The sequence below is a fragment of the Solanum lycopersicum genome, chromosome 4 (assembly GCF_036512215.1).
Source record: "Solanum lycopersicum chromosome 4, SLM_r2.1".
Lineage (NCBI taxonomy): Eukaryota > Viridiplantae > Streptophyta > Magnoliopsida > Solanales > Solanaceae > Solanum > Solanum lycopersicum.
In genome coordinates, this window is record NC_090803.1 from 61,320,601 (window position 1) to 61,384,996 (window position 64,396).

At 31.4% G+C, this 64,396-nt stretch overlaps 5 protein-coding genes, 2 long non-coding RNA genes and 1 pseudogene across 12 annotated transcripts; 6 read left to right on the top strand and 2 right to left on the bottom strand.

The window, feature by feature from the left end:
* The first annotated feature begins 3,760 nt into the window (after positions 1-3,760).
* Positions 3,761-5,469, top strand: LOC101259840 (ATP-dependent 6-phosphofructokinase 6-like). Its single transcript, XM_004238461.4, has one exon. The coding sequence runs from the start codon at positions 3,798-3,800 to the stop codon at positions 5,295-5,297; it is 1,500 nt and encodes a 499-aa protein (XP_004238509.1). The 5' UTR covers positions 3,761-3,797; the 3' UTR covers positions 5,298-5,469.
* A 1,943-nt stretch (positions 5,470-7,412) lies between these two features.
* On the top strand, positions 7,413-21,746 carry LOC138348339 (uncharacterized). The gene is made up of 4 exons (XR_011220867.1): positions 7,413-7,628; positions 8,825-9,133; positions 20,114-20,521; positions 20,593-21,746. It is a non-coding gene; the product is annotated as an uncharacterized lncRNA (long non-coding RNA).
* LOC101260432 (ATP-dependent 6-phosphofructokinase 3-like) lies at positions 18,293-19,773 on the top strand (annotated as a pseudogene).
* Positions 21,747-22,098: 352 nt separating the features above from the next.
* Positions 22,099-23,877, bottom strand: LOC101243986 (uncharacterized). The gene is made up of 2 exons (XR_182681.5): positions 23,549-23,877; positions 22,099-22,563 (listed from the first exon to the last, which is right to left on the bottom strand). It is a non-coding gene; the product is annotated as an uncharacterized lncRNA (long non-coding RNA).
* Positions 23,878-25,565: 1,688 nt separating this feature from the next.
* LOC138348340 (uncharacterized) lies at positions 25,566-26,142 on the top strand. Its single transcript, XM_069297321.1, has one exon. It carries the CDS (start codon positions 25,673-25,675, stop codon positions 25,889-25,891), a length of 219 nt encoding a protein of 72 aa, XP_069153422.1. The 5' UTR covers positions 25,566-25,672; the 3' UTR covers positions 25,892-26,142.
* Positions 26,143-29,206: 3,064 nt separating this feature from the next.
* Positions 29,207-29,756, top strand: LOC104647144 (uncharacterized). Its single transcript, NM_001365464.1, has one exon. The coding sequence runs from the start codon at positions 29,279-29,281 to the stop codon at positions 29,501-29,503; it is 225 nt and encodes a 74-aa protein (NP_001352393.1). The 5' UTR covers positions 29,207-29,278; the 3' UTR covers positions 29,504-29,756.
* A 9,745-nt stretch (positions 29,757-39,501) lies between these two features.
* Positions 39,502-51,176, top strand: LOC101260724 (uncharacterized). 3 transcript variants are annotated; one of them, XM_010321844.4, is made up of 12 exons: positions 39,502-39,696; positions 40,050-40,195; positions 41,017-41,160; positions 41,711-41,911; positions 42,141-42,263; positions 42,916-42,953; positions 43,027-43,150; positions 43,676-48,910; positions 49,210-49,359; positions 49,453-49,551; positions 49,636-49,775; positions 50,512-51,176. In XM_010321844.4, exons 3-12 carry the CDS (start codon positions 41,083-41,085, stop codon positions 50,792-50,794), a joined length of 6,471 nt encoding a protein of 2,156 aa, XP_010320146.1. In that variant the 5' UTR covers positions 39,502-39,696; positions 40,050-40,195; positions 41,017-41,082; the 3' UTR covers positions 50,795-51,176. The 3 variants fall into 3 exon arrangements, with proteins under 3 accessions (XP_010320146.1, XP_004238511.1, XP_069153423.1); XM_004238463.5 differs by lacking the exon at positions 39,502-39,696 and having other exon boundaries at positions 39,863-40,195; XM_069297322.1 differs by lacking the exons at positions 39,502-39,696; positions 40,050-40,195 and having other exon boundaries at positions 42,043-42,263.
* A 254-nt stretch (positions 51,177-51,430) lies between these two features.
* On the bottom strand, positions 51,431-56,081 carry LOC101244769 (membrane-anchored ubiquitin-fold protein 3). 4 transcript variants are annotated; one of them, XM_004237829.5, is made up of 3 exons: positions 55,277-56,081; positions 52,642-52,812; positions 51,431-51,954 (listed from the first exon to the last, which is right to left on the bottom strand). In XM_004237829.5, the coding sequence occupies exons 1-3, from the start codon at positions 55,404-55,406 to the stop codon at positions 51,899-51,901; spliced, it is 357 nt and encodes a 118-aa protein (XP_004237877.1). In that variant the 5' UTR covers positions 55,407-56,081; the 3' UTR covers positions 51,431-51,898. The 4 variants fall into 4 exon arrangements, with proteins under 4 accessions (XP_004237877.1, XP_069153424.1, XP_010320147.1 ...); XM_069297323.1 differs by having other exon boundaries at positions 52,642-52,806; positions 55,277-56,070; XM_010321845.4 differs by having other exon boundaries at positions 51,431-52,547; positions 55,277-56,048.
* Positions 56,082-64,396: the final 8,315 nt, after the last annotated feature.

Below are 64,396 nucleotides of genomic sequence, written 5' to 3' on the forward strand. Positions count from 1 at the left end.
TGGGGGTCTAACTGTTACATAAGATAAAGAATTCGAGATCTCCACCAATCATTACATAATTGAAATGTGATAATGCAAGTTACAATTTACAAACCACATATTTAGGTAATTTCAAATTCATATATTCTTAAATTGTGTCTATAAATTCAATTATATAGTTTTATAGGTAAACACTACCAAAACTTTAGAATCTAATGATTGATATATTTTTTTTCATGTATTTTTACATTTAAAATTTTGAAATCATGTTTTCGATATCTTTGGCGTTGTACTTTTCTTCAATGATTAATGTATTTTTACTGTGTCATTTCAGAAATTGAAAACCATAGTGAAAATGAAGAGAAAAAAAAAGGAATTGCAATCAAACCAAAATTTTGAACCCCATCACATTATTACTTTGTGAACTTTAATAAGTGAAAGCCCGGCCCAAAATTTCTCCTCAATTGTCTTTGAAAACTTTAATGGTAGCATGTGGAGAGAGAAGGCAAATGCAATAACAATCATTTAAATTTCCCTATTTAAAGTGGAGAAAATGTTGACCATAGTAGTGTTAAAAGTTTCAAACTTACTCATAAGACTTCTATTATCTTGATTGACAAAAAGCATAAACAACATAAAATAAAATAATGCCAGAACGTGAAGGTGAAATTATTTTACCTTTAATAAGAGGTTTAGATTCAAATTTTGGACATGAAGAAAATCTTGTCGTCTGAATAGGCTATGCAGTTTGCGATTTGAATTAAGTCAGCTCTCCAACGAAGGCTTCAAACATCAGATAAAAAATCATAGATTGAAAAGAATGGAAAATTTTACTCCACTATTATAAAGATAAGTCATTTCTATTTAAAAAAAACACAAACACACGCTATAAAACATATTCTCATCATAACATTGAAAAACTTTTTAAACTTTTCATGTGAAAATATTAATTATTTCTTAATGAATATGAAAAGAGTTAAAATCGCTATGAAAATGAGACGGAGGGAGTATTAATTAGCCTTTCATTTTGTTAGAAGTTAGAACTAGTATCATCCATATTCTTCTTCAAAAGATATGAATGAATGTGGAAAAATGATGACCATGGGAAGTTGACATATAATTATGTAATGGGGAATCTTTTAATTGTCTATGTTTGATGTTTCTCTACATTTTCAAGAGGGTCCAAGTGACTCTGATTATTACTACTTGTATTTTCTGTCATTATTATGCCTAGCTAGGGCAATCTTATTATAACCACTTGATATATATCATATAAATAACATCTTAATTAATTTTCCTTATGATTTTTCCTTTTTCTATATACTAGTTTTTTTTTTAATTTACCAATATATCTTCATCTTCTTTTAAAAAAATGATAAGTGATTTTCTTCTCATTATTAGTATTATTATTTTTGGCAAGTATATAATTTACTCAAGAACATTGCGCTGCCTCCAAAATAGGTCTTGCACTGTACGAGGTTAAAATATATATATATAATCAAGCTCTAATATGAATATTAAATATCAGAAAAAAATCGATAAAAATAAAATTTTTGGAGGTTCTAAGGGTAGGGGTGGGAGGTTGGGGTGGCCGGTGGGGTGTTGGGATTGGAGGGAGATAATCAACATGGAAATTAAAGTCATTTAAGGAATGTGTTTTTTTTACATTAGGAAGTTACTCCCGGCTTAAAAAAAATTGAATTGTTTAGATATTTTTTATATTTTATACCGATTTAATGATTTAATTTTCAAGATTGATTTTGAAAATATTTTTCCATTTTTATCCTTCATTTGATTTTTCTATGTGATGATTCAAGAAACTCTAATTGCTTTGAATTATTCTAAAGATTAATTTGATAGTAATAATCAATAACAAAAATGAAAAGTAATGTCTAATTTATATTTAAAGAGTGTAAAACAATCCAACAATTTAATTATTTTGAAATGAAGGAAATATCATTGTTTTTTCTGGTGAAAATATTTCAACTCACTAAATATTATTAAAAGAAGTTGGAAAAAAGATCTTTTTTTCTACTCACTAAAAAAAATTGTTGGTTTTGACGTATATCATTGTCTGTTTACATGAGATCGGGTACATGCTAAATAGACTTATTTGTTTCTATTCTAACAAATGGTTGATAAAAAAAAACACATTTGATGCCTATGATAGTGATGCTAACTACATAGTAGCGCAATAAAAAAAAATTATGAACGATATTTAACGAAATAATGTCTAAAGTAATTTCAAATTTTGAGTGAAATTATTGTTATGATATCAAATTTTTGAAAGGACTTTTTATCTTGCACTATTTAATAGTGTATTCTAAAGATATATATGTGCTCACATGGACATAAAAAATACTATTGCATAATTATAAGCAGTAACCTGGGAACATATATATATTTTTAAAATATATTATTAAATAGTTCTCGGATAAAAAATCTTCCATAAAATTTGGTATCGTAACAATAATTTCGCCAAAGTTGAAGTATTTTTCAGACTCTTTCCCCATATTTAATAAAAGGTAACATATAACAAATAAAAAATTCATATTTGTATGTTATAGCAAAGTTTGCATAATTGCGCTCTATAGCAAACATAGAAACCGTATAATTTGCTATAAATATACAGTTGAAGCAAATTGTATAAAACGAAGTGAATAAAACAAGAAAGAGAAAGACACTTGGGCAGAATACTATATAAAAATGAAGTGTATAAAACAAATTGTATTATTATAAGTGTATAGAACGATTATATACAATTTGAATTTGTATAAAAAGAGAAAGAGAGAAAGACAAAAGAGACCTGACAAGGAATATACAATTGAATTGAATTGTATAAAACGAGAAAGAGAGAAATTAGATACAATTACAAAATTGTATAAAACGAGAAAGAGAGAAAGGTAAAAGAAACTGGGTAGGGGAGTATATTTATTGTATAATTATAAGTGTATCGGACGAAAATATATGTACTTGCATGTGTATATACAATTTTCTCACACTTTATACAAATAAAAACTTAATTTATACATTTCGCTTCTGTTTGTATAAGTGAGAAAGGCGAGGGTGGCGAGCGAGAATTGGGAGAGTCGCGAGCGATATCTGGAAGAGTGGCGAGCAAGATCTGGAAGAGGAGAACAAAAATATATGTATTTATACATTTTCTCTGCTTAATATAATTAGAAACAATTTTTATACACTTGTGTTTGTATAAGAAGTGAGGAAGCGAGCGAGAGATTGGAGATGAGTGGTGAGCGAGATATTTGGAAGAGAGGCGTCTGACAATTATTTACAAATGTTTGCTATGGAGCACAATTAAATCAAACCCTAGCTACTTCAGTTATTTTAAGTTATTAATTTGTTATTATATATAATTTTTCCCTTTAATAAAATACAAGAAATATATTTGTATTTGAATACGTGATTCTCTTATATCAAGGAGTTCTAAAAGAAAATTATATACGTATAATTTTGACGAATTGAATTCCTAAAATTAATAAGATAGATGAGATTTTTTTTTCTACAAAACTTTTAGATCACATGGAAAATATGCACTTATATGCCATTTTACCGTGTGCATAAAAAAAATTAGGCAACTTACCATAATGGATGTTGAAAATAATAATTCAAAATTACACTAGCAATTCTAGGTTACATAGGATTTATTATTTGGTAATTTTGTTAGTGCTATTCCATATTGGAATACGTTTTCTAATCCTACTTTAATTTGGTTTATTAGTATTATAAATAGGCATGCTTTATTACCTAGTTTCTTGTAGTAAATTAGAGTTTCTGAGTTTATAAACAAAAAATTTTCCATGGGATCATTGGTTGATAGTTTTGCTTTGCATAATTTGAACAAGAAAATCGTGATGGGTGACAATGGTTATGTTTTTGAAGACGTTCCTCATTTGTCTGATTACATTCCTAGTCTTCCTACGTATCCTAATCCATTGAAGAAAAATCCTTCCTATTCAGTCGTCAATCAGTATTTTGTCGATGAAGATGATACAGTTGCTCAAAATATTGTTGTCCGCAAGAACAGTCCAAGAGGGATACATTTTCGTCGAGCTGGTCCTTCCCAAGACGTTTATTTTAAGGCGGATGATGTTAATGCATGTATTGTAACATGTGGAGGTTTATGCCCTGGTCTCAATACAGTTATCAGGGAAATAGTATGTGGCTTGTACTCTATGTATGGTGTAGCAAGAGTCATGGGGATAGATGGAGGATATCGAGGTTTCTATTCCAAAAACACGATTCCATTGACACCTAACGTTGTGAATGATATCCATAAACGTGGTGGAACGATTCTTGGGTCATCTCGAGGAGGTCATGTTACTAAGAAGATAGTAGATAGCATTCAGGATCGAGGAATTAATCAGGTTTATATAATTGGAGGAGATGGAACGCTTAAAGGAGCATCGTTGATATTTGAGGAAATTACGAGGCGTGGTCTAAATGTTGTAGTTGTTGGAATCCCCAAGACAATAGATAACGATATACCAGTTATTGACAAGTCTTTTGGTTTTGATTCTGCGGTTGAGGAAGCTCAACGTGCTATTAGTGCTGCTCATGTTGAAGCTACGAGTTTTGAGAATGGAATTGGGGTTGTGAAGTTAATGGGACGGGATAGTGGGTTTATAGCAATGTATGCTAGTCTTGCTAGTCGAGATGTTGATTGTTGTTTGATTCCAGAATCCTGTTTCTATCTTGAAGGACGCGGTGGACTGTTTGAGTATATCGAACAAAGGCTGAAAGAGAATGGACACATGGTTATCGTTGTAGCTGAAGGTGTTGGACAAGATGATGAGCAAGTTGATGTTGGTTTATGGATATCGACAAGGATAAAGGAGCATTTTTCGAAAGAAAAGAAGATGATGATCAATCTGAAGTATATAGATCCAACATACATGATTCGGGCTATTGCAAGTAATGCATCTGATAATATGTATTGCACTCATCTTGCTCAAAGCGCGGTACATGGAGCAATGGCTGGGTACACAGGCTTTACGGTTGGTCCTGTCAACAACACACATGCTTACATACCCTTTGATAGAATCACTGAGAAACAAAACAAGGTTGACATTACAGACATGATGTGGGCACAACTTCTATCTTCAACTAATCAACCTAGCTTCTTGTCAACAGCGAGATCAGCTGATAATATTGAAGCAAACAAGGACGAAGAACCACCTATTCAATTATCAGATGAAGAAACAAATCAACTTAGCTTCTTGACAACCAGAGTCGATATAAATGAAGCAAACAAGAACAAAGAACCACCTACTGAATTATCAGATGGAGAAACAAATTAAATTCTTGCTCTAATTAGTGACTTTTTGAACATTATACAAAAATAAATATATAGTCCCATGTAAAAAATAGTTTGCTAATTTGTGAGACAATCCTACACTTGTGTAATCTCAATAAAATTGCTTTACTGAACGAAGCCAATAATCCAACATTTATATATATCAGATTTGTATATAACTTGTATCCATTGCCTTGTGTTTGTAAAATACCTAAAGCAGTCTGTAAAGATATTCAAGGATGAACACATGTAGTCTGTAGAGAGTTTCAAGAAATGAGATCTTGTCATAATATGACCAGAATACAACATTTTCCACTAACAACAAAACTAAAGCAGCGATTGACTAAATTATATTCCATTTATAGTGATTTTTTTTTTAGTAAAAATTTAAGAAATCCCATACTGTAATTCAACAATTACACTTTGTCCCGACAAATTTAGTATTTACTAAAAATCCCTTAAAATTTTTGTGTCGTGATACTTTAGACTCTAGTGATACATGGTAAATGATACATGGTAAATTTAAACTGTTAAGAAAAAAATGGGGAAAAAACAGTACATTTAAACTTGTTAACTAAAATAGCTTAATTTACGATAACAGATCATTAATCAGCACTAAATTAGCACGTAATTGAATATTAATTTCAAATTTTGAAAATCAAAGATTATATCATCTATTTTGAATACAATTTTCAAAACCGCATGATACATAGAAAACATTATGATACACAGCAAATTCATGTATCAATGCATCGTCTAAAACACTATACACACTGATTCAAAATGTATCAGCAAGCACACTTGATGGATTCAAAATGTATCAATGCATCATCTAAAACACTATACACACTTGATGGATTCAAAATGTATCAGCAAGCACACTGATTCAAAATGTATCAGCAAACACTTCATGTATCAATCCATCGTCTAAAACACTATACACACTGATTCAAAATGTATCAGCAAGCACACTTGATGGCGCAGTTATTGAAATTAATCACTGATACATGATAAAAATTTACGATAAAAATTTGGAATAATTTCAGATTGAGTTAGTAGGTTTCTTTTTTTAACATTAAAGACAAAAAGGAACAGATTGATTTTTCAAAGAGTTCAAAACTATAAACAAATATATATAATTTAAAACTCTTACATAGAGAAGAATTAAGAAGAAAAATTGGGATCGTCTGTGATAATTGGGTCGGCATCGACCCGATTTTCAGCAAAATCATCAACTTGGATTTGATCAAGCACAAGTACTAATCCCATGGCAAAGGCACAATCAAACCCAAGCTTTATTGAGAGAGAGAAAACGTCTTTTCCAAGCACCACAAGAGCACAAGCATCCAATTTTCAGAAATTTCAAATTTTTTGAATTTTGAAATTCAAAATTTCATATTAAATGTTGTGAAACATTTTTAATTAAAATTAATAATTCAAAATTCAAAAAGTGGAAGATTGAGTGTTTTAGTGAAGAAAAAATAGGCATGATATGGGGAAGTGTGTGTTATAGGAGAGAGAAGACTATGTATCTCTAAACTTCTACTAAAATTAAAAAAAAGGAAATTATGTAATATTTAAAAAAAGAAGGAAAAATTAGAGAATATTAAACTTATAGTTGTGTATTTAAGTTATTTTTTCTTTTTTTTAACCCTCTCTAGTAGCTTTCACCCCTTTTGTTTCCTTAGTGACTCAAACTCGCAATCTTTGGATTGAAAGTGAGGAGTGCTTGCAATCAGAACAACACTCCTCTCGTTCATTTTTAGTGATCGGATTTATCCTTTTGTAGAGTATTATTCTGATCGTTAAAATTCAATCCGATCATAATTATTTTTATCATATGAATTCAAGCACACAGATATTTGAACACATACGAAAGAATCATTATTCCGTACAAATTTCATAGTTAACTAGAAAGAAGCATAACACTACATTGAAATACAAAAAAACCTATCTAAATTGTAAGACATTATAATTGTCTCCCAACAAATGTGGAAATAAAGTTATTACTCCAATAGAGAAAAATGAGTTTTTTTTTTCTTCTAATTTTGAAAAGATCATGTGGCATTTTTGACTCATTAAAATAAATATAATACTAATAAGATCTTTTTTTACATTTATTGGACCAATATATAAACGAGGAACAGCTCTAAAGTGAAAAGCTACTTTTGTCCTAACAAAAACCCTAACTAGAAACAGCGCTCTCTTCAAAAACCAATCACAGAATGAACGCAATCTCCAGCTTCTGCATAAACTGAATTGGAATTCGGAATAGGTTTTGGTGAAGTTGCTTGCCACTGCTTTTGTTGAATTTTCTCGCCACCATTAACGAGCTGTAAGTTCTAAACTATCTTTGAAATGCCCATTTTTATGTACAATTTACAGTCCTTTAAGATACACTCCCCCAACAAAGTTATGATACCCTGTAATTTGATAGTTGAACCGATGCAAATCTTGCACATCGAAATCCTCCATAAATCATTTCTGTTTAGCTTAGTTTGTTTTAAGTTTTGACATTCTGAATTTATATTGATACATAATCCATTAAGATTATTCACTTTTACTAAAAAAAAATAATAAAAAACAGAAATTGATGGCTAAATTGATCATTCTAGAATAAATCCCACCTGAAACTGTTGCCGGAAAAATAACATGTGCAGGGACTGTTATTTGTGGATTTCTAACTTTTCCCACTTCTCATCTGTAAACTGTTTCATATCTGCCACTAAATCTAAAAAACAACTAATATAAAATTGCTATCCTTTACTTTATGTTTTCTATAACCCTTGATATTAACATTGTATTCACTTCGCATCTCTACCTCTAAGCATCCAGATGTAGAACACATGGCGACTGAAACTGAACTATCAAAACACAGTATACCGATTAACAAGATACCAAAATGCTCCGTCGAATGGGTGATGTGAGTAGGTTTCATTAATACCTTACAAGAATAATTCAAGGCATGAAGGCACTTCCCGAACGCTAATATTAGTTGACGAAGAGGTGATATCTCGCTTAAATCAATACTAGGGGACAAAAATTCAAGCAACACTATTAAATAAGCATATTGAAACATGGAAGAATTTCTTGAAGTCAAATAAGAGTTACTAAATTGAGAATGGCCTGTTAGATCGGCTCAACCCCAACTTCTCTTCGGTGCACAAAGAAGTTGAACTGTTCTTTACCGACCACACGATCACACGATCATAACAGGGAAATTGTCAAATGATGCCATATTTGGTAAATCTTCACACAAATTATTGGCTATTTCCATTCTCAGATACATAAGAACTATCACTAATTTACATGACCTCTGTTCAGACTTGATAATTGTAACTTATCATTGCTAAGGTCTTAGATGAACTTAAAAAATCATTATGCTCGCTGCAATTTGTTGGTTTTCTGGGAAATAGTTCTTGTTCTTTCTTTTGGTTAAACTAGTAATAGAAATGTGGTTAATTCTAGCCAAACGACTTAATTAATTATCTGATCTCAGCTAATGACTCTGATTACCATGAATTTTAATAGGTACTCACTATGGATTCGAATCTTGGAGCAGATTCATATACAACGCTATCGGAAGATGAAGCCCCGTTACAACTTGAAGGTTCAGAGATTCTTTTACTTCCTTACAATGAAGTAACCTTAGCTGCTGGAAACATGTCAAAATAAGGTCCTCAGCTGCTCTTGGATGGTTTTGGAGATTTATTTAATGAACCCGACTCGGATGCACAACATTCTCAACATTCTGAACAACTTTAGTACAATGCTGCTATTTCTTAGGCCATTGAACTCGGAGCAAAAAAATTGGTTGCTTCCTATCCTACTTATTTTAAGGTATCAAATTTTGTGACAATCTTTTATATTGACATTAAACCTTCTATTGCATCTTGGCGTGTTGTATTTACATCAACTTCCTGGAGCTTAAAATAGTGAGTTAGTTGATCTACCTGTTAAAGCATGCATGTGTTGTTAGTGATTATTTGTTAAGTCTTCTGAAATGTCTTCATATTTGTTGCCTGTTTGGCCACATCACAATGAGAATGTTCGATTATATTTATCTGTTTGATCCTTTGAGATCTCCATTCATCTGGCATATGTTAGTTGTCTTACAAGGTTGCTTTGATTTAAAGACTCATGATTCTAGTGAGAAGTCGTGAGTGGGGGCTCTGATCATTAGGCGTTGGAAGTTTAAATTTCAATCTCTACCTAAGCATTACACTTTTGAATGGGTTTTCTGAATTTCCATCACCCATCATGATTCTTTTATTTAACGGATATATTTTTAGGAAAGGTTCGTACTAGGAGTTTCTATGCTTAGTGGAATTTGTAGCATAGGTTGTGTTATAGTTGAGGGAGGAAAATTTAAAATATTGCAAATAGGGGTCGAATTGATTTCATATTTCATTCTGTTGATCTATATATTGGAATTTTTCCTGATGTGTGTGAGGACCACGACTGTGGCAATAGTGAGACAAACTATGGTTCTCGGAGGAGCCAAGCAAATGGAAAATAATAGAAGTTTGCTTTAATTTTGACAAAAGAGTTCATAAGTTGGTGTTAATTTCATATGAAGGATTATCACAGACTGGTTCTGTTCTTTTGCTACCATTTCGGTTGTTTATTTAGAAAATAAAACGAAGGATTCATAGAGCTAACTCTAACTTGCTCGGTATTAGAAGACTTTAGAAGAATGATGACCTTGAGATGACAGAAAAGGGGGAACTGAGTTGCAAAACTTTAGTACTTATATTATGGACTTGCAAATTTTTTGTAATCTAAAACTAGAACTAGAAAGCTGATGTCTAGACAACATTTGGCTAAGAGCCAGTGTTTTGGGAAGCGGGAAGCGAGAAGCGGAAAAAAACGATGAGGGCTTGCTTCATAGAAGCGAGAAGCGTGAAGCGAAGCACACACTTTTTTTTTAAAAAGGTGACATTTAGTATAAAAATAAAAATATATTAATAACTAAATAGAGGTAATATAGTCTTAGATTTAATGAAAAATAGATAGTCAATAATACTCATAAGTCATAACATATAAAGCAAAAAATAAAAAACTACAGCAGAGAAGAGTCATGTTTGCATTACCCAAAGAGGAGAAAAGGAAAATTAAAAAGAGCAACAGGAGAAGCATATCGAAGAGAAAAGAAACTCACCGATCAGATGAAGCTGGTGAAGTGAGAGCAGTCGCGGTCGTGAAGAAGAGAAGGAGCGAAAGAAGAGTAAAGTCGTAAAGTCGTGAAAGAAAATTAAGTCGTATCTATTTCAGAAATTAAAAAAAAACTATTTTTTTTTAAAAAATCTAATTGTCGCTTTTTTATAAAAAGCGCGCTTTATTGCGCTTTTCCCACACTGTCGCTTCTCGCTTCTTTATCTGAAGCGAGCGCCTTTTTCAGATCGCATCGCCTCAGGAGAAAGAAGCGCATTGGTAGGCCTCGCGTTGAAGCGCCCTTTTATGCGCTTTTCACAACACTCTAAGAGCTTCTGAGGCGAATGACCCAATCAAAGATGCCAATAAGAGGATGTGACTTTTGTGGCTGTGAAAGCGAAGGATAATCGGATATGTGGTTTGATTGACACGGTGTAAAGAGCAATACTACTCTGACTGACAATAAGCAGATGGAATTTAAAGAAAAAGTTATCGTCACAAGGAAATATTTGAACATAGACAAAAGAGAGATTTGACAAAGAGGCATTACCAATGTTTTGGATTGGCAAACCTTGTCCATTACTAACACCTGGATTAGGTGATGCAGATAACGTAGTAACAATATCCTTAATATCAGATAGCAATAACAACAATATACGTGAGGGTAGGATCTTACTCCTATCTTTGTAGAGGAGAAAAGTTATTTTCGATAGACCCTCGGCTTAAAAGAAGAAGAATCATTGCCATAACTTGTGCATTGTTGCATAATTTTATACCATTGATGAAATATTCATGGAATATGAACACGATGATATGGTTGTTAATGACAATGACTAACAACAGGCTTGAAATAATAATGTTATTTCATCTTCTCGATCATCTAATAGGGAAATTCATGTCCAACGTGATAGAGATTGTTCATACTATATGGGAGGATTAGTAGTTTCATGATTGCATGAGTAGGTTATCAAAAACTCAACATAAGACGACATTTACCACATCCTGACATGTCACACTGTTTATCATTATTAGTCATGGAAAGCTCACACCTTGATGATAATCATAGAACTTGTGGGGGATCTTGGGCAACCTAACAATTTCTCATTCAACCAAAAATAATATCAATTTTCACCGTTTATACTTCATTGAACATCTCCGGCACTCTCTTATCTTTGATACAATAGACTATTGCTCCACAAATTTTTTACAACCTCTAGTAAGCTAGTTAAGCCCAACTCAGATCCACCTAATTTTATAAGATTTAGGTGAATCAAACATATGTATCATAACCAACACTTTATAATATGACCTTAAGTTAAAAATTAGCATTTGACCGCATTGCTAGCATCAATCATAATTGGCTACAAAATCTTTCTGACAAACAAACACTTTAAACCTCTTCCATCCTAGAAAATGCCTAAAAGGTATTACCTCCCCATAAAAGTACCTTGATGTCATCGACAAAGTTTGCAAAACACAACATCTCATAACCCTAGTTGTGTGAAAAGTGTGGGTAGTCAATCTAAAGAAACAATCTAGTTGAAAATTTTGAAACATATCCACATCCAAAATGCGTCAAAGAAAAGTTTCATGAGAAACGAAACAACCATAACATTTGGTATGTCACAAGGACAAGATTACAAGAACAAACACTTAATAAGTAACATAGACAAATTCAAGATTTTCACCAATAGTAAATCAAAAACTAAATATAAAGTAACATTTATGGGTGCACCAAAATAGATAACGACTTGTAACCTAGACATGAAAAGTTCCCTCCTCGCAAATGATCACATAATTGGTTGAGGATCTTGGGCAACATACCAATTTCTTAGCCAATCGAGATGAATATCGAGAAGCACAAATACTACATTTTTTCTCTTTGATATAATTAAGAACTTCTCCAAAACTTTTGTATTCTTCAGTAGATTTTCTGAGAGTTTGAAAAGATTATCATAAACCCAAATAAGATGCTTCTTCAAACAGATCTTGAAAGCATTGACAACGTTAACATTCTTGAGGTTGGGAAACTCTAAGCTTGATAAGAAATGATATTCTTTGGCTAAATATCGCAACTTAAATGTGCATTGCTCAAGATCCAACTTGAAAGAGAATATAGTCAAATGAAAATCATAATGCACAAAAAGTTACAAAGAATGATTTCATAGGACAAGTGTCTGGTATAGAATAGTTTTTGCATCGACCAATCTTCAATGGTTCTGGGAAAATGATTAAAAAAATTTGTTCCTTTTAGGATGACTATTGGGATAAGTAGACCAAACCTTAAGTAATAACTCTTAAGTTTGTCAACAATTGTTTAATATGAAGTTTTCTAGTGACAAATGTCTCATTCGTGATAATCAAAGATATATATGCATGATTGTATCCCTTTCAGAACAACGTTCAATATAGGGAAGGGGAGGGATGTTAGAACTTCCTAAAATGAATGTGCAAATAAGAGAGCAAAAGTTGTAGGAAGTTACAAAAGTAGTTGCCATGGTTATATTAAGTGTCTCCACATGAGGCGAGGCGAGGCTCGTAACAAGATATCTATTCTATAGAAATAATAGTCTATGTCAATCCTGAGTTAGACACTTGCATTTCAATTTTAAAAGCAACATCTTATCAAACTGCATTAGTACCTGAGGTGGTCATCCCAATGAAGTGAACGATCGAGAAACCAAGAACAAATGAAAGGAAGAAAATCTTGTGTAGACAAATAATGTTATGAAAAATTTGACCATCTAACAATGTAGCTAAATGGTAGAAGAAGTACCGACTTTCGAAAGTTGATAGAAAGAATGCAAAAAGTCGGGAGAGTTTTGTATTCATATCAATAGTTTTTGTAAAAAGTTTAAAAGTTGTCAAATTGTGTTATATTCTCAGTGTTTTCTCTTTTGATATCTATATATTAAAAAGCAAATAAGGTCAACATACCTCGATGAAGCAAGTCCCAAAAGTTAACTCAGTTGCATTCCTCAACTTTTGAAGATAATCTTCGATGAGTATCTTTATAACTTGATGCTCATCAGGACCTTGATCAAACCAAGTCCAGTTCATTTGGAAAGTAAGCTTCGCACTGACTAGAGATGATACATTTACTAGCCTACACTTGAGATCATACATATATCTAGAGATCTCCAAATGTTGAACATGTGGGGTAAAAATATCCAAAGAGAGATCATCAGAGTTATAGTACGACAAATGATTTTCGAACTTAAGCCTCTTTAAATTTGAAGAACTAATTTCCATATGACGGAATCCGGAGAATTCAAGAAATTCAAGGATTTCCAAAGCAGGACAACCGGAGAGTATGTTTACAATTCCGTCATCATCTAAGGTTATGTCATTCAACCGTAGGGTCTTTAAAGACTTCCACTCTATGACGACTTCCTTGTCAAGTATACAACAAGTGAGATCTAATGTTATCAAGGAAGTCATTCTCATATGAATCTGACAACAGTATAATATTTTCAATATTCTTTTCAACAACAGTACCAAGCCATCGGGAGATCGGGAACAATAATTTATTTTTATTTTTCACCTCATTAGTAGGAACCCATCGGCTAATTGTGAAATCTACAATGTCATCAACAAAACCGACTCGTTGCTCGTATTTGGATAGGTGGGTGAAATTCAAATGGAAGTTTTTAATTTTTGAACAAGTAGAATGATCTAATACGTAATCGACGAAGGATATGAAGTTTTTCCTTTGCGATTTATCTTTACAAGAGAAAAAGAAGCTATCAATTGAAGGCCATAAATGCTCCCACCTTTTCGAGAGAACAGATGTTGTGAAGGCATCTTTTGTTGGCAAAAGTGAGAGAATTAGAATAAGAAGAGAATCGGGCAACTTACTGATTCGGCTCTGATCTTCAACTCTTTTCATTTTCTTATTTGTCTCTTCAACTCTTTTGTAAGGTCGTAGGTCCATCTTTTGCTTTGTCTGCACCTTTTTGCACCCAAAACGATGAATTTATGACCTTGCAAAAAAGATTGAAGCGACAAATAAGCAAATGAAAAAAGTTGAAATCCAAAGTCGAATCAGTAAGTTGCTGGATTCTCTTTTTATTCAGATTCTCTCACTTTTGCCGATGAAAGATGTCTTCACAACATTGTTTTGTCTCAAAATGGTGGGAGCATCTATGACCTTTAATTAATAACTTCAATTTTCTCTTAGTAAAAGATAAATCGCACTCAAAATGGTGGGAGCATCTATGACCTTTAATTGATAACTTCTTTTTCTCTTAGTAAAAGATAAATCGCAAAGGAAAAACTTTATATCCTTTGTCGATTATGTATTAAATCATTCTACTTGTTCCAAAATTAAAAACTTCCATTTGCATTTCACCCACCTGTCCAAATACAAGCAACAAATTGGATTTGTTGATAACATAGTAGATTTCATGATCAGCCGATGGGTTCCTACTATAAAGGTGAAAATAAAAATAAATTATTGTTCCGAATCTCTTGTTGACTTGCTACTATTGTTGTAAGATTCATTTGAGAATAACTCCAGTGACTTGCCTGACACTATCTATAAGTGTTCATCCTTGATAACATTGAATCTCACGTGTTGTACACTTGATAAGGAAATTGTCATAGATTGAAAGTATTTAAGGACCCTACGGTTGAATGACATAATTGTAAACATACTCTCAGGTTGTCCTGCTTTGAAAATCCTCGAATTCTCCGAATTTGATCATTTGGAAATCAATTCATCAAATTTAAAGAGGCTTAAGTTCGAAGTCGTATGATGATGACTCTGATGATCTGTCTTTGAATATTTTTGCCTCGCATATTTAAAATTTGGAGATCTCCGAAGATATGTATGATCTCGGGTGTAGGCTAGTAAATATATCCTTTATGGTTAGTGCTAAGCTTACTTTCCAAATAAGTTGTGCTTGGATTGCTTAAGGTACCTTTAATGTTGGTGCCACGTTGCGTTTGGAAGAGCATCAAGTTATAAGAAGACTGTTGAAGATAATCTTCAAAAGTTGAGCAATGCAACCGAGTTAACGATAGGGAATTGGTTCACTGTGGTTTCTTTTGTCATGAAGACCTTATTTTCTTTTTGGTATATAGATAACATAAAGAGACAACATCCACTTTCGGATATACCACAATTTCGAGAATTTTACACATTATACAAAGATTTTTGGTGTTAATACAACTCTCTTGACTTTTTCCAATCGTTCAGTCAACTTTCTAAAGTCGGGTACTTCTTCTACTATCTACCTACATTGTTAGATGGTCAGATTTGGCTTAACTTTATCAATCTAGATAGGATTTTTCTTCCTTTTTATTGTTCTTGACTTCTCGATCGTTTACTAGTTTCATTGAGATTACCACATCATGTAGTGATGCAATTTGTAAAGATGTCGCTTCCAGTATTGAAATGCAAATGTCTAACTTTGGATTTGCTTATCACAACTTTTTATATCTATGGAGTAGCTATCCCATTGGGAGCCTCGCCTCGCCTCGCCTCATGGAGACACTCAACATAAATACTGAAACTACTTTTGTAAGTGCTTCATGCTACTTTTGCTCTTTTATTTGCACATTCTTTTTAGGTCGCTTTCCAGTATGAACAGTGTTACAAAACAGATGTAAACAATGTCGTACACATGAATTTTTTAAAACTTTACATTTAAAGAAGTGAACAAGTCACTATAACAACATCATACTAAGAAGAAAATTCAAATTATATAAAGAAAACATATTCAAGTGCTCCCTTCATTCCCTCATACAATAAAATCATTGTTTTGTGACATTTGTGCATTATGATTGTAATTTGACTTTATTCTCTCTCCAGATGGGTCTTGAGCGATGCACATTTAAGTTAGGATACTTGGCCCAAAAACATGATATTCATTACCTTTCAAGCATAGAGTTTCCCAACCTTAAGAATGGCAACGTTATCAATTCTTCCAATATGTGTGTGATGGAGCATCTTGAATGGGATGATGACGTTCTGTTCAAAATTTTTACTAAAGAATGCAATATTTTAGAAGTTCGTAATTATATCAAGAAGAAGAGTTTGTAGGATCTACTCAATGAAGTGTACTTCTTGATATTCACTTCGATTCTCCGAGAAATTGGTTAGTTGCCCAAGATCCTCAACCAATTTTGTGATCATTTTCCAGGAAAGAGCTTTCCGTGACTAAATTGCACAAGTGTTAACTTTGTATTTAGTTTTTGATTTATTGTTGGTGAAAATTTTGCGTTTGTCTATGTGACTAAAAACTAATTGTTCTTGTTATCTTGTCCTTGTGACATATATACCAAATGTTATAGTTGTTTGGTTTCACGTGAAACTTTTTTTGTTTCCCTATTGACTAGGCTCACTTTTTCTCATAATTAGGTTAATGAAATCCTGTGTTTTGCAAACTTCTAATTTTTGGGTTTTTTGGCCTCAACTTTAGTAGTTGGATTGGTATTTTCTACCCTTTCTGATTATTCGTGTACTGATGGCTTACATGCGTCTGCCAAAATGGAAAACTGGTTCAATCTCTATTTAATGTAATAACTAAATTTTTCATCTTAACGGAAACAAATACTATCTCACTATTTGAAAAACAAAAGCATTAATGGAATAATTAATTAATTTAAACATATTTTAAGGGAAAGAGCAAAATATCTAAAGTGAGATGTCATTTGGCTAAGAAAAGATCATATGCTCACATAGCTGGCTATGTATAAAATTTGGGTCTCATTTGTAATGGAGGTTTGAATCTTAATCATTCAAATTCAACTCATTAAGTGTGTTTGGTTTGTAGGTATGAATCTGAGTGATCTTGATACTTAGATCTTATGCAAATCATGTGTATTCAGATTCAAATCTCTTAATCTTAATAGAAAAAAATGAGGTCTTAAACTCGTTCACTTGCTGAAGATATTAATGAATCCAACCTTAAGCATTAATGACAATTAGTAAACATGTAAATTCTCAAGAGCTTGCAATCCATTCTGCCCTAAATGACAATTATTTGTTAATTCTACTCCTAAAAGCTTGATGATAATCATCGTAACTATCTTCAACCAAAAACTAATGATATCAACGACGAACGTGCGCGGAAAGATAGAGTTAAGGTGCATTCGTGCGTCATTAAATCAGTGGATCAGAATATAGTTATAATTGTTTTTAACTATGAAAAATGCACAAAATTGACAAATCAAACAAGTTATTTTTATTTTATGCTACACTTTTTAATTAGTATGAGAATAGATGATGCAATAGTTAAAAATGAAAAAAAAAGGAAAGTAAATTAGAAAAGAATATGAATCATATGTGATGATTATTTGAAAAAGGAATTAAGGATTTACTTTATGAAGTAGAAATAAAAATAAAAATATAATATTAAGGAGATAAGAGAACTCTTTTTTGGAGTGAAAAAAATAGAAATTTGGGTTGGAGTTGATTTTCTCCAAATATAAGAACTCGGTATATTTGGAGATAAAAATAAAGAATTGGGGCTTATGATAAAATTGTAAATCGACACAAAAACATGGAAAATATGTACTTTATATGCCTTTTTACCGTGCGTAAAAAACATTAGGTAACTTACCATAAATTAAATCCTAATTTGCTTAGGATTTATTATATGGTACTTTATTTGTCCTATTTCATATTGTAATAGGTTTTCTAATCCTACATTAATTTGGTTTATTAGTAATATAAATAGGTGAATTGTCTTATATTTTCTATTAGTGAGATTGAAGAACTGTTGAGTTTATAAATAAAGTATTTTCCTTGTAATTGAATTTGAGTTGAATTATGGGATTATTGGATGATTGTTTTGAAGTGCGGAATTTGAACAAGAAATTCTTGATGGGTAATGATGGTTAGTTTTTGAAGACGTTCCTCATTTATCTGATTACTTTCCTAATCTTTCTACCTATCCTAATCCATTGAAGAACAATCCTTCCTATTCAGTCGTTAATCACTATTTCATCTATGAAGATGATACAGTTGCTCAAAATATTGTTGTCGACAAGAATAGTCCAAGAGGGATACATTTTCGTCGAGTTGGTCCTAGCCAAAATGTTTATTTTAAGCCAGATGCATGTAATTGTAACATGTGGAAGTTTATGTCCTGGTCTCAATACAATTATCAGTGAAATAGTATATGGCTTGTACTCTATGTATGGTGTAACAAGAGTCATGGGGATAGATGGAGGATATCAAGGTTTCTATTCCAAAAAGACGATTCCTTTGACACCCAAGGTTGTGAATGACATCCATAAACGCGGTGGAACAAATTTTGGGTCATCTCGAGGGGCTCATATTACGTATAAAATAGTTGATAGCATTAAGGATGGAGGAATTAAGCTAGTTTATATAATCACAGAAGATGGAACGCTGAAAGGAGCATCGTTGATATTTGAGGAAATTACGAGGCATGGTCTGAATGTTGCAGTAGTTGGAATCCCCAAGACAATAGATAACGAGATACCAGTTATTGACAAGTCTTTGGGTTTTGATTCCGCAGTTGAGGAAGCTCAACGTGCGATTAGTGCTGCTCATGTTGAAGCTATGAGTTTTGAGAATGGAATTGGGGTTGTGAAGTTAATGGGACGGGATAGTGGGTTTGTAGCAATGTATGCTAGTCTTGCTAGTCGAGATGTTGATTGTTGTTTGATTCCAGAATCCCGTTTCTATCTTGAAGGACATGGTGGAGTGTTAGAGTATATCGAACAAAGGCTTGAAAGAGAATGGACACATGGTTATAGTCGTAGCTGAAGGTGCTGGACAAGATAATGAGCAAGTTGATGTTGGTTTATGGATATCGAAAAGGATAAAGGAGCTTTTTTCGAAAGAAAAGAAGATGGTGATCAATCTTAAATATATAGATCCGACATACATGATTTGAGCTATTCCAAGTAATGCATCTGACAATGTGTATTGCACTCTTCTTGCTCATAGCGTGGTACATAAAGCAATTTCTGGGTACACAGGCTTTATGATTGGTCCTGTCAAGAACACACATTCTTACATACCCTTTGATAGATTCACTGAGAAACAACACAAGGTTGACATTACAGACATCACGTGGGCATAACTTCTATCTTAAATTAATCAACCTAGCTTCTTGTCAACAACGAGATCAGCTGATATAATTGAAGCAAATAAGGACAAAGAACCACCTACTCAATTATCAGAGAAGAAACAAATCCTTGCTAATTAGTAACTTTTTGAACATTATCATTCTTAATAAGTGGTGGTTTCGTCGGACTATCTAAGGGTATTTCTGTTTTTTACTTTTAAAATGTCCGATTAACGTCTACACTTGTTTAACACAAAATTGACGCGTGGTTTTGCTTCACATCAGCTCAATGTTTATCTCTTATTCTGCTTCTTCTCTTCGTCTCCCCAATATCCAAGTTTCTAGCACTGGATTTCTTTCAAACTTCATACATTTTGTGACTAATTTGTCTCAGGTCTGAGCTCTCTGTTGTGGTAAGTGTTTCTCCAACTAATTTCTCTGTTTGTCTTTGTTTCTGAGCAAATTTTCCTGTATTTTTATCCAATCTTCACATGCATATGTACAAATAGATACTTCAATGCGTGTTTGTTCTCTAATGGTGAATCAAAGGTGTTCGATGATGTTCCTAAATAACCTAACTATTTTGCAAGAATTCTCATTGTTTCTTTTTCGCTGTTAGCCAGGAAATTTTAGTCTTCGATTTCACAATCTTGACGATCTTCGGCAATCTCCAAACAAAATTACTACCAAAATGTGCTCATTAAAGGCAGCACCTGCAGTTGCAAAACACATTTCAACATCTCAGACAAGAGTAGCATGTTCGAGGTCTGTAGTTTATGTCTAATTTTCATCTTCATTTTAATTGCAGAATAGATACAGAGGATTCATAAATGTCCAGCCCCAACTATGTTGAGGTGCGGTTGATTAATGATAAAAATGACAAACCAGTACTAACAATTCGTTAGTATGCCTCTCTCTTCAGTATTGGTTGCCTATCTAATGTGATCTTTTGGTGCTCTCGGGTCATTTGTTTAAGTCCTTCGCGCTCTTCTCTTATTTCTAAATTTTCTGTTGTATCAAAAAGCAGGTGCAACTTGAACCAATATTTATATGTTCCCTCTGTTTCTTGGAATAGGAAAAAAGGAATGTTTAGATAAGTTTCACATTTTGGACTACAAAGTTGCTCATTAGATTTTACTTTTGGGAATCGGTAAGTTGAACCTTAGATATTAATCTTCACCTCTTCAGTCCTTTGTTAAGCTTTACGTAGTTTTTACGTTTTGGTAAAACAAAGTTATGTAGCCAAGCTGCAAAATCTGTTGTTGGAATTGTTTCTTTTGTGAATTAGAATCATAAATGCCTAAGTAATCAATGTGTGTGCTTATAGCTATTATAGATCAACCAGAACTGATTCTTTTCTTTATTTTTCTTTTTACATTTATCAACATTTTCTTTTCTTGGTATAATGAACAGTGTGTTGTAACTTTTCCCCCAAATAAATAATCAAAAATTTCAAGGGAACAGGAAGTGAAACTATTGGTACTCAAAGGTTCTTTTTCTCATTTTTTTTCATATTCCGTAAGTTATTCATTGGTAATTTTAATGTGTACTACAATGTAGCAGGCAAATATTATCTTCTTTGTTCCTGTCTGTAGACTTCACTTGAAATTCCGTATAAGATGAGTGAGCCTCCTATATATTATGGGGTTATCAGTTCTGCTATTATACTCCTCTTAGAGTACTATGAATCCAAGATGAGTTGTTGATCAGAAAGACATAAAGGTATGCAGTGTCCTTTAGGACACTGATGGGTGTCGATGATAATTCCAAAAGAATTGAAGATTGTGCCTAAATGTTGTTAGGAGTGGATTGATCAGTCACTTCTTCAATTTTATTTTCTATACTATTCATCATTTTTAAGTTCTTGCATAGTGTTAAGCTCAATCAATTTAACTAAGAGGAAGTAAAAGAATTTCTGAGCAAAATATAAGAAGGTAAAGGAGAATATGGTACACAATGAGGGATTATATCTCATTGTAATTCGACGAAAGGATGTGCATGTTAGTATTGCCAATGGTGAAAGACAACCAAAACATCCATCATTTTGGAATTTTACTTTCATCGGCTATGTTGTAAAATCATTTGTTTCTTTTTGTATCATTTAGCAACACTTTTGTAACACCTTCCACTTCTCAGGCACCTTCAAACAAGAAGGTTGTGGTATTGCTTCCACAACCTTTAGCTTAGAAGAGATTGTGATATGTTTTAGTAGTATGTTCAAAGAAAACAAATTATTTAGCCTTTTTAGCAAACTCCCAGTATAATGTTATCTTCCGCAAATGATATTTGTGTCTCAAAACTATGTTGGAGAAAACTTATCAGCACCGGATATTTATACCAAAATTCATTATTATGTAATTTAGTGAAGTAAAACACATGTTAAGATTAAGTAAAATGATCTGTACATTTAATCACGTGATGTGTACGTATTGAATTGGTGTAAACACCCGGTGTGAATAAAGCTTTATCTTATTAAGTTTAATCATCTCTTCTTTATTTACGTTTTAATACTTAAAGCCCATGCCCTGCACGGGCATCCTTTATCTAGTATATATGTGTGTATATATATATATATATGAAGTCCCTAGTAACTGTAGTTTGACATTTTGTGAGAGAATCCTACATTTACTGTAATCTCAATAAATTTTACATAATTTTCAATAAAATCGTTTACTGAAGTCATTATATTTCAGATTTGTCTAGTACATTGCATTTTAACTTGCAGCCATTTGCCTCATTTTTATTTTTTTTTTAAAAATACGTTGCGGCTAGGCTATTTATGTATACTAAATGCAAAATCTTGTGTAACCTAACAATTTCTCGGCCATTTGAGATAAACATGTCGACACACAGTTGGTTGAACCTATCTCACACTTTGTGCTCTTTGATATGACGAACTTGTCCAAAACCGTTGCAGAGATTCTGAAAGTTTCAAAAGCTTGTCAAATCCTGATCCTTTAAAGCTGATAATCTTAACATTCTTGAGTTTGGGGAACCCAAAGCTTGCAAATCAATATCATCTCCTTTGCCCAAATAACGTAGCTCATGTTGGCAGCGGAAATCATTAAACTGTAGTAGATAATATAATCAGAATCAAATGGAGATCCACAACAGATATGAGAATACGAAAAGGAAGTGCATTAGCAATAGTGTGTAACATAGAATAATTTTCAGAAGCCACAAACCTTGAACGGTTCTCAGCAATTGATTACAATATCGATATGCTCAAGCAGTAGATCAAAAGTAAAACAAGGCATAGTTTGTCACTGTTGCTTTCTAAGTCCATTTACCAGATAGAAAGCAACTACCTCGACAAATCGATTTAAAGCTCTATAGTGACAAAAAATAAAATTCTTAGTGATAATTAAAGATATGTATCCATCCTCCTTGAAGAAAATATTTGAACTCGTGAGGTTGGGGACTGGGGAGTTCTTAAAACTTAAAAAATCAGAGATTTAAAAGCAAATCATAAATTGCGAGAAATTACAGCTCTAGCTCTCAAGTGTCAGTTAGACACTTGCATCTAAATTTTGGTAATGCGTTATAAATTTCCAACAGGTGAGGACAAGATAATTCTATATACATTATAAATTTCCTTCCAATTATTCAACCAAAAGAAAACACTGAAATTCTCATGTTTGCAAAAATTTATAGTTGTATGATATTCTAAAGACTCCACTTTCTTAGGCTTACCTCCAGCAATTCTTTGCTAAAATCAAATAGAGAAGACGCGAATAGAAACAAACCCAATGTAATCAATGATGAACAAGTGTACATAGTTAAAGACTTCATTAGCAAGGTCGTCATTAAAACATAAGCTGCATCTAACGCAACATCTTCTACTCTTTTTTTTTCCACAGCAAAATTGAGCCATTTGCTGATTACCGAATGAAATTTCCAGTCGCTATGATGAAAATCGAGTTTGAATTTTTTTATTATGGAACAAGTTGAATGAGTTAAAACGTTATCCACAAAGGAAATGAAGCTTTCTACTTTGTCGTAATTTCTATTACTGAAAACGAAAGTAGGAATTGAAGTCCAGAGATAACGCCACCTCTTTGAGAGAACACATGATTTCACGGCATCTTCGGTCGGCAAAAGAGAGAGAGAATTTGTACCAGGAGAACTTCCGGCAACTCACTTATACGATCTAGGGTTTCGACTCCATCTCCGGGGACTCTGTTACTTCGATCTCAAATTGCTGAAACCATTCAACGGAGAAAGGGTTTTGGGAATTTCGATTGAGTAAAAGTGAGAATTAGCTTAGCTTTTCACCGTAAATTTCTAAATACTTTTTTTGGCAAATATTATTTAGGTTAAAATTTGGGGAAAATTTATTTGGCCATAATAATTCTATAGTTTGAGTTTTTTATTATTAATAATAATTTATGATTATAGACTTATACTTTAGGTATTTATTATTATAACAAATTATTTTAGATGTTAGGGGAAAAAAGTGTCACATGAGTATATTCATTATTGTATCGATGAACATTGTTCGGCATATACAAGCAACAATAAATGTATGGTTTTTATTTATTTGTGTTTTAATTTTAAATTTGTATTTATTTACACTTATTATCATTTGTATTCATTTGCTTTAATTTTCAATTATATTTATTTATTTTTATTTTATTTGTATTCATATGTGTATTTAGACTATATTAATCAATAGGGTGTGCAATTAATTAATTATCTGATCATTATTTAAGTATAACTATCTATATAAATATTATTTTTTTCGAAGCTAATGAGTGCACAAATATAAGAAATGAAAGAAATATCAAACGAAGGAGTAGCGATCGAGTTAAGGGGAGAGAGCGTAGCCGGAGAGAGTTCGAAAGCTTTTGTTATGGCAGCCTATGTACTGTCAATATCTAATATTATCTACTGATTGAATATTTAACTTACGTATTTCAGAGTGCATAAATAATTAATTATATAATCATTATTTAGATATAAACATTTATATAAATATCACTTTTTTCTAAGCTAATGAGTGCACAGACACCCCTACCTCGAACATGAGTCCCATCTTTGAACATGATGTGGTTAAAATAACAAGATTAAATAATATTTGATATATTTACACATTTATAATTTAAAATTACAATCAAAATTTTCTTTTACTTTATTAAAAAACAAATAAACTAAAACGATAAGAATATATTTCTTCATATTTTTTTTATGGATTTTATTTTAAGATCTAAAATATGAAAGAGAAAATAAACAAGTGTATTTTTTCAAATTAATGTTAAGGAAAATACTGAAATTCTTCTGTATTATCACATTTTAGTTAGTCCATCATTTCACTAGAAAAGGCTACAACTTACAACCATGAACCACCAAAATAATAGTAGGGTAGCTGAATATTCATTACTTATCATCGTTATGTAAATGTATCAGAGTTAAAATTAAAAATAAAATGATCTTTGATTAAATTAAAATTTTCGTATAAATAAATATATAAGGAATTAATTGATATTCATACAAATTGTATATAAGAACTCGAAAAATAAAATCTAAAATTTGAACTTAAAACGTAAAATTTTGAAGTCCTCAAATCACTAAATTATATAGCCTCTAATCTTGCAAACACTAAATCTTTAGTCTACATGTTACGGTTACCACACTTGCCATTATATAACTAACCCTCATACTAGCTCTAAGAGCCAATATTGTCATAAATATTTAGATTGAATCAGTGAACACGTATTTAGAAAGTTCTTCACTATTTTAGTGACAAAAACGATTCAAGAAAGAAAACGAAAATGAGCCTTAATTATAGGTATGTCACAATATGGTAGGCAATGTACAGTCATTGTCCAATATTATCTACTGATACGATGTATGGCTCAAATTAAACAGAAGAGTTCAACGAAAATATGGACAAATAATAATAATTCCTATTCATTGTGTTGGCTACAAGAAAACTAATTAGTCAATTTACTTAGGCACTAAGGTAGTCAAACATAACATAAAAAAAAATCAACAAAAACATCCAAACCAAATGAATATATTAATACCACGAAATTTCATTGCTCATTCCCATTTGTGCCTATAAATAATATTGAGGAACCAAATATCACAATATCTCCATTTTAAGTTTCTTACTTGTATTTTGCTAATAAAATCTGAAATATTAATTGTTGCTTCACATAATTTTTATATATCAAGCATGTCCGTTAGTAGTTATCTTGTTGAGACTTATGCCATAAAAATGCTTTACAAGGAGAAGATGAAGACATTGAAGAAGGAAGAAGCTACAACACAAGAAATTATTTGTAATGATCACTCGAAAAAGTCGTCTTCTTCTTCTGGTGGTTGGTTCACTAAGATGTTCAAAAAAGTACATCCCGTTACAACTCCCTCCTCAAATTCTGCTATAAAATTGTGAACATTCTAGCGTCTAGAGAGTCTCGTATTGATACAGAAAACAAATTGTTATCTCGCATTATGGATAATATTTCACTTAATTAGTAATTTGATTGTTTTCAGTCAAATTACACTTCAAATTAGGAAACATGGCGACGTATATTGTAATTTTTGGTTTATTTTAAATTTTTAAAATTTCATGAGCAGTAATAAAATTGTTCATGAATAATTGAATATAAAATTTATTGAGTTCGATTCTCACCACAAAACAAAGCATCTATACGTTTTCATCAACCTTAATTTTTTTTGCCGAAAAACTGAAAAATAACTATAAAGTCTCTGAATTATTCAAACAAATGCAATAACTATTTAAGATTTTGAATTATTCCAACAGTTGCAAATATAAAATTAAGTTCTATATCATGTCGAAAAGTCGAGTTTCAAGCCCAAAGGTATAAAATATTAACAAATATTCCAAAACGGTATATAAAATTTTATATTAACCAAAACGATAAAACCGCTGGAACAACGGCAATTTTTATATACCGTTTTGAAATTTTTATTAATATTTTATACCCTTTAGGCTCGGGACTCCCAAAAAGTCATCAAAGAATTTTTTAACACAACTCTTTGACAGCCTAAAAACTCTTCTTTTTTTTTTTGTTTCTCGCCCGATATTCAGAGCCTATATTGGAGCTTCAATTAAGTCTGGATCGTGTATTGTAGGGCCCATTTGGGGGTAGCGCTCCCAACAAAATTTTCTTCATACTCAAGGCTTGAACCCAAAAACTCTAATTAAAGTGAAGCACTCTCATCATTACACCACAAACTACGTTGATAGCCTAAAAATTATTTAAAAGAATGGAAAAGGTGTTTGTGCCTACTTTTGCCCTTTCAAAAAAAAGTCAAGTCATAGACCACAATTTAGAATAGTCAAATTTATAAGGCCAAAAATATAAATATACCCTCAAATTTGATTTCATTTTTCATCTTCACATATTTTAATGACCTTGTTTCATTAATTAGAAACCTTTAGATCATATCAACTTAATATGTATTATTTGAGTTATTCTTGATTAACTATTAACTAGTAACAAAATAAAGTGTTTGGACTTCTACTCCCATTAATTTGATCAATACCTTTCATAAAAGAATGATACATAACCACTAAAAATTAATCTAAGATTATTATTTTTTTAAGAAAAAACGCCTCTTCGATCACTTTTTGCAGCCCCGTATTCAAAGGTGACACACAACTAAAATAAATTAAAAAAAAAATTCTCTCCCAACAATTCAATTTTCATTTATTCAACTAGGTCAATTTTATTTTCGATTAATAAATTAGAGAATAAAAAACAAACTGATATCACACAAAGGCAAAGTCAAATGATTTTTCAATTAATAAATTAGAGAATTAAAAAACGAACTAAAATCATATGAAGGCGAAGTCACAGGTGACACAAAACTAAAATAAATTAAAAAAATTATCTCCCACCATTTCAATTTTCATTTATCCGATTTACTCAATTGATTTACAATTCATAGATTAGAAAATAAAAAACAAACTAAAATCACACGAAGGTAAATTTAATTTTGGGAAACACAAGATCTTATGAATTTAATTATAATTCTATTTATTCAAACAAATATATAGAGATTGTTCATAGAATCTATAGCGAGATTATATTAAAAAAAATCTTAAGTTACTGATGTTATTATTATTTATTTGTTGTATCGATGAGTTTTCGTAAGTAGCTGTAATCTGAGAATTTGTAATAGCTACTAGTAAATTGTGTTATTAGTAGTTTAATTAAAATATTGTATTATAGTTTTTGAATAATATATTATCTAATGAATTATCATAAATATTTTTAATAGTTCTTCAAACTCACCTCAATAATTGAATACTACCAAACAAGACCCAAAAAAAACATTTCATTAGTAGAGTGGAAACTCTTTACGTATTTGCCCAAGCCTATGATCTAAACTCTCCAAGTCAATTATCTTTAAAAATATCCCTAGTATTATTTTCTTTCATATTCTTAACTCCATTAGTTAAGGGTGTGTTTGGTACGGAGAAACATTTTCTGGAATAAATATTTGTTGCTTTAAATATGTATTAATTGGAATTTTGGGTTCAACGAGCTACGTACACTAATATGATGACATGATTATATGCTTAAATAATTTAGTATTTACTTTATATTTTGTGTTTTTCATATTAGTTGATCATCTTACTCAAAATGATTGTTAAATATTAGTTGTTCACCTTACTAAATCGAATAAAACATTTAATTCAATTTTTTTTAAGTGTTAACATATTTGATTTTTCCAAGAAAGAAAGAACCTGTTTAATTAGGTCTTGGATATTGGATATATTCTGTGTTGTCCCATTTGCTTATTTTGTGTATTACAAAACTTAAAAACAAACATTCCTTAATTAAGCCCAACTTCATCATTATTTTTTATAAGATAAACTTCAACAATATCGTCATATTAATTAATTAATCCACAATAATGAGACTGTCATCGCTAGTATTTTTGGCCAAAATAATATTTGGAATATATTTTTTACAATTATATTCTACGTAATTCACCTCATTTTAACGAAAGTTTTCTTGAACTCAATATTTTATCATATTACTTTTTACAATTATTATTTTATCATAATAATAAAAAAAATATTAAAACTAAACGACGTTATGATTGAGTAATTTGATGAATATTGATTTCTTAAGATGGCATCGATCACAAATAGAACCTTAGCTTGTTGTCAAGAGGTCAAGTTAAAAGAATAATCCTAATTCCTGCATAGACAATTTATAAGGTACCAGAGATTCATTCTAAACTTCTTTTTAACGAAAAATTATATATTTATATATAATTTATAAATTTGATACGAATCGAACCTTTAACTTTTTTTTTTCTATTTTATATATTTTGAACCTTATCTTTGATAAAATCTGATTCCATCCCTACCCCACCTATTTTCGAAAAAGTTTGAACTTGGTGCCTAAGGTTTGACAATAAATTCCTTAATTTGCTAAACTTTGACAAGAAACACGGTCTCTACATACAATCAAAGACTTTCCAAGAAAATATGGAGAAATAATTCCTATTAGCTTAGGCCACAAGAAAACTAATTAAATAGTCAATTAGTTTTATAACTTTGGCTCGAAGTTTGTCAAATTAAAGAATATAAGTTGTATCTATCAAATACTCATTCAACAAAAATAGCCAAATCTAATAATTAACAATTCAATACCACGAAATTTCTTAGTTCATTCCCTTTTGTGTGTATAAATACCATAATAAATTTTCATGAACCAATATTATCATCTACTATACATTTTAAGTTTTTGCTAAAATCTGAAATATTAATTGTTAGTTTCAAAAATTCTTTGAAAAAATGTCGATAGCTAGTGGTCTTGTTGAGGCTTATGTCATGAAAAAGCTACACGAGGAAAAGACGAAGAATTTCGAAAAGAATGAAGCTATAACACATGAAAATTGTAATCAATCGAAAAAATCATCGTCCTCTTCTTCTTCTTCTTCTGGTGATTGGTTTACTAAGATGTTCAAGAAAGTACAACCCGTCACAGCTCCCTCCTCGGATTCTGCTACAAAATCGTGAACGTTCTGGCGTCTAGCTAGACACATTCTAGAGAGTCTCATATTGATCGGAGAATTTAAAACAAATTGTTATCTCGTCAGGAACAATATTCACTTAATTAATTAATGATTTGATTTATTAATTTTTGTTAAGTTAGACTGCAGGTTCATTTATGGGACACAAAATTTATTATTTTCTTTTACTTTTTTTCTCTCTCGTGTATATGGGATTTGATTAATTAAATAACACATCATACTATCAGAATTTTCAGAAATTTCAGCAGTATATATATTGATGAGCTTATTACTTACACTATGTTTAAATTTTATAATTCTCTGTCAATTTGAAAATTATAATGACAAATAATATCTTCAACCTATCCTGACCAAGAAAGGAATTAACTAAAGGAAACTCATTACTATAAGAAGTAAATCCATTAATCTTGACCTATTAAAAGTTACTCCCTCCGTTCGGAATTGTTTGTCATGTTGCGCTTATCGAAAGTCAATTTAACTAATTTTTAAAGGTAAATTATGTCATATCAATCGATATTTTAAATCAGAAAATTAGATATTCTAAAACTATATAAAAAGTATTATAAATTATAATTTTTTTTGCATATTAATATGATAAAAAATACATCTTAAATTGTTAGTAAAAGTTTTTATATTTGACTCTAAAACTAGAAACCATGACAAATAATATCGGACGGAGGGAGTAATATTTATTTCATCCCATTTTATATGTCACCTTTTAACTTAGCACTTGTATTAGAAAAGGATGTAACTTTACCTTTCTTATTTTTTATTTAATATTTTCTTGAGTTAACTTTCTAATAAATGATGAATACATTTTCAAGATTAATTAACTAATATTTTGTTAAGGGTATAATAGGTAAAATATGATACTTCATCCATAAATAAAATAATAAATATTATGATTCAGCTATTTATAAAAAGAAATGACATATAAAATGAAACTGAGAAAGCAAATAATTTCTTGTGCAATGAACTCTCTAGATACCTAAAAATAGAAGGATAGATAATAGAGTGAGTGTTACCTAAAAACTCTTTAATTAATTAATTAATTAAGGAAATGCTCAACCACTAAAGCAGAATATTTTTCTTGTGAACTTTCTTTTTCTATAAAATTTTTTTTAAATTAAATATAGGAATTTCTTAAGTAAGACTTGCAAACAAACGAAAATGAGATCACTTCCTTAGAAAATACAACCAAAAATGAAATCACTACTTTAATTTCATATTAAAATAGTTGAATTTTATTGAACCATTACTTGTTAAATAATACATTCCAAATTTGCTGATCTTTCTGTTTGCTTGTGGGAACTTTGTTTTTAATTCAATATCCAATTTACACTCAACTCAAGGAATTAAATATATTCTATCTTGTATTATGTGTATGCATAATAGTTTTTCCTTCACTTCATTTTATATGTCACTTTTTTACTTTATATTTGTATTGAGAAACAATATAACTTTATATTTCTACCTTTATTTATTTTTTTTGAAACTCAAGTTTTCATTCTATGAATATGAATTATAATTTATTTTGATGATTAATTTAATCACTGAACATAAATCATTTACTTAGTTTTACTAAGTTGGTCAAATATATATTTTCAAAACTAACAATTTATAAAGATAAAAAAGGAATAATTTATGCATTAATTTTATAAAATAACAAATATTATGAACTAACTATTTAAGAAAGAAATGACATGTAAAATATAAGAATGCAATAGTAAATAATATTGACTTGAAAAAGAAAAAAAAAACTCCTAATTTTGGAAATACGTCGAGACGTCATTGTTGACGGCATAATTCTGAACAAAAAGTAAAACAAAATGAGCGCAAGACAAGTCAAATTTTACTTACTCCCTCTATTCGGACTTTTTTTTTTTATTGTTCAAAGTTCAAATGTTTGATATTTTATAATTTTTAAAAGATAAATATAAAATGAAATTTATAATTTTACGAAGGGCAATGCAATAGTAAAAATTATGTCATTAAAAATATTTTCTAATCTCATAAATTCAATTAATATGAAATAAACGAATATCATTCATATATTCACATGTCCCTTTCCTAGACTCCAAAAATTGGGTCACTCTTTACGTATTCCCCAAGCCTATGAAATAAATGAACAATATCTATCTATCTATAAATATACCTTTATAATTATTCGATTCAAATATTCCCTAATTAACCATACTCCTCTTCTTCAATTTTACTATAATGGCGAGTGCTAGTACTTGTATTGCGGAAGCTTATGTCACAAGGAAACAATTCAAGGAAAAGGTGACGAATAAAATGGGTAACGATAATAAAGAAGTTGCGGATAATAAGAAGCTGAAATATTTATCTTCGTCGTCGTCTTCAGGTGGTGGTTGCTTTTCTCCGATTAAACTAATATTCAAGAGAGTTCATCCTAGCACTACCGCTCCGATGAATCCTCACGGTTGCGGCCAGTAGCCAAAACTCATGTATTTATTTATTTATGTTTTATTTTATTTATCATATCTTTTGAATATCCAAATTCAACCAATATGATAGAAATATGTTTAAGAAGTTAATCAGAGGAAAGGATCAAAATAGTTCCTCTACTTTCGGTTAAAATTCAAAGTGATCTTTGAGTTTTTACATGGAGCACTAATTCATGTTTGCAATATTGATGCACTTTTGATTCTCCTTCAAAATTTTACCTTTTTTTTTTGCATTGATTTATCCATAACATATGTATGGAATGTTCAATCGTTGTTTTATATATTTAGTAAAAATAACAACTCTATACCAAAGAATGTGAGAAGAAAAACACTTTGTTTTGTTTAGTAAAAATCATATTGCAGGTAAAGTCGAGAGGTTCATCACGATAATTTCACGCGCAATAGTATATTTTTTTCTTTTCCTGCACAGTTATATGTTAAGATGTTTTTAGTTTAGCTACAGTAATAATTCTAGTGAACAGAACAACGTGTTTTTTTCTTATCACCTTCTCTCAGATAGAATTATTATTTCTATTTAATATATAAAAAGATGATTGGACATTCCTTATATAAAATTTTGAACAAAATTAATGTTAAAAAATAGTCAATATTTTAGGATAGAACCATAAGTGCACCAATATTGCAAACATAAGGGACTAGAAGTGTTCCATATGAAAACTCAAGAATCACTTTGGGCCTTAATCTAAAGATAAGGATTATTTTGAGCCTTTCCTCAAGTTAATTGTATATACACTTCATATTTTGATACTCTGTCCTAAGAAACAATAAATAATAGGGCTAATATTACTTTGTGTCCTTTGACTTTCTTAAATATAATGATTTGAAAAATGTGTTACATAATAAATAGTAGTATTTAATAACTATGGTAAACTCAATAAGTATTACTCATTGGACAATTTTTAGTACAGTAAACAATTATTATTGAATAGAGGGAGTATATTTCTTCTGTTCTTTGTTTTGATATCTAAACAAATAACGAGAAAAGAAAAAGAAATAAGTCTTTTTATTTGAGCTTTCGAAGTAACTAATTTGGTCAAATTCTTAATGTTGTATCACATTTTAGTTATTAGTCGATAAAAAGGTTACAATTACCAAATCTTAATAATAAACCTATCTTTGGTAGAGGTCTCTATTTCACCTCTTGTATAGAAAAAAAAAAAGGTTACAATTATCAAATTTTAATAATAAATTTATCTTTGTTAGAGGCCTCTATTTTAAGTTTTGAATAAAAAAGAATTAATTAAGAATTTCTTTCGAATAAATCACCAACTTATAATAGTGTGAATCCAAAAAAAAAATGAGTAGAAGAATAAAAGAGCATTCAAGAGTATCAAGTAGTTAGCTTGTGCCGTCATTAAAATCCAAAGCTTGTTTCACGTCATGTATTATGTATAGTCAATTAAAGAATTTGAGGTGAGATTAACTTTATTTTTGGTCATATTGTGAGAGAATATTCGACAATTAGGTAGTACTATAAATTAAGCACATTTTCAATTCATACTAAAAATTCAATAGGTAAAAAAATCTTACTTTATGTGTTCTAATGAATATTATGATAAATTTAAAGATCGTCAATATATTCAACCAAACTTTAAAGCTCTCTCGTGACACTCTCTGACCCATCATTATTTCCTCATGGGCCTTATCAACTAGGCCTTTAACTTGATCCATAATAAACAGTTTAAAATTAGGCCCAAATGAAGAACCTGGCTAGTTGACAAATACTTCACTTTTGGCTACTTATCAAAAACTACTTCATCTCCAAGTCCTTGTTAAGATCAAAGGACATTTCCTATGTTTCTTAACTCACACGTCTAAGTATTTTCAAGTGAAAATGCTGAAGAAAACAAGACAATGAAACATGCGCGATAAAGAATAGATAACAACCGTTATTATATGTCGAGTCCCCTTGTGATGTGAATTTTTATTTTTTTGGTATGTGTTATAAAAAAAAAAAAGACAATCAAACATGCATGATAAAGTATGACAATATGTATATTGTATTATTGTATTGTATGTTGAATCCCTCTTGTGATGTGAAGCAAATTCAATTTTGTTTGCTATGTGTTTGTAAATTGTATACATTAATATACATTGATTCATAGCATTGTACTAGATGATTTGTCTTCTTTTTTTTTTTTCAAAATTAGCGTAAAATTTGTTAGTATATGATCCTGTGTTTGATAAACTATTCACACACATTTAATGTATTAATAAATGGACTAAGCTAAAATTAAAACGTTATTGATTCCGTAAGTAGAATTGTAATTCCTCAGGCCCAAACTAAAAGAAAAGTTATGTGGTCCTTTATAAATTAGAGGGATCTCCCCTTGAAGTAAAGGGCATGCACTTAAAATAGGTGTTGTAATGAATCCTCACACCAAAAGGCTAGTTGGGGTTCACGTGATTGTTGAGTCACATGAGAAAGAAACATGTAGTAATAAAGTTATAATTGTAGCATGAGTCACTCACTCACTCACTCTACGAATAAAATCTCGACAAAAGTATTCATTATTCTCCTGAATTTGAAACTTTTTATTCAATATATATTTAAACTTTATTTTGTTTGAATTTCCCCCTCCCCTAAAACTTGTTTAATCATCCAACACGTGCAATTTTTTCTGTCCACCTGGTGTAGAGATTGAAATCACACTCTACTAGACGCGTGAGGGAGTGATTTTTTGCCACGTCATAAAGCTACAATAGTAAAAAAAAAATGTAAAATCTTTATTTTTTTAAATATTGACCGACCGCAGACGACATCACCGTCGTCGTTGTCATCATTATCGAAGCCCAAGGGCCAGTTCTTCGGGTAGCAGTGTTGCTTCTCATCGTTGAAAATGGATAAGGATTCCGATTCAGCTAATTGAGCAAGGTGAGAGGAGATAAGTGTTATGTGAGCTAGAAAAAACCGTGTTGTTTTGCAGCGGAAAGGAGGTTAGAGTGAAGAATTGATTTTGCATCGGAAAGAGAGATGAGAAGAGGAGATACTGTGGTTGGTGGTGGAGATTGACGGCAACCGGGAAAGGAGTTGGAGTATGATATTTATTTTTTGCCATTTTAATTTATCTAGGTGACTATTATTTATCCAGGTGGAAATCCACATCATTACTATTTTTGCCAGCTAACGCGCATGTGTAGTCACACTAGAAGCAACAGACAAAAAGATATACGTGATAGTAAAATAAACAAGTTTGAGAGGATAATTAAAATAAAATATAATTTAAATATACAACAAATAAAAAACTTCAAGCTCAAAGTGATGACGAATACTTTACCCAGAAATCTGGAGAATGGTCTTATCACTTCTTCTCCATGTGCAAAGTTATACACATTGTTTTCCACTCAACTATATATGGAATAGAGGTGACCACAACTCATCCATCCTTTTTTTAAGGTACCATTCCATAATATTATATAATGGAAATGGGACCAAGTAGTGACATGTAGTTCTATTGACTCAAAGGTGGTGGTCATTCAAATATCATCTTTCATTTAAAAAGTATAGTGTACAAGTTTAAAACAAATATATATATATCGGATATTTAAATCTATTCTTAACAAAATTTCTAATTTTGCTAGTAGAACAAAGGTGTTATATACATACGTATATATCTAATTAGCTACCAAGTATGATGAGTTTGCTACTTTCGTTATTTCATGTTAATTGTTATGTTATGATTCTCATGAATTAAATTATTTGAACTTTGATTAACATATTAATTTTTTTATTGTAAAAAAATAAATTAATTTAATCTAATTTAGTTAGCAAGGTTATAAATTCAGTTAACTTTCAATTAAGTAAAAATGTGACTAACTGATCAACAAGAGAATATAATTGATTTCACTACATTGATTGATATTCTTTACATTTATGACTATATAATATAATATTTAAAACTTCAATCACATAGAGAAATGGAATTTAAATTGGTAGGCTCCATAGTGTAGGTTTAAGACTTTCTCACTTCCCAAATTTGTCTCATTTATTAGTCCTCAACTCCTCTATTTACTCAACAACAACAAAAAAATTAAAATATTGCGTGAAACACTAAAGTCACATAAATAAATCATTGGACATCGTTAAAAAATAATAAATAATAGGATAATATTATTATAATATTCTTTAAATATACCAAATTTAATATTTTAAAAAATATATTATATACTGAATAATATTTAATAATAAGAGTAGAATAAATAAAAATGATAAATCATTTCTTGATTTTTCATACTGAACAAATATTGTTAGACGATCATTTCTAATAATATATACCATACAAGTAATAGGCAACACAAATGAGTTTGACACTATTGTAGACATTGAAATTTTGTAGGACTCAATTCGAGTTGGGACTCTATAAATTGTGTTTAACTCAGATAAGGATTCTTGGATGCTACTCAACCCTAAACCTTAATTTATGTTTATATAAAGGGTACTAAATTCCCTTAAAAAGCATCTCAAAAAATCCACAAAGAGATCAAGATCTCGAATACTTCACAAATTGATGGATTATTCATATAGAGAGGTCAAATCTAAATCAACCTAGTTCGAGAAATACGCCGGCTCTTAAATCATGGATAAATCATAGAGTAGAATATATCAAGGGAGGAACAGATTTGTACTCATAACCTTGATGAATAAAATCATGTTTCTTCATATTTTGTTTGTATGATTTGTTTATTTATCATATGTTTAAAATTTGTTGCAAACAACAACTATTTGATTCAGAAAATTAATTTTAATTATCTAAAAAATCATATAGTAAAAAAGAACCTAGAAATCATGCCTTCAACCAACGTGGGTCACTTAGCTTAAGTGTAGTACACTTAAGCTAAAACTTTCAAAACTGTTTAAATGGAGTAATGATTTGTCGACATTAGTTTGCTTAGAATAATAATTAATGAAGTCGTGTTTGGTGGAGTGGGTGTTGGTTTAATTAATTAAATACGTCACATACATCTATATATTATATTTTAATATATTCATGTTTTTTTCTCGTACCAGCGATTTTATTTAAACTACTAATTATGCTCTTGTGACTTTTTTCGATTATGTCAAATTCCAATTGTATGCTACACATCAGAAGAACTAAAACTGACAAATATTATCTATAATATCATAAATAATCTAGGACTTCTAATAGTGTCAAGTATTAATTTAAAATTACAGAACACCTCTCAAATAAATTAAAAAAATAAAATAAAATACAACTAAATTAAAAGAGGTAAAAATTTATAATTTCTTAAAGGGCGAGTAAATAGAAACGTGAATAATTAATATGGCCAGGAGGATGTAAGTACTACTACTTTATAACTCCTATAATTTTTAATTAATCAAACTTTTATGTATATTCTCCGTATAATTTTGTTTGTCTAATTTAGAAAATTAAGTAATAAGTTATTATTTAATCCTCAATAAATTTATTATATTTAAAGAATAATATAATAAAATTGATTTTATTCATTGTAAGAAGTATTTTAAATTAATATTGAAAATATAAAAATAAATGAATTTCAATTATCCAATTGTCGTTGGATCATAATTTTTTTTTTGTTTATTGAGTTCCGACAAATTATTCATACATATTAAATATCTTTTTTTAATATTAATATAAAATTTGAATTAAAAATACTAATTCCGAAAATTTATACTCTCTTCATCTCAAAAAGATTGACCTAATTTGACGAACGGAGTTTAAGAAAAGAAATACAACTTTTTAATATTGTGGTTCTAAATTAAAGTTATGACAAATGTACTAAAATGTCATTTTTAATCTTGGGGTCCTAAATATGCCACGTAGAAAGTTAAAGTTAAAGTGTTACAAAAAAAGAATCATTTTTTTTAAACAAAAAAAAAAAAATAGAAACATTCTTTTTGAAACAGAGAAAGTAACAATTATTGTAATTTTTTTCTTCATTTTTTACATGTACATTATAAAAATGTCGAGCTTTGGAGTTAGTAGTTATATATATATGTGGGGTGGAATAGTCATTGAAATTTTTGTACGATATTTTCACTTTGGGAAACAAAATGAGAAGAAAAAAATCAAACAATTTGTCACCATCGAAATTAAAATTAAAGTGTACTCACTTGGAAAAAAAGAAAATAATTCCAACACTTGGTAGTTAGAAAAATGATTATTGAGTTCGTTGCTTTGTTTTCTTCATCGAATATTTAATTAAAGGGATTAATTCATGATTATATATACTACCAAATTATCAACAAATGATTGACATTTACCAAGATACCAGTAACAAGCTGAGTATTATTGCAATAATTTATTATTCTTATTTGTGACTAAATTATAGTACTAACAACAATATCCCTATAATATGACTCAATTATAGTTAAATTACTAGTTAGTCTAAAATCGATCTTTATATATAATAATAAAATGAATTATTTGTAAGATATTATGTTATTTTGCTAGAATTAAATGAATATGATCCATAATAAATAATAACAATAGAATCAAAGAATTTTAGTTTAAAATATAAAAAGGTAAATATACGGAGAAATTAAGTAAATTTGATATTTATTATATATAATTAAAAAATAATTTTCTTTTTATATATGTATAGTATAATTTCAATTTCTTTATATATATATATATATATAATATATATATATATATATATATTGTTGTATATATCATATAATTTTTTATCGAGTAAAATAAAAAAAGTGATGAATCCCTTATGAAATCTTGGCTCAGCTCATGATAGCAATTCTTAAAAATCATAAAATTAAAATGTTCCTTTACGAGGGAATGTAGATGAAACTAACAAATACATCAAAATATTCGATAATTTCTATAAATAACAACTAGAATAAATAAATCACATTAATTATATTTGAATTTGGAAATAAAAATACGACTTGTAAAACCTTTAGAAATTACACGTTTGTGCATTTACTAAAACTTGAAAGTTATTCTCAATATCTTATCCTTAATTTTAATCAGTTTTTATGGAAAACATTCATCACAAATTATCTAAACTAGGTTAAGAAAATTTAACTATATAAATTTCCACTTATTTCAAGTTGATACTATATTCTTGTCAATTTAGATATTCTTTTAAGGAGAAATTACACATTTAACTAGTCACTGAAAAATAATTACATTCACTAATTAAATATATAAAATAAATATTATTATGTATCACAATATATTTTCTGTATATTTAAATATTAAAATAGAAAAAATATATATTTATTGACTATTATTTTCTATATCATAAAAATGGAAAGTGAACAGATCCTGAAAAAAACTATATTTTTCTGTGTCTACAAAAATAAATAAAAAAAGAAAAAAAAGTGCTTGAGTGATGGTGTTTACTAAGGGTAATTTAGTACTTTCGGTACACTTTAATTTAGCACCCTATAATCCTAAATACTTGTTTAGTTAACTAAATACAAAATTAATTACTGAAAATTACATACTTTGGCGGGATATCTCTTTCTTTAATGTTAAACCCCTTCATTTTCATTATATTTCAAATTTCAGCCCCTCCATTTCTCTCTCTCTGCTCATTTCAATGGTGAAAACTCAAAAACTTTAAATCCCCATATTTTACTGCTATTTTACGCTAAAGCCATTGTCTTTTCTGTCTCCCCTTTCTCTTCTTTCTAAAGATTCTCAAGGTTTTTCCTTGTTTTCTAAGTTCCCTCAGATCTTACAATTAGGTAATAGAAAATTCTATTAAAACTGTTTTTTCAAGATTCCATTTTTATCAAATGGGTGTTTTTTATTTTTCTTGAATGTGATGTTTGAGCTTTTGAATAATGAAATCTACTGTTTTATGAAGCTGACGTGTGATTTCTTTGCTGTAACTGTGAAGTGTTTGTTTCTGTAGTGAAAGAAACAGTTGTGTACTAGTACTTCACTGTTTTCATTTTTATCTATTCTAGCTTTGTTTTGTTGGACTTTTGAGATGGTAGATTCCCATTTCTCATTCTTGCTTTCTTGTTGAAAAAGATCTCATCTTTTTTCACTTTGGGAATTTTTTTAAGGTTTTCTTTGTTCTTCTTGGGTCCAGGAATATCTTGTTTGCATTTTGGGGGGTTTAAAGTTGGGTATTTAAGTTTCCGTTGTTTGAGGTTTTGAGATACTTGGTGGAGAATTCAGGGGTCTGGATCAGAAGAAGCTTCTGGATCTTTAAGTCATTCTGCAAAACTGGAAGAGGTATTTCTGGTTTTTAGCTCAATTTTTGAGATTGTTGTACTTAGGTTCAGCTGCAAATTTCAAGATCTAATCTTTTTTGGAATTGTTATGAGCTTAAGACTTGTTTAGTTTTTAATTGACTGCCTGCTTGGATCAATGTTTGTGTCTCATTGAAGTTCAGTATCCTGTGGACCTGTTATAACTTAGATGATCACAATGGGTTCTCAAACTGCTCTGTTTAAGATGATGGTCTATCAAAAACAACCTATCTATCTCGTATTGCATACACTCTACCCTCCCAGACCTCACTTGTCGAGATTACATTAAGTTGTTGTTGCAATAGGTTCTCTAACAGCTTAATCAGCTTACAGGTTTCAGAGTAGCTTCTTCCCGGCCTAAATTCTTCCTCTAGCTTCTTCCCCAGCCTAATTTTACCTCTAGCTTCTTCCATGCTAAATTTAATCTCCCTGTATGTCATGCCTGCACTATGCAATAACTGGAAATGTTTGCTTTTGACTTTGTTTAACTTTGCCTTACCTTATGTAGGATGAATGTCATTGTGGCATTAAGTAGGTAGCTTGGTTTTAAAATGAGTTTTTATGTGGAGTCCTTCAAATGCTATGTCTTCTCTATTCCAGTAGAAATATGCTTAACGATAATGGGAGTAGAAGCTAGTTGGTAATATTTTGTTTTATAATCTGGAGGATCATGTATATCGTATGTTCATAAGCCAGTTCAAGGTCTAATTGGTTTATGAATAATTCATTCATCTTCTTTCTGTAAATGAGTATTGGTTATGCTTTCTTTTCTGATATTTCTACATTCTGTGGCAAATTGTTCAGGTGAACTGAAATTTGGATTTTGGGGAAACAATGGTTTGTAGCTGATGCTAAACTGGATATGCAACAATGTCAAGGATCACTAAGTGGAAGCTTGAGAAGAATAAAGTGAAAGTGGTCTTTCGGCTTCAATTTAATGCTACTCATGTAAGATTGAACTCTTTTCATTTTTAGTAATACTAGTGGACAGATGTACCTTATTATAGAATGTGATGACTGTTTCAGTAGATGGAAGCAGTTTGGTTTTACTCTTGGCTGCTAAATGCTTGCTGAAGACAAGATAAAATCAAATTTCAATAATGCCTAAAGATACTTTTATCAAGATAGAGGCACATATTGCAACTCCTTGAGTTTACCAATTTCTTAGGATTATAGCAATAATAACCTGATTGCTCTTGTATGCTACTCTATGTATAACTTTGGACTTATCTACTGCTGAAGCAGAAACTTCAAAATCCTTCCTATCATTATCTTTTGAGTAACTAGTATTAGTTACCTATTCGATGGACCAAAACATTTGCTAGAAAAAAGTGTTCACTATTTAATACGTATGTTTTTCTAATACCATATAACTGATGCAAAGTTCACTGTGCTGTCTTGTACTTTTGGTAATGGATTACACTAAAACCAGAAGCCAACGTCCAGTATATATTACCATAGAACAAGCATTCACTAAAGCTGCCTTTTGGTGTTACAGATACCACAAACTGGATGGGACAAGTTATTCATATCTTTTATCCCTGCTGACTCTGGAAAAACAATTGCCAAGACAACCAAAGCCAATGTAAGAAATGGAACATGCAAATGGGCTGATCCAATTTATGAAACGACAAGGCTTCTTCAAGATGTCAAAACCAAACAATTTGACGAGAAGCTATACAAACTTGTGGTTTCCATGGTATATTTTCTTTCTGTTTAGCTTCTATATTGCTTTACCTTATCACCACAAAATGGAAGAAAAAGTTTCTAGATAGCTTATACTTGAATTCCTGGTTGACTCTCCTGACAGCTGAACTCTGATGAATGCAGATTTTAAAAAGTTAAACCTGTCTCTTGGTACTGAGTGAATTAATTTTCCTCCTCGATGCTGTTAACAGTTTTCTCTCTGAATCTGATACTGCTCTCAGGGTTCTTCACGGTCTAGTATCCTGGGTGAGGCAACAATTAATCTTGCTGATTATGCTGAAGCATCGAAGCCTTCTGCTGTTGCTTTACCTCTTCAAGGATGCAATGCAGGAACCATATTACATGTGAGGCAAATATTGCTCCTTCTGGCACTTCTACTTGATCACCTTCAGCATATGTCTAGATTTGTTTTTGAAGTCATAATGATGTTGTATAACAAATTGTTTTTGGTTGATATAAAGAAGTATTCTAAATTGGCATGTTTACTACCTGAAATTAATAATCACCCTTAATTTGTTAGCTTACTCTACCTAAACACCTGCTTGGAACTATATATTGAGTTTCTGTTAGAGGTACATTTCTGCTTTGGGATTGATGTATACCTTTTTACATGAGCAGTTTGTATGCTCATGGAACTTGATAGGGATCTATGGATCAGTAACTTTTACTTCCTCTTTCTTGCTGAACCAGTAACATAACTAAGAGAACTCCATCATCTGCTATGTCAAGCTAGTCGAACTTAATTCTTCATCAGTTTGACACTCATTACTCATTAGCCTGCAACATAAACATCATTGTTTTAGGATAATATTATATCAGCATGAATGTAGAGTCTCTGATCTACCAGTCAATCCTTGCCCCTCACAAATCTATTTGATGATTGCTTTTCTCTTTACATATTAGTTCTGAATTTATTGTTATTCATTTATATGTATTCTGTTATTTATTTTTCTCTTTTGTTTAATTTGTTGTTTAATTGCATGTTATTTGCTCCAGGTCACAGTTCAGTTGCTAACATCTAAAACAGGATTCAGGTAGCTCATCTTAACATTTAAAGCCACATGATTTTTCTTATGAGCAAGTAACAGAAGGTGCATTTGCTTGCAGAGAATTTGAGCAGCAAAGGGAACATAGGGAGAGAGGTTTGCAGTCAGGAGAGAACAAAAATGATGACCCTGTTACTGGGAAAGTCGTATTTTCAGGAGAGACTGGCCATGATCACATTGATAAGGTCTGATTACTGTTAGCAGCAGTAAACTCTTCTTGATTTCACAGTTGATGATGGATGATCCCTTTGTATTTCATTTGGTTATCTAGAGTCTCAATTCTAGTTTTAGAGTAGGTAGTTATCAGCAGCGAAGCATGAAGATGTGATTGAGTTTTTTTTATCTTCCAAACGGAAGTATGAATGTTGTGATGGTTTGTGAACCACCTAACTGTTAGTTCCTACACATTGCTCTTGGTCAAATAAGCTTCTGTGACTTCCTATATGATCTTATTGTTTCCTTGCCTTTGATCATTATCATGAATTTCTGTACAGTTGCCAAACTCCTGGATCGCAAGTACCAGCTTTATTTAGCCTGTTACTTGACCATGCCAATTTGGTGATTTGGACAAATGTTCTTAAAAAAATAAATTTACTGGTCATTCATGACAGTGAGAAATTAGATCTTTTTTCTTTGTCTTCGTTCAATACAAATTTCTTGATTTGCTTCTTTCTCATTTGCTGATTCTGGTTCCATTTGTTCTGATGTAGGTTAGTTCAAGGGTCAGATTCAGACCAGAGGCTAAAGAACTCTCTTCTGTTGAGGAGGAAGTGGAACTAAACGAATATGCCGACTTGACAGCTGGATTTGATGGCTCATCCAATACTTCAGAGAGTCTATATGCCGAAAAGCATGATTCATCGAGTGCACATGAAACTGATAGTCAAGGCATGCAGTCAGAGAAAGGTAATAAATCTGACAGTCAAGCAATGGCCCAGAGTAGTAGTTCAGTTCATGGATGGGCGTCAGACTGCTCAATGGATAATGAATTGGCAATTTCTTATGAGGAGAATAATAGACTTAGAGCAAGCCTGGAAATGGCAGAATCATCAATTTTTGAGCTGAAGCTGGAGGTAAGCACTCTGCAAAGTCAAGCTAATGAATTGGGCTCTGAAACAGAAAAGTTTTCTCAGCTACTTACTGCTGAGATATCCTCTAGTGAAGAGTTGGCAAAAGAGGTGTCTGTCCTTCAATCAGAATGTTCAAATTTCAAAGATTGTTTTGAAAGACTAAGAACTTTGAAATCTAGCTGTCAAAATCATGGTGATGAAGGTTGTGGTGCTGATTCTGGCCGCTTAGTTCAAGATCCACAGCTTAGATGGATGAAAGGAATTTCAGTGGTTGAAGATAGAATCAAAGAACTTCAAAATAAAGTTTGTCTTGGATTCTATGAAAGAGACTACAGGTTTCTTCATTCCGAATTGGAGGCATTGCTTCAAATTGTACAGGAGGTCAAACTAGGAGCAAGAGATGAGATGTCATTGCTAAATAAAGTAACATCAGTGGATGTAAAGGAGACTAAACCAACAGATTTACCCAATACCGAATTGCCGTTGCCAGGGCTTGGGTTGGAATTGGATCTTTGTACACCAGAAAATTTGCTTCATCATATTGGCATACCTCCACTGGTTTCTCAAGGAACTGATTCCACTGTTGCTATTGATGCAATGAAAGCCAAAATTTTTGATCTGGTAAGAGAAGTGGATGAGGCGAAGGTTGAAAGGGAAAATCTGTTGAGAAAAATGGATCAGATGGAGTGTTACTATGAAGCTCTTGTCCAAGAGCTCGAGGAAAATCAGAAGCAAATGCTGGCAGAGTTGCAGAATCTAAGGAATGAACATTCAACTTGCCTTTATACCTTATCGAGTAGCAAAGCTGAAATGGAATTACTGCAACAAGATATGAGTCAACGTGTGTTACAGCTTGCTGATGAGAGACGTGATTTGGATGCACTTAATAAGGAGCTTGAGATGAGAGCCGCTACTTCAGAAGCAGCTCTGAAAAGAGCCCGCCTGAATTATTCTATTGCAGTAGATAAGCTGCAAAAGGATTTGGAGCTTCTTTCCTCACAGGTTGTATCCATGTTTGAGACTAATGAGAACCTCATCAAGCAAGCAATCCCAGAACCTTCACAATCACAATTCCTTGGGTATGCAGATGTTGTTCAGAATTTAGAAGAGTATGATAATACCGAGCAGTTGCAGTCTAAGGATCAACATGTGATTGCAAGGAAACTAACACTTGGTGGAGATGTCCTTACTGATGACTTGAAAAGATCACTCTGCTTGCAGGAGGAGCTTTACAGGAAGGTTGAAGAAGAACTTGGTGAAATGCATTCAGTTAACTTGCACTTGGATATATTCTCCAGAGTGTTACTTGAAACTGTGTTTGAAGCTAATGCTAATGCTGGAATGATGAAAAGAGATATGTATGAACTTGCTCAGCACTTGGAGGCGTCAAATCTCAACAAGGAGCAGATGGCTATAAGATTGCAGGCTGCTTTGGAAGATGTTCACATTTTGCATGAGGAGAAAGCTAGTTGCATCCTCCGATGCAGCGATCTTGTTCTGCAGAATCAATCTTTGGAAGCTGAACTCGCGAGTCTTTCAAAGGCGAACCGTCTCCTCACTGATAAGGTCATGGAATTGGAAGCAATCATGGTGCAACATACAGAAACTCAGAATAGATATGAAGCTTGCGTGGGAGAAAATGTAGCACTCTCCACTTCATTGAACCAGGAATTGTTGAACAACAGTAGACTTCAAGATGAGATTTCACATCTGAAGGATGATTTGCTAACTGTCAGAGCCAATTCAGAGGACTTGGCTTCCTCAAATGAAAATCTTCATGAAGATATTAGCTTTGTGCAGGGTAAGTTGGCTGGTATGTTGGTTTCTTATGAGAAGGAACTATCTCTTCTATGCAATTCCTCTTCCCATGAGATGGATCTAAGGGATATAAGAGGTCTCACCATACAACTGGAAGAGGCGCAGTATAGTTTGTTAAGCAAGATCCTTCATCTTATGCAGGAGAAGCAAAATCTAGAAAGTGAAATATCAGTTGCTGAGGTGTCTTTGAAAGCTAGTAGATCAGAAATAATTTGCATGAAGCAAAAGTATAAAAAAGATATAGAGAGTATGGTAGCTAAATTTGATGTGTCAACTGCCCTCGTGGAGAAACTTCAGGTTGAACTTGAATCTGTGACCAATAAACTTCACCTTAACTCTGAAGTTGAAGAAAAATATGCACAACAGAACAGGGAGCTTCTGGATGATCTTGCTGCCTTTGAAGTAGAGCTACAAAATTTAGTCTCGAAGAACGGGCATATTTCTCGAGAGATCTTTGGTTTGGACTCTATAGCTAATGAGCTTGATCAGAATGACTTAACCATTTCTGAGCTAGTACAAGAGAAGGAGGATCTCATGACCTCTCTACATGACAAGTCTGAGGAATTTGCCAAGCTTACGTCAGAAGTTAATCATCTGAGAGACAAGTTGCAAGATGAATTGCAACTTGAGAGAGGTCTTAAGGATAAGCTAGAGGGCTCAGTGCAAAATCTTACTTTGCAGTTGAATCAGAAGGATGACAGGTTACTGGATTTGGAAAAGCAAATTGCTGAGCTGGTGCATTTCAGGCAGCTGGCATCAGAATTAGAGATTGAGAAATCTAGACTTAGTCATCTTTTGCAGCAGCATGATGAGCATGCAGCACAGCTTCAGGAGGAGTTATCCTGTGTGTCTGGTCTAGAGGGGTCTGTAAGAGATCTCACTTCTCAATTGAATGAGAAGCATGACAGGTTACTGGATTTGGAAAAGCACAATGCTGAAATGGTGCATTTCAGGCAACTGGCATCAGATTTAGAAGTGGAAAAATCTAGACTTGATCAGCTTTTGCAGCAGCGTGGTGAACATATCACTAAGCTTCAAGAAGAGATGTCCTGTCTTTCTGGTTTAGAGGACTCAGTGCAAGGGCTTACTTCTCAACTGAACGAGAAGAATGACAGGTTACTGGATTTGGAAAAGCAAAATGCTGAGCTGTCTGAGCTGGTGCATTTCAGGCAGCTGGCATCAGAATTAGGAGTGGAGAAATCTAGAGTTGATCAGCTCTTGCAGCAGCGTGATGAGCATGTGGCAAAGCTTCAGGAAGAGTTGTCCCGTGTTTCTGGTTTAGAATGCTCAGTCAGAGATCTTACTTCTCAATTGAATGAGAAGCATGACAGGTTGCTGGACTTGGAAAAGCAACATGCTGAACTGGTAAGTTTTAGGCAGCTGGCAGCAGATTTTGAAGTGGAGAAATGTAGACTTGACCAACTTGTGCTGCAGCGTGATGAGCATGTGGCTAAGCTTCAGAATGATTTGTCCTGTGTTTCTGGTTTAGAGAGCTCAGTGCGAGATCTTACTTCTCAATTGAACGAGAAGAATGAGAAGTTACTGGATTTGGAAAAGCAAAATGCTGATCTGGTGCATTTCAGGCAGTTGGCATCAGAGTTGGGAATGGAGAAATCTAGACTTGACAATCTTTTGCAGCAGCGTATTAAGCAAATGGAGAAACTTCAGCTAGAGGTTTCCTATATTTCTGATCTTAGAAGGTACATGCTAGAAATACAAGAGTATGCCGTAGCTTCTGATGTTAAGTTCACAGTAGCCATGAGCCACTGTGAAACACTTAATCTGGAATTTGTGCGGCAGGTTAAATCATCCGATGGGTCCTCTGCCGAGCTTCAGAAGAGATGCCATGATTTACAGGCCAACTTGAATCAATGCCTTGCAAATGAGGCTTGTTCAATTAAAGAAAACAAGGAATTGCTACAATCTCTTTCTTCTGTTAGATCTGACTTAGAAGCTTCTATTGCTCAAAATAATGTTCTTTCAGATGCCAAGTATGTTAACACAGTGAAACTTGAGGAATACAAGAAGGAGATGACAATATTGGAGGATTCTCTCCTTGAAAATAATAATCACCACGCTCTTGAAGTGGAGAAGTTGAAGAACGAGCTGGCAAATGCTGAAGAAGAACTTAATTACTTGTCACTTTCCAAGGAGGAACTGGAGATCATGGTGATTGTGCTCCGAGGCAAATTAGATGAACTGCACCCCCACACGATCTTACAGGAGAACAACAAAGATGAAATGGTCACTTTGCAGTCTCAATGTGATAAACTCACCCACAAGTGTAATGAGCTTACTCACAAACTCTCTGAGCAAGCCTTGAAGACGGAAGAGTTCAAAAACTTATCCATCCATTTGAAGGAGCTCAAGGATAAGGCTGATGCAGAATGTCTCCAGGTTCGCGAGAAAAGAGAATCTGAAGGACCACCAGTAGCTATGCAAGAATCCTTACGAATAGTCTTTATAAAAGAGCAATATGAATCAAAATTCCAAGAGTTGAAGCAACAAGTTTCTATCTCCAAAAAGCACGGAGAAGATATGCTTCTGAAGTTACAGGATGCATTAGATGAAATCGAAAGCAGGAAGAGATCTGAAGCTTTGCACTTGAGGAAGAATGAAGACCTAGCTCTCAAAATCTTGTCTTTGGAATCTGAGTTACAGTCTCTGCTTTCTGATAAGCGTGAAATAGTGAAAGATCATGACAGAATAAAGGCAGAATTGGAGTGTGCTCTGCTAAGTCTAGAGTGTTGCAAGGAAGAGAAGGAAAAACTCGAAATAACTTTGCAAGAACGAGCCAGAGAATACTCCAGAATTGCAGCTGAACTTACTTCGACTAGAGAAGAGCTGATGAATGTCACATCTTCTGTTGTATCTAAGAGAGAAAATGGCCAGATGACCAAAGTTGGACTTGCGCCTAATGAAACAAATGTAAATCCTTCTCCTGATGCCACACCTCGAGAGGATTCATCTGATGCTTGGAATGTGAAGGAAACAACCTTATTTATGGATGATAGAAGTGAAGAATCAAGCTCGCCAGTGAAACTTCCACTCAGTCCGGTAACCTCTCTGACAAGAACTACTAATGTGGTAGTGATGTAGAATGTTTTCTTGAAGACCTTATTTAAATATTCATTTTTTGGGCTACACAGTTGAAGGCTACAGAACTCGTATGATGTAATGTAGCAACATAAAATAAATAGTAAATATACCCCTACACTTTCCTAAATAACTGATGTGATGAAGTAAATATGGTTAATCTATGTCTCTGATTGTGCAGATTGCTTTTGTTTTTTACTTCATGGAGTCCTTTGGTTTTTGAAGTACTTAGTTTTTTCTTCTTTTTCAATCATTTATAGGATGCTGCATCAGTAGGTGTTCATGCAACAACTGGCGATGCACCTCAAGAAGGTTACTCACCACCCAGCAACGGAAGACATATAGATTTCAGCAGTGAACAGTTTGCAAGCAGGAATTTTAGGTCTAGCATGGAACATCTACATGAAGAGGTATTTGTCGATCCAACTTTGAGTCAACAATCAGTTTTCAAGTGAGATATATGGCGGTGCCATATCAAATTTTTTCTTTTACTTGTCTTGCAGTTGGAAAGGATGAAACGTGAAAACTCTCTCATCCCTGAGGACCATTATTCTGATCAAGGCTTTGAAATTTTTCAGAGCGAACTGGTCCAATTACACAAGGTATACTGAGATGGCTCATATATATTGTAGTTGAATATGTCATTGTGCGCTGATCACTATTTATCATGGTTCTTAATCTGCAAGGCAAATGAAGAGCTCCGAAGCATGTTCCCAACATTCAAGGATACAGCTACCACTGGTAATGCATTGGAGAGGGTACTTGCCCTGGAAATTGAGCTTGCTGAAGCATTAAAGGCAAAAAATAAACCGAGTATGTTCCAGAGGTAAGATGATGCAATTACTTTTTCAATCTTTGCCTTCTGTTTAATTGGCCCTGGCAGATACTTCATTCTTCCATTTCTTTTAGTTAATTATAGTAAATCTTTTCATTTATCACTGCTTAATCAACATTTTCAAGAACATTCGCCAGCCCTGCTTAATTTCTCATGTTGCTAAATTGAGTCTTCCAGTGCTAACAGTTGATATTACTCTCCATGTTTGATCTGTTGCTGTAAATCTATGCTAACATCGATTATGTTTTCTTCGGACATATTGCTTTACTCTGGAAAATATTTATGGAAATAATAGTATTTTACATGTAGATTGACAGGTCATGCATCAAACTGGCTTTCTGAACACTTCTTGCTAGCTTCTCAATTATACCAGGAATTACAAATGTAGTTCACATAATTCATATACTGAACTGCATTTATAGAATCTGTAGATCATGTTCTAGAAGGAATACGTTGAAGCATTTCCTAGGTCTGTCTGTCTATGAAGACATTAAAAGACAAATATTTTCTTTTAGTCTGCTTTTGTGGCAATGAGCAGTATCCATGGCTATTGTCATATTAGTAGTTTTCTGTCTTTCTCTTGGAAGCTTACTGGAGAAGTAACTATCTAGAAGCGCTTTGCTGTTTTCACAGTGAAAATGTGTTGTTTTCTTGGGGTTCAATGTGATGATATTCATTGTGAGGATAAAATACTATTGAAGTGACAAGTAATTTATTTATGCTTCAGTTCGTTTCTGAAACAACATAGTGACGATGAAGCAATCTTCAAAAGCTTCAGAGACATCAATGAGTTGATCAAAGAAATGTTGGAAATCAAAGAAAAGCAAGTAGCTAAGGAGAATGAACTGAGGGAAATGCATGATCGGTACTCTCAGTTAAGCCTCCAGTTTGCTGAGGTTGAAGGTGAAAGGCAAAAACTGAAGATGACACTCAAGAATGTCAGAGCATCTAGGACAAAGCTCATTCAACTAGATCGCTCCTCATCCTCCATCGTAGACAGTCCTTCATAGGCACTCTTTCAATCCATTTCTTGATTTGCTCGTTTCGCAAAGAGTGTCAACATGCAAGTCTTCCACACCTTGTCTTGCATGTCAGCTCTAAAAGTTGGTTCACTTTTATGGACAAGCATGCCAAGATAAGTTCCAAATATGGAGGAACCAACCGTGCAAGCTGCCTTGCTCCTTGTAAATGCTAAACTGTGGCTGTCAGATTTTGTAACCCATTTAAGTTATGTGTAGATCTAGATATCCCATATATTATAGCCTCATTTTTCCATTTTATACCTGTATTTGGCTGTAATATTATGTATAGAAATTAGATTATCCTGTAATTAGCTCTGCTTCTCCTACTTTAAGCCACGCAAGAGGCATAAAAAATTTGTTGTATACTCAATAGCTCTGTCCTTTTTAAGTTTTCATTTTGGGTGCCTCCCTGTGGCACAGCTTTAAGATGTAATGGAAGCTGGAATTTGACATGCATCATATTGCTGGAGATGGAAGTAGTACCATATCCTACTTCAGAAATAACATACGTCAACAACATATCCAGCGTAATTACACAAATAGAGTATGGGTAGGGTAATGTGGATGGAGACCTTACCCTTACGCGGTAGAGGTTATTTTTCGTAGACTCTCAGCTCGAGTAACTTGGGAAATAACATAAACAATATAAATTGTTTGGGAAATAACATAAACAATATAAATTGTTATGTTGAGTTTGATGCCATAGACATTGGATCATCAATGACAAAAGAAATAGTGCAACAACAACCAAGTACACATGCCTGAACTTGTAAGTTCTTCATAGTAGTTATATGATTGCAAATTTAAAGAAATCAAACCAACTATAATCTTGAACAATTCTTTTGTTCTTTTTGTTCTTTCGTACTTCCTACAGAAGTTCCTACACAGCAGTGCACGAAATCCCTTTTAGCCTTCTAAGCAAGTTTGTCAAGCTGAAATCTTAAGGTAAAGCAAAGAGAGCTTGAATGATAATTGAACTTCAAATTTTGCCATTTCATACTTCTTGGATGCATCCAAAGATCCACTACTGAACAATCCATGAGCTACGGAATATTACTAAACTGGAATAATTGTGTTATATGGTAAGATGGATTACAAGATTGTGCATGCACATCCGCCTTTGTTCAGGGAATCGGCCTGGAGTTTACCTGTAACAAATGCATTGAATCTTCATTCAGCAGAAGGCTTCAGTAAAGATAGAACTAAAAAGAAGAATCAAATGAATAGATCAAGGACGGAAATGCAGAAGCTCATAAAAATTTCCCAACATAAATATCTTTAACATACATCAACATATAAATCTCTCAGGCTTCACTGAAGTTTGAACTCTTATTGAACAGCACAATTAACAATCATAAACAGAAATGAAGACCCTCGGATAAAGTGCATCATAGCTGCGAAATTGAATTGGAGCTATTATCCGACACTTGACAAACTATTTTTTTTCTTACAACCTAAAAATTACTTCCTCCACCCCAATTCTTTAGGCCTCAGAGGAGGTTGACAAGGTGATGATGAGTTTTGACACAAGCAAAATATGCATAGAGTACCAAAAGTACCAGTGGACCAAACAATTTGTATTTTTGTATCAACAAGAATCTACAACAACATACATCAAGGAAATTGAAAACAGGAGAAGGTAATCTCATCAGTTCTACTGATTGACACTTGGTTATGCAAAAATATCCTATACGGGCTACCAGTGATTTTTGACGGAAGGCTGTCCTATGATTGTCATGTACTACAAAAAAGACAAGAAGATACATTGAAGCATCTATCTGATACACATTAATCATGATCTGAGTTTCTATAATTACGACAAATTGTGAACTCACCACGGGCTTTTTCATTCATAGGTGGGCGTACAACAACATGCATAGTGATGACACCTCCTGCAACTTCAGCAACTGGAAGTCTTGATTCACCAAGTGTTCTATTGTTCTCAAGTATCATTCCAGCATTAATAAGCTTCACATCATTTATTGTCTTTGGCCCAGAATCTTTATCTACCATGAAAAAGATCGTCAGCAAGACAATTATAACTGACTAAGAATAGAGAAACTAAGAGAAGCACATTTGTGAATTCCGATTCAAATTTCCTTTAAAACCAAACATGTGGAGAAGGAGAAGACACCTAGAACTACTTATGTGCTCCTGTTGTAGCTTACTAAGATGGTCTTCAAAATTAAGCATATGACAGTCAGATGAACAAATGATAACATCCTAATTTACTTTACCGTTATCAGAGCCTTGTCATTAGTCTACAAATATACAACACTTTTTAATTGGCTTCAAAGCGATATGAGGGATTATGGGAGGATATCCCTATTCATCAATTTGAAGTTACTGGCCAACGGTAATGTAAAATAAAAAAGATCCGGAGAAGACCAAAGAGATTCAAATTCAAAAGCTCATGTTCCCATGGGAAATATTTAGACCTTAAAGTTGTTTAAGTTCATTAAAGTTGTTTAAGTTCATTTTCTGAGCAAGTGCATTCACATATACGTTGTTAGAGGGATCTGCCTCAGCTTAATCTGGTGCATATATGCTCAAAGGTTCACCAGTGAGACACAGAAATTCGTATTTTAGAGTTTTATAGTATCTTTAGATGCTTCAATATTATGAAGTATTTGTATTTTATATGCTTCAATAGTCAAAACTTTGGCAGCAAGTCTATGGAATCATGAGGAAGCAAGTCTACAAACAACTTTTATCCTTGCTTGGTCCCCAAGTAACTGTCCTCATAAAATGCCTCTTTATCCTCAGATTGTAGCAAACATTGGACCAAAGATGTTTCAAAAATATTTGTAATCTCTCTCTTCTTCTCCTCATCCATCTCTTCATTTTTGGTTAATTCGTCAGGTCATCAGTATCATGTCAACTCATTTGGAAATGCCTAGTAGCGGGAAGCTAACCGATATTCAAAGGGATGAGTTGCTATTGAAGTTAATTGTAGAGGTTCAGAATATAAAAACTCATGTCAGAGCTCTTGAGTTGCAGAACTCACAGCTGCCAACTAATTTACCAGCAAAAGGAAAAAAAGAATCAGTCCGAGTTGTTTCGCATGAAGGACTAGAGACCGGAGAAGATGTTCAACAGCTTGACCAACCAACTGAAAAAAGAGGAGTTGTGGCGAAAGGGCCTCTGCAGACACCTCAACCACCACTGAGTAGAACTTCCCTAAAGAGAACCCTCTGTGAAAATCCAGGTACAACAGGGGGAAAGAAGGTCAAAATGGAGTTACCAGTTTTTAATGGAAAGCTCAATCCAACAATATTTGCAGATTGGCTATCAGCTATGGAGGAATATTTTGACTTGTATGACTTGTCAGATGATCGAAGGGTTAGATTTGCTAAAATGAAGCTAACTACTCTTGCAAAAGAGGTGGTGAAGTCCACAAGTAAGAGTTCTAATGTATTATAAAACAATCTAAGCTTAATTTACCAATATTGCGAATAACTTAAGATTTCCTTTATATCATTCCACTGTACTTGCACATTCTTACGAATAAACAGAAAGTTACAAATATCAAGCAATTAGGCACACACCATAATCTTATAGCACTAACTACAAGTGAATTTAACAGGTTAAGACAAATATTCACAAAACATGGCACATCAAACATGGATATCTAAAACCAATCAGGAGACACACTCAACACTAATAATAGTCGCATAGATTATATAAGTAAGAGTAATCAAATGCAAAGCTTTATTCATTCGCATAGCAAAATGCATCAAAATTATTGTAATGGTAAGCCAAATGGAAATCTATGATGCCATACCATGTATATATGCCTTGTTTACAATCTTGCATCATGACATAAAAAAGATGAAAATAAATCTATCCTTATAATTGAAAAGACGAGCTTTATGTGTATTTTCACGAGGCAGAAACTACAGTCAACACAACAATTAACTGTTCCATTTCAATTACAGAGATAGATTCCTTTTATATATTCATCCAAGCATACCCCCTCCCCCTTGGTCCAAGAGAGAACAGCAACAAGAAAGTACAAGAATGATTGTCAACAACAACCTACCTAGTGCAACCCAACAAGTAGAATCTGAGGAGGGTAGTGTGTATGCTGTATACAAACCTTATCCCTGCCTTGAAAAGATAGAGAGCCCTGTTTCGATAGACCCTCAGCTCAAAACAGATGAAAAAGACGACGACAACAACAGCAATAAGCAGGACAACAACAAGAAAATACAATACTAATAATCAACCAATAGAAACAGAAATCTAAGAATACGAAAATACAAGAAAGATTCTCATCAGAACAAAATATGTTGATTCTGAAAACAGAAGCACTAAGTTCTAAATCCAAACACCAAAATATCCAACAAGCAAACAAGTTATGCACCCAAAGAAGAGCTGGATAAAAACGCTAAAAAAACAAGTATCTTTAACATGAACCTAACTGCCCTGAATTCACATAATCAGTAAAAGTTAAGAGAAAATGAAAACCTTTGGGCCACTGGGCAATTATCTTTTCTTTAAGAGAACCCACTGTGGTGGCAGGTGTATACTTGTTGGGTCCAATATCACTGCCATCAGCAAGCCTGAACTTGATCTCAATCAACTCTTTTAAAGCCATTCAAACAATCTCTCACAATCACCAATCCACTTCAAACTCTCATCAATTCACCAAACAACAACCACAAACTTCCAAGAATACCCCCAACAGATCAAAAACTTAAATGAACAAAAGACTCAATTTTAACCAATACCCACAACACCCAAATCCAAGAAAATCTCAAAAACCAACTTTTTGATTCACCCCTTTTTTCCAACCCAAATCAAGAAAACCCCCAAATAACAATACACTGAAAAGATTGCAACTTTGGAAAGAAAATAAAAAATTCAAATCCCTCAATACCCAAATAACCAAGAAAACAGAGTGATTGATTTCAGAAATGAATCATTTTTTGTGGGTTTTTCTTAGAAGAGCTTCAAGAAATGGAAATATGAGAAAATAAAAGAATCAGAGAAGATGAATCAATCAAAAAATCTATGGGTCAGCTTAAAGAGTGAGAAACTTGTTTGTTTCTTGGGTGCTATAAATTGCTTGATGTTGAAAGAAAAGTAGAAAAAAGAAGAAGAAGAGGAGATCAAATTGGAAAGTTTAACGTGAATCTTTACAGGAAGAAAAATATAATGATTTGTAAAGCGATGCTTCTTACTTGTTCTTCTTCCATTTTTGGTAATTCAGTAAAATTCACTACAAACCGACGCGTTCAGAAAATAGGTTAATTACATTCACATCCTTTATGTTTTAGATTTGGCAATATCACCCCTTGATAAAAGAAGCCCGTTTGGATGGGCTTAATAAATTCAGCTTTAAAAAAGTACTTTTGAAAGTGTTGAAACTTATTTTTAAAATAAACAGTCACGCGTTTGGATAAAAGTGCTGAAATTGTTATGTCAAACGTGAAAAGGGAAAAATGGAAGAAAGAGATGTTAGGGTTATGTGGGTAATTTGGAGATTGTATAAAAATATTACGGGGAAAAAGATAAAAATGTGGTCGACTTAAAACAGCTTATAAGCTAAAAAAAAAAGCACCCTACCCCATCTTTTAACTTTTGACTTAAAATAAGTTTTTTTTTTAAACTTAAAATAAGTTATTTTGAGTGTTGCTAAACAGCTAAATAAGTCAAACATCAATTTTTAAGTCAGTTTGACCAGCTTTTAAGCTGAGCCAAATAGGCTCTAAGTGTTGTTACCTCGAAACTTTTTGTTGTTATCTAACAATGAAGTGATATAACAAAATTTAAGTAACAATTCAATCTAATATAATGAGTGACAATCATCTAAATAAGGGGCGATGAAAAAGGAAAAAAATTGAGTAGGGAAATCTGATAAACTTTAGTACATAAATTGAGTAAGAACACACAGATATGGATAACCGAAAATCCTCAGAAATCGCATATAATATTTCAATCAAGTTTTTGAAAACAATTCATCGGTTCATAAATTGACTAAAATTAAGGAGTCAATTTGTAGCTACGAGTGTGATTTAGTCGTTAATTAAGTTAGTCGGGAGTTATGTAGCTTTAAATAATTTTAGCAAAAATAAAAAAAATATTGATAATTTATTTTAGCGTTATTTAACAGATTTATCTAATATTTAATGCTAATAAAAAAATGATAACTATCATATAAAATTAATTTAGATGCAAACAACCTAACACAAGTATTGTTCTAACCCTTAAAAAGTTGATTAAATTCGTTGATCAATTTTTTGAAAATATGGGAAGATGATTAAACATTATGTATATAATAAACTAGAATCTAAAGAATAAGAAAGTATTAAAAGTCAATTTTTTCATATTCAATTGATCAAAACTTTAAAAACAATAATTTTTAAAAAAATAGGAAAAATAATTTTCCTACTTAAAATAAGAAAATTTTCTAAAGATGATATTCACTTCGTTTAAAAAAAATGTCTCTATTTTCTTTTTAGTTTGTTTAAAAAAGAATGACTTTTTTTTTAGAACACTTTAACTTTAACTTTCCACGTGACATGTTTAAGACCAGAAGATTAAAGAGTATTTTGATACGTCTAACATAAGTTTAATTTAAAATCATAAGATTAAAAAATTTTCTTTATTTTTTAAATTTCGTTCCAAGTCAAAGTAGGTCATTCTTTTTTAAACGGAGGAAGTAACCATCCATTGATTGTATCATATTCCCGCTTTAATACACTTTATTTTCAATCCACCCCTAACCCTACTTTCTTTAATATTCATCTTGATTATAAATAAATATTTTTAAAATTACATTTTTTTATTTAAATATCAAACACAAAGAATAAATAAAAAAAACATTTAGTTTGATCAAGAAACATTTCTCAAAAGAAAAAAATCATAATTATATTTTTCTTAGTACGAACACAACCTACAAGTAAAACAAATTAACGAAGAATATTCAAATGAAAAATGATGTTGACATAAGGTTGGTACTAGAAAATTTATTTTGACAGCTTCCTAATTAATTCAATGAAAAGTTTTGTAATTATAAATAGTACTCTCTTCATTTTTATTTATTTATTTAATATAAAATATCAATAAATAAATAATTTTTAATTAAAAATATAATATATACACTAAAATATCCTTTTATATTAAAATCATAAGTATATCAGTAGTTGGTAGTAGCTAGTATCTTGAAGCTCCAACTTTGTCCCACTTTTGCCAGCAGCCTTTAATTATGTAGCCGTAAATATTTGAATTCTATGGTTAATTTCTGCCCAATGACGCAAAAGTAAAATTTAATTTATATATATATATATATTGATTATAGTATTATAAAGAATTGTGTGTATTATGTACTTTAAGTTCAACTTGTATCAGATGACCCCTCAAATCTGGCACATCGTGTAATATATATATATATATATTTGTTTTTGATTGATTAATGCACCAGGTTGCTGTGTGATGGTGACATTAGACCAATTCACTATATTATTATTATTATTATTATTATTATTATTATGCATGTTGCACTGATTCCCTACCATGCACTAATTATATATTCATTTCTTATTTATTTTCGTAAAATTACGCGATTAAATAAATTTATTTTATTTAGTTATTTATTATAGCTATAATTTATTATAACTATAATTTATTATAACTATCACTCGCGACTAACATTTTATATTAGCCATATTATTTTTGTAAAATTACGCGTTTAATTACATGGGGCTGACTTCTAGTTTGTATAATTAGCTATATTTATATTTGTATAATTCGTCAAGATATACAAATATATATGTATAATATACAATTATCAATCCGCTATACTTATACAATTCATCTCTCTCTCACTCTTTTTCTTCTCTCGCTCGCCTCTCTCCTCTCTCTTCTCTCTTCGAGTCTCGCTCTCCTCTCTCTCCCCAATAACATGTAGCTATGAATTGTAATTATCAAATTATAATTATGAAGAATAATTAAGCTAATTTTGAGTGGTTATATGTAAAAATTCCTTTTTTATTTTTTATATATGCTTTGATAAGTTCCCAATTCTCTTAATATTTTATTTGTATGACTTTCATTTCAAGGATATGATTGGTTAGTTTTTTTTATATAAATATTGGAGAAGGCATTGATTCTGAGGCTATTTGTTCTTTATTTTAATGAAGTTTATTAATGTAAAATAAAGAACGGAAATCAAGTCTCGTCAAGACATTAATTATTTGAATGGCAAGTTTAGTGACCAAATCACATGATAAATAATGTGGAAGTGGCAATTGATACATAATGACTTTTTAAGAAAATAGGAATATCTTATTAGAGTGGATAGATAAAATAAAAATTTGTATTTGATATATATTTTTGATGATAAAAATGTGTTATATTCATAGTTTAAATAAAGTGGTTGTCAAATTACCCGTAATATTATATGGGCCGCATTGTTGGTTAGTCAAGAAGTCGTTGAGTATTTAGAAGACGTTGAATTTATCTGCATACTAGGATAGATGTGATAAGAAATGAAGATATTAGAGATAGGGTGTGAGTGATCTCTATGGTGAACAAGATAAGGAGGTGAAACTCAGATGGGCGATTCGGGCTTAGAAAGAGGAAATTAAATGCAAAAATACCTAGAGAAGAGGTGTGGAAAATTAGCTATGTGATAGATATGAGTGTATAAGGAGAGGTAGATGTAAGCCAAAGAAATATTATTGGACATAACATGATATCGACAATTTACCAAGAATATGGTTCTAAATAGAAAAATATAGAGATTGAGGATTAAGATAGAAAAATTAACAAGTATTTGAGTGTTGTTTAATTTTCTTGCAGGTGTATATTGTTATAATTACTCTCCTCCTATATATCTTAGTATTCAATTAATTTTAATAATATATGTTATCTCTGTAGCAATAATTATTATATTATTTATAGTTGCTACGGTACATATTTTCAATATGACTTTTTCGTTGCGATTTTTAATTTTTAATATATTTTATTTGAGTTATAATTGTCTAGAAAGAGTAAATATTGAATTTGATTGACTATTTGAATGTAATATTCCCTTCTACAAAATGTAGCGTCAGACTTTTTTTTTATAAGAAAATTCAACTTTATGACTTTTATTTCTCCACTTGTTGGATTTATTATTTGTGACAAATTACACTTGCCAAACTGTCCAATGCTTGAGAGGTATCACCAAGAATGATTGACTAGTAATTAAAGTAATAAGCTGTCGTTAGAAACCTAATTTTGAGTTGTATTAAAGTGATTAAAAGGTACTCTAAACAGCATAATTAAAGAGATTAGCACGTAATGGTATAGAATAATTAAGTGGAAATATTCTCCCAATTTTGATAGATAATTCTTCACTCTTTTGTTGTATGTACGTAGACGAAATACAAGTTAGATACTTGCATTAAGTGGACTTTTTTAAATATAATAAAAGACTCATAAGAATGATTCTGTCATAAACAACTTTCACATATATATCAAATATAAAAGTAATATATATATATATAAAAGACAAATCTTTCTTTTTTTATTGTTCTAATTTTTAAAAGGGTTCATAGTGCTGTTATACCTTATGGTGTACGAGCTCGAATTAATCGACTTGAGTGAATTGATCGAAACTAAGTTCTTTAACAAATAACCATTTTTTGATCTTGTAACAAAAAAAAATATAGTTATTATCTTGTAATAAGTTCTATGCGTGAACTTTAGAATATTGTTGTACAATTATATTTTACTAGTCACTTACCTCAAAAAGAAAACAGTCAAAATGTGTATATCCATATATATTCTACGTATATTCATTTGTATTTATGTGTTTATCTTTCTTGTATATCATGTGTATGGATATATATTCATAAATGTATGTGTATCAATTTACATTTATATATATGTATATATTTTGACTCCAAAGCAGTCCATATCCAAATCACGTCCAATTTCCTAAAAAATTGTATACAACCTCATTTAGAATTATTAACCAATTTCAATCACACTCGCAGAAAATAAAGAAAAATATTTCTAAAAGAAAAAACAGAATTAATTTTGGACAAAAATGTCCCGGAAATAGAACTTTCCAATGACCTCGGGCTATAGTGAACTAGATTAAAAATTTTATGAGTTATTAGAATGAGGATAATCAAAATGGAAACGAGTTAAACGACGATATCAAAAGAAGGGTTTGGGCCATTGCATGAAATAAAGCCCATTGAACAGATGTAGGCCTTTGAGTTCTGTTCTTTTGTAAAGTTTTGCATTAACTCTCCTGGGCAACGATCAACCATCCATTCTCGAGATTCATAAACAAATATTATGCATGAGAAAAGTTTCAATTAAGACATAACGATTGTTAATCAAATTACATAGTATGTCTTTTGGAACTTAAGAATAAATATCCTTACAGAATTTAGTCAGTGAGGCAGTTCAATGTACATAGTATTTTATGTGATACAAAGAATATTTATCTAATATAAATACAATAACTATATTCGAGTATAATTTCACTCGTAACCTTTAAATCACACGAAAAAGGAAAATCTAGAGAGTGTATTTTGGATGCCAAAAAAAAGAGAAGGCCAATGATAGATTCTGACTACAATTAATCAGAAATGAGAATCTAAATAGTAGCTGTAGAGCATAAATATACTCACAGAGAATTCAAACTCACTCTGCCAAACACCAACTTCCTTGGGACTTGTGTTTTAAAAAAAATTAATATCTCCTTCCAACAAACAAGGTAATTTAATCCTTTCGTCTCAAATTATCTATTCATAATTTGTTAGGAGATATTCTTTATTTAAAAATAATGATATATCTAGTGAAATTTCACTTAGTGGATTATTGGAGATCAGTAGAGCGTACATATATTTTAACATTATTTTGTAAAGATAAAAACGTTATTTCCAAATAAAGACCCTCGCTTAAGTGTATTAAAAAAACAAACATCACAACACACAAATAGCGTGATAATCAAAACACAATACATAATATATGCCGATAAATTATGTTTTATGCTCTTAAAGAATTTATGCTCCATTACTCATACATTCAATTTCTTTAAGATAAATATAAAAAATCAACCCAAATAAAGAATATAAATCATACAATCAAGTTAGGGTAAATAACATAAGTTCCTCTAGTTTAGGGTCTAATTACGTGACTTCTCGTTCAAAATTATAATTCGTAATAGATTTCGATCTTCATATACATGTATCAGCCACGTCCAAATATATGGTTTTTGGATACAAGAGGTGAAATTAAAATTAGGTGTGATTTATTTAAAAAAACATTGTTTTCAAGTGGATTCACGTATATTTAACTCTTTTATCAGCCTCTCTCCGTGTATATGTATTTTAGAATGTTTCTAGCTTGATTTATATGTATTTGGAATACACATGTTTTCTAGCTTATCTTTTTCCTATCTTGCTCGCTTCACTCCCTACATATCTGAATTTCAGAGTGTATCTCATAGAAAAATAAATACATCTAGGTGTATCCATCTTGAAATTTAGTATGAAATTATTAATTAGAGAGACAATATGAGATTAATTAAAATTATGTATAAGTAAATCATAAAAATATTTATATAATTAGATAATGTTTACATTAAGTATATGTATATTTTCGTTTGGGTTAAATGCAGAAGTTGGTTACTAACTGGCAGGTGGAAGCTATATATTGTGCAGATAATTTTTTTTATCCAAATTAAAGTCTGTCTTAATTTATCCTTTAAGGTATCCCAACATTGTGTTATAACTTATAATGACTTTTTTTAAGATTAAAATTCACATGATTTTCCTCAAAAGATCTCGTATTATTAAGAGATTCTACATTTTATATTTAACTATCCAATAGCATAGCAATGAAAATATCTATCGGAAATTCGCATGTGTATATACATATATATTTTTATTCTATATATTATAAATATCGAGTACGAATAATTTTTATCTTTTCGAAACATCATGCTACCATCACCTTCAATTTGTAAATAACAAGAAAACCTAATTGGATTCCCCAGACTTATTACTACTACTTGAAGTCAGGTTTCTTATTTAAAACAAAATTTTGCATTTATTTATCATACATATTGAGCTGTCAAGCAACAACAAAATTATATTCTTCGGGATCACTTTACTCGTTACATTTTTTTATTATACGCTTATCAAAAAAATTTAATTATTTAAAATATTAATCTTTCTACGGTAAATAAGAAGAGAGTTAATCTTAACAATAATAATATTCGAGTATGTGTATAGCAATTACTATTTTGAATCATTTATTTATAATAAAGACAATAAGTAAGGTAGTGTAAAAAAAAAGATAGTAATATTTCAAACTATATTTACTACTATTTTTGAAAAAAATGTTACGTGCAAGTGTTGGATTTATACAGCCAGCAGGTTGAGTTTATTTAATTTGGAGAATATTTATGTGAATGCTTTTGAAACTAGACAGACCCACTTGTTTCTTGTTTTTTCTTCTTATTTAATTTAATGTTTTTTTTCCAATCAAAAAGGGAAATAACAAAGGAATAATAAATGAATAAGAAATTATTTTAGGATAACTAGTTTATGGATAAGATGAAATATCTCATATCTACAATCTTATGTAAGCAATGATCTAGGAAAAAACATCAAATTGATGAAAAGGGGATAAATAGATCTTTGACTTTGATCCATTTCTACCAATGTGACCAAATCTAGGATATGAAAATTTTGATATAATCGATAAATCAAAAATCAAAATATTAGGAGTATTAGTCAGTTTATTAATTTTAAAAATTTAAATCACATGTTATTACAAATATCTTATTAATTTATGATTGACTAATTTATTAATAAAATTACATTTATACTATATACATATTAAAGCGAATCGATCAATACACGCAAGGGTAGCTCGATACTGTTAAAAAAAAATATGTGCCTTAGGCTTCCAAATTTAAGGGGCCTTATTTTTAATGATAATAGCTTATAAATTATTATTTTTTAACAAATATTGAGTACTATTTGTAGAAAAAGTAAATTTTTCATGAAAATAAAGGATTTATTAGAAGAAAATTGACATATTTGAAGTACTATATCTCATGAAAAATAATTTAATATAAAAAAAGGTATATCATCAATTGAAAACTAGAAGTAATCAATTATATGAAAGTTATTAACAATTTAAATTTTAAAATCCTATTTAATTTTTAATTTAAATCATTAATATATTTGAGTCACTCCTCAATATACGAAGCCATAACGAAAAGCAACTGATTTAGTTTCCTCATACGTCAATGGTTAATTGTATCTTTTTGAGTCACGATTGAGAATAGAGACCAATGGCGTCTCACAACCAATAAGAGTTTCTAATGTTAATATATTTATTTTAAAATTGATGAATAAATAAATCAATTGCAAGAGCCATCAAGCATTGGATCAGATAAAAATACGATAGAATCAGTTCATAAAAATATGATTAATTTAAATTTGATTGGATAAATGCTGCCCCATTTATAAAGATAGTCTATCATGACTTACCTTAATTACACTCATTTAAATATAAAATATTAATTTAAATTGACATATGAAAATTTTTATTAAAATAATTAATATT

Excerpts from the sequence above, each read along its gene's own strand:
- LOC101259840 (XM_004238461.4), top strand. The coding sequence starts at position 3,798 with ATGGGATCATTGGTTGATAGTTTTGCTTTGCATAATTTGAACAAGAAA.
- LOC138348340 (XM_069297321.1), top strand. The coding sequence starts at position 25,673 with ATGTCCGTTAGTAGTTATCTTGTTGAGACTTATGCCATAAAAATGCTT.
- LOC104647144 (NM_001365464.1), top strand. The coding sequence starts at position 29,279 with ATGTCGATAGCTAGTGGTCTTGTTGAGGCTTATGTCATGAAAAAGCTA.
- LOC101260724 (XM_010321844.4), top strand. The coding sequence starts at position 41,083 with ATGTCAAGGATCACTAAGTGGAAGCTTGAGAAGAATAAAGTGAAAGTG. Across the intron at positions 41,161-41,710 it reads TTCAATTTAATGCTACTCAT|ATACCACAAACTGGATGGGA; the intron begins GTAAGATTGAAC and ends TTGGTGTTACAG. Across the intron at positions 42,954-43,026 it reads ACATCTAAAACAGGATTCAG|AGAATTTGAGCAGCAAAGGG; the intron begins GTAGCTCATCTT and ends ATTTGCTTGCAG.
- LOC101244769 (XM_010321845.4), bottom strand. The coding sequence starts at position 55,406 with ATGGCTTTAAAAGAGTTGATTGAGATCAAGTTCAGGCTTGCTGATGGC. Across the intron at positions 52,813-55,276 it reads AATTGCCCAGTGGCCCAAAG|ATAAAGATTCTGGGCCAAAG; the intron begins GTTTTCATTTTC and ends TTTTCATGGTAG. Across the intron at positions 52,548-52,641 it reads TATGAATGAAAAAGCCCGTG|TACATGACAATCATAGGACA; the intron begins GTGAGTTCACAA and ends TCTTTTTTGTAG.